We start from the raw sequence: 72,089 nt of genomic DNA, 5'->3' as shown, positions 1-72,089 counted from the left end.
GTAAGTCCGGATTATAATGGTATAGTTACGGACGTTTGAAGTTGTGATACTATAGATTTTAGGAATTAATTAATTCCCACTTTGTGGGTAACAGGCCAATAAGATATTTGGGTTAAGGGCCAATTAGTTAAATGAGGGAATGAACCAATAGAGGGAAAAAAGAAAGGATGGGAAATGATAGAAAGAAGGGCACCCAACCTGGACCCCCATTTTCGACCCAATTCCTGACCTGACTTCGGTCCGGGTCCCTTTTCGTTTTTCGACGCAATTTTGGCCGTTTTCCCAACGAATTGCAACCATTTACCACCACCATTCATCACCCCGAACCTTCCTCTCCATTTTACACTAAAGATCGACTGGGTTTTGGCCTCGTATCATGAAGAACGGAACCGTGGATTCCGGGGACACCACGGGGGCGAAACCGCCATTCCTGCTACGATTTCTTTCGATTGCCATCACCAATGTACTTCTCTGGAGCTCAGGAACAATGCCCATTCATTGGTTGGAGCGTCAGAGTCGATTTGAGGACAAGTCAAGAAACCCCCAATTCTAGGGTTCCGACGGTTTGTGGCTAGTTTGGGGTGTTTTCCGGCCAAATTGGCCTTGGCCACATGTATAAAGTTTACTCTACTCATTGAGATCTTCATTCCTGTAAATTTTGGAAATAGTTGGACTTTTCCAGCCAGTCGGGACGGCCGATCGCCACCCATGGCGGCTCGTGCGGTGGCGCGTGGCCAGGGGGCTGTTGATGTCACTCTTAGGCTAAATTGGATGCCTTGAGCTCAGTTTTGGTAATTGTATGACTTAGGTTGATAGTTGGAACCTAAATTCTCTACAATACGTTAATTGGTAAAAGTGTGAATCGACGATCCGACCGTTGGTTCGTCACCAAACTTTAACATATGTGATATGGTTATTACCTTGATTTCTTATATTGGTATCATCTGTGAATATGACTTGGTTTTATAATGTGGCTTCTATTGAAATGTGATTATATATATTTAGCCATAGACCTATGTTCATTAAACATGATTCGGCTTGTGTATTGTTTATGATCGTGATATGTGATTTTACGTGCATATTTGAAGGGTGGTTGATTTGCATAGATGGTATGATGTGATGAAATGTGAGTGACTTTAATATAAGTTAATATGAAATAGTTTTATTTCCTATAAATTGTTAATTTTTATATTTAGCCATCGATGTAGTTATATGAAGTGGGATTTGACGTGCATATTGGAAATATGGTTTGTTTTGTTTGATTGGTTTGATTTAATGAAAGGTGATGGCTAGTAGTGGACCGTTAACCATTGTCATGGGGTTTGTTGCTTCGAAACATATGTCAACGCTTGTGTCATTATTTCATTCTTGTTTTGTTGAGTCTTTGTGACTTGAGTAACTTGATTCATAGGTTGTTTCATTGATTGGTTGTTATGCATTATGCTCCACAATTCTGTTGAGTGATGGTCCGGAATCGTGTCTTGGTTTAGATTCCATTGAGTGATGGTCCGGAATCCTTCCTACTCCACTCCGTGATTCCATTGAGTGATGATCCAGAATCGTATTCTGGTTTGGATTCCGTTGAGTGATGGTTCGGGTCCGGAATTGTATCTTGGTTTGGATTCCGTTGAGTGATGGTCTGGAATCCCTCTTACTCCACAATTCCGTTGAATGATGGTCTGGGATCGCAACCCCCTTGGATTTCATTGAGTGTGGATTGAGATAGCTTCAAAGATGTAGACTTTGGCCAAACTGTGTCGCTCTAACCCTACTTTTCATTGTGTGTATGAGAATATGGTTGTGAGATGTTGTGATTGTTTCAAACGAATCGTTGGATGTTTAGGTGACTCCCTTGGAGTTTTCAAAAGTTTGGTATTGATTTCTTATGAATGATTTATATTCAAGGTTTATAAATTGTGATTGATGGCTGGTTTTATTCTTGTATCACATGCTTATATTATTGTCATTCACCCGAGCCTCGCAGCTTATCTGAGTGTCTAATTTGCCAGTGCACCAATCCCATAATGTAGGCATTGACTTTACATATGACAGTTCTGGGTAGATTACGAGAAACCGCTTGATATTTTGGTTCCGTTGATTGGTCCGGAACTCGATGTTGTTGGATTTCGTTGAGTGGTCCGGAATCCTTGCTCTTGTTCATTTCCTTAAGGGGATCTTAGAGTCCTAAATTCGAGTGGATGGGAATTACCCAAAATAGATATTGTGAATAAAAATTAGAATTACCATGTTTATTACTCATAATCCAAGTGGGGAATTATATAGAGTTCCTTAGTTAAATTTGTGAAATGTTTTGTTTCGTATTGCTTGATTAACGTAATTAAATGCTAAGATTGTACATCTTGATTCATGAATTGATTAATTGACGGGATTGTGGAATGACGTTGGATATGAGTGTTGTTATTATGATTATTTTAGTTGATTAATATTTCTAGAGAATGATATTGTGCTTTGTAATTCTTTAATATGTTACACGCTATGAATTGTGATTTTATGTGGGAACGTGATGATTTATGTGATGGATGAGGTGGAAATGTTATTCGTCTTGTGGGATTATTAAGTTGGATATCATTGTTATGGTTATGACTAGACTTGTTGATAAATATGACGAGAGAATATGATTGTGCTTTGTCGTTTGTTCTTTGAAGGATTGCATGAAATACATTGTGATACTTTGTTGGGACATAACGACTTATGTGATGAATGTTTGAGTATAGTGAATTGTGAACTACGAATGGCTTGATCCCTATTAAGGGTACGTAGGCAGTTTAACGAGGAGGTTAGATGCAGCCATAAAGTATACAAAAAAAATTGCTATGCGATTCGATTCTCGATTTTGATTTGCCATGTTCCTGAGGCCGGGTATGTGGGAGATACCAGTAATTGGGTGACGTCACGTGTCGATCCTGGACGTATGTTGGGATCGGGCCGTGACAATCACTTTGTCAGGGAAAGGGTTAAAAAAAAAAGATATAACAATGCATTATGTACCAACAGAGTCACAGGTTGCTGATATACTCACCAAGAGATTGCATGTCCTCTGTTCATCAAGCATTGTCACAATCTCAGGCTAGGAAATCCCAGCTGAGATTGAGGGGGAGTAATAACAAGTGTCAACAATTTATAGGTTTATATAAAGAGATAAGGTTGTTACAATAAAGTTGGTTGTACTGGATATGCCACATAGGCAAGTTAGTTAGAATTACTATATATGTACCGTTGGCTTAGCACTGTGTGCTTTAATGAAAATCGGTTCGGTTTTGTTGCTCTCCCTCTCTCTAACTTCTCTCTAGTTTTCTTTCTCCTTATTTTCTCTTTGCAATCTTCATTGATTCTTCATTTGTGTTCATCAATCTTTCTTACTTCATTAAGCTTTCCTCAACATAGTTAATAATTATAGCCTAGCATTTATTGAAGATGAATTTCTGTACAAATCAAATCATTTTTTAACTTTTGAACCTTTGGCTCTCTCGCTAATAGTCTGGTGGGTTCTATATAATTATAATCTAACAATATATTGAAGATGAATTTTCTATACAAATCAAATCATTTTCTATCTTTTGAACATTTGGCTCTCTCACTAAGAGTTAGATGGGCTAAAATCCAAAGCGAGATGACCTTAGATATAGAGCGCTAAAATCCAAGTCCTCTTCGAGATTTAATTTTCCTAGGTTAATTAATAGCTTACCAAACTAATAAAAAAGAATGGGAAGACCAAAAGAGTCAAGAGTGGCCATTATTGACTTTCTAAGCAATCTTCGACCATTAACAATAAAGAAGGGGAAGACCAAAAGAGTCAAGAGTGACTAAATTAAAAGCACGTACCGGCCAATACGTCAACTAAGAAAGGAGACGCTGGCATAACTTTCGCTTGACATCTATGCCAGAGCAAAGATGGTCGTAGATCATTGCATTTACTCCCCCCCCCCCCCCAAGTCCTCTTCGAGATTTAATTTTCCTAGGTTAATTAATAGCTTACCAAACTAATAAAAAAGAATGGGAAGACCAAAAGAGTCAAGAGTGGCCATTATTGACTTTCTAAGCAATCTTCGACCATTAACAATAAAGAAGGGGAAGACCAAAAGAGTCAAGAGTGACTAAATTAAAAGCACGTACCGGCCAATACGTCAACTAAGAAAGGAGACGCTGGCATAACTTTCGCTTGACATCTATGCCAGAGCAAAGATGGTCGTAGATCATTGCATTTACTCCCCCCCCCCCCCCCCAAGTCCTCTTCGAGATTTAATTTTCCTAGGTTAATTAATAGCTTACCAAACTAATAAAAAAGAATGGGAAGACCAAAAGAGTCAAGAGTGGCCATTATTGACTTTCTAAGCAATCTTCGACCATTAACAATAAAGAAGGGGAAGACCAAAAGAGTCAAGAGTGACTAAATTAAAAGCACGTACCGGCCAATACGTCAACTAAGAAAGGAGACGCTGGCATAACTTTCGCTTGACATCTATGCCAGAGCAAAGACCCCCCCCACCCCCCCCCCCACCCCCACATCTGCGTGTTCCTCCCTTCCCAAACCTTCACATAAATTTCAAATCTTCAACAAATCCCTTGCGATAGATTGAGTTCCTTATAATTTCCATTTTCCTGGAAAATTATTTTCTCATTAATAATGTCTTGTGCAAGATCAAAAACCCTTCACGACCACGCCTTAAATTTTTGGAAATTCCTAATCAGAGCCATTGATGTCTTATCCCTTGCCATGAAAACAACCCTAGCACTTTGCTCCGTGGCTTCCATCTCTCTCATCCTCTACTTTGCCGTCTCAAACCGCTCCCATAATTTCCCTCCACACCCCAACGTAGTCATCAACCTCAATCAAAACGGCATCTCCGCCGACGGTCACGAAAAGACAAATATTTCACACGTTCTGTTTGGCATCGGAGGCTCCGTGGAGACGTGGGACAAACGCCGACACTACACCGAGTTGTGGTGGAAGCCTAACGTCACTCGCGGGTTCGTTTGGCTGGACCAGATACCATCCCCATTCATGACGTGGGTGGAGACCCTTCCACAGTACAAAGTCTCCGGGAACACGTCACGGTTCAAGTACTCGTGCCCGTATGGTTCACGGTCGGCGGTTCGGTTGGCGAGAATCGTGAAAGAGAGCTTCGAGCTAGGTTTAGAAAATGTGAGGTGGTTTGTTATGGGGGACGATGATACGGTCTATTTCCCCGATAACTTACTTTCAGTGTTAGTGAAATACGATCACAATCAGATGTACTATATTGGCGGGAACTCTGAGAGTGTGGAGCAAGATGAGATCCACTCATACACTATGGCTTACGGCGGTGGCGGGATTGCCATTAGTTACCCGTTGGCTGCGGAGCTTGTTAAAATTTTGGACGGCTGCATTGATCGGTATGATAAACTCTACGGCTCGGATCAAAAGATCCAGGGTTGCTTGAGCGAGATTGGAGTACCGCTAACAAAAGAGCTCGGCTTTCACCAACTGGATATACGGGGCAACCCGTATGGTTTGCTAGCGGCACACCCTGTGACCCCGTTGGTGTCACTCCACCATTTGGACTATGTGGAGTCGATATTTCCAAACCTGAACCCGATTGACTCGGTCAAGAAGTTGGTTAGCGGGTACAAAGTGGATCCGGGACGGACCGTACAACATAGTTTTTGTTACGACTTGAGGCGTAATTGGTCTGTTTCGGTGTCTTGGGGCTACACGGTGCAGTTGTATCCGTTTTTGGTGACGGCTAAGAAGCTGGAAACGGCGTTGCAGACGTTTTGGACGTGGAAGAATTGGGACACGCGCCTGTTCACGTTTAATACCCAACCCGTCAGTTCGGACCCGTGTGAGAGATCGGTTGTGTATATGTTAGATCTGGTTGAAAATGGTGGTGGGGGTGAGACCCTGACTACTTACAAGAGGTACGGGGAAAATGATTGCATTCGAAGTGACTACACTCATGCTTTGGAAGTTGAGGTTTTCAATGTCTCGGCTCCCAAATTCAACCCAGACTTGTGGAATAAGGTGAGGAAAAATTTCTCCTTCATTAGGAAAATTCTCTTGGAAAAGGCACTGAAATATAGGTGGCACATTTTATAGTTACGTGGCAAATGATGCGGGATGTGAGGAGTTAGTCAATCAACTATATTCTTTTAATAAATTGACTACTCACATTCTGCAATTATCTCTAATCAAAGAAACCCCCCAAACTTTATAGTTGATTTCTTCTTTCCAAAGTGGGTAATAAAGTTATAAGAACATGGATTATTTGTTGGTTAATTTTGTCACAATTTTATTGGTGACAAAAACGTGACAAAATTGACATGCATTAACCGTATAGGGAAAATATCATGCACCTCAATCTTCTGCAGGATTTTCTGTCTAAATTCTGAGCACCATTTGTGCCATAATATGTGCTGAAATTGTTTGTGTGGATACAATTAAGTTGATTAGTGCTAGCTTAACATATTTTGGGGAATGATTGAATGGGCAGGCACCACGTAGACAATGTTGCGAGATCATCAATGGCACAGAAGGAGCTGACAGAGTTGTACAAGTCCAAATTAGAAGCTGCAATGGCTTTGAGAGTGTGACTCCTCCGTAACAGGTGGAAAAATGGCTTATCATTCTCTCATTGGACTTGGTGTACACCAAGCATGCATCAAACTATGTTAACAAGTTTGGGAAAGGAAAAAAATAAAATTGGGCATGAATTCTAGTTCATTTAATATTTGTTTTCTTCGCATATTGGTGTCTACGTAGTACTATTATTACACCAAACTTTTAAGATACCAAATTATGTAGTAGTGTATTATTTGTTTCATATTTAGATTTATTATGTAATTTGTATTACATAACATAAGAAATTTAAGATAAACTATGGACAAGACACATTAGTACCTACAAATATAGGGACTCTGTATCCTTGCTAAACTTCATTTCTTTTGCAACTAGTATTACGGTTAGATGTAGTCCTCTTTACTTGTAAGTAGTCTTCAATTCAATTTTCGTAGATGACAAGTTCAATGCCGTAATATTATGACATGCTTATAGTTTTGCCTGATTCCCCTACCCTACAATGTAAAATATTGTTTGTAAAAGAAAATGAAAAACTATTTTTATTTTTTGACCTAAGAAATTCTAGGCTTCACCAATTAGTCCCTCATTGTGCCAAACCACCATACTTACATACCTAAACGCTTTTGAAAACCTACCTACAGCTACAAGTACATGACTAAATCATAACAAAAGCTACAAATGGAGGTGGAATCATACGGTAGGCTTGGGAGGCAATCTTCATACTTTGAAGGGGTTTTGTAATAAATCGTCTCTGAAATTGACCCACACTATTAAGATGGTCTCTAAAATTGAAAATCGACCAATATAGTCATGAAAAATAGGTGTCGCAAATTAATGTGATTTTTCCGTCACAATTTTATTTAAAAACTGTGTTATGAGCTGATGTGGCACATAAGTGGACCCCATAAGTCTTTTTTTTTTTTAATCACAAATGATCCTTGAAATTGACTGTAACATCCCACATCGCCTAGGGGAGTGGATCTTGTAAGCCTTATATGTATATTCCCATCTCTACCTAGCATGAGGTCCTTTGTGTAACATCCCATATTGCCCAGGGGAGTGGATCATGTGATCCTTATATGTATATTCTCATCCCTACTTAGCACGAGGCCTTTTGGGAGCTCACTGGCTTCGGGTTCCGCAGGAACTCTAAAGTTAAGCGAGAAAAGGGCTAGAGCATTCCTAGAATGGGTGACTCATTAGGAAGTTCAGCTCGCGTGAGTTCCCAGAAACAAAACCGCGAGGGCGTGGTCGGTGCCCAAAGCGGACAATATCGTGCTACGGTGGTGAAGCGGGCCCGGGATGTGGTGGACCCTGGGCCGGGATGTGACAATTTGGTATCAGAGCCAATCCCTGGCCGGATGTGTGTCGACGAGGATGTCGGGCCCCTAAGAGGGGTGGATTGTAACATCCCACATCACCCAGGGGAGTGGATCTTGTGATCCTTATATGTATATTCCCATCCCTACCTAGTACGAGGCCTTTTGGGAGCTCACTGGCTTCGGGTTCCGTAGGAACTTCGAAGTTAAGCGATAAATAAGCTAGAGCATTCCCAGGATGGGTGACCCATTGGGAAGTTCAGCTTGTGTGAGTTTCCGGAAACAAAACCGTGAGGACGTAGTCGGGGCCCAAAGCGGACAATATCGTGCTATGATGGTGGAGCGGACCCAGGATGTGGTGGACCCCGGGCCGGGGTGTGACATTTTGGGAGTTCACTGGCTTCGGAGTTCATCGGAGCTCCGAAGTTAAGTGAGTTTGGGCTAAAGAATCCCAGAATGGGTGACCCACTGGGAAGTTCTCGTGTGAGTTCCCAGAAACAAAACTATGAGGGCGTGGTCGGGGCCCAAAGCGGACAATATCGTGCTACTGTAGAGTTGAGCCCAGAATGTGGTGAGGACCCAGGCCGGGATGTGACAATTTGGTATTAGAGCCAATCCCTGGTCGAAAGTGTGCTGACAAGGACGTTGGGCCCTTAAAGAGGGGTGGATTGTAACATCCCACATCGCCCAGGGGAGTGGATCCTGTAAGCCTTATATGTATATTCCCATCTCTACCTAGCACGAGGCCTTTTGAGAGCTTACTGGCTTCAGAGTTCATTGGAACTCTGAAGTTAAGCGAGTTTGGGTTAGAACAATCCCAGGATGGGTGACCCACTGGAAGTTCTCGTGTGAGTTCCTAGAAACAAAACCATGAGGGCGTGGTCGTAGCCCAAAGCGAACAATATCGTGCTACAGTGGAGTCGAGCTCGGGATGTGGTGGGGGCCCAAGCCGAGATGTGACATTGACCCACACCAGCAAGATGGTCCTTGAAATTTAAATCAATAACAGTAGTCCTAGAAATAGGTGTCTCAAATCAATGTAGTCATTCCGTTACAATTCTGTCAAAAGTTTTGTTATGTACAAATGTCACACATAAATGGGTCCTACAAAATTAATTAAATTAAAAATAAATTAAAAATAGGTCAAAAAAGTTGTGAACTCAAAAACCCTGTCCCGCAATAACCTCTTATTCCAACCCACACTCTTGTACCTCCATCTATGGTAGCCTTAGCTATCTCTTCTTTGGAAATAAAAAAAATAAAAAACCTCAAGACCACTTATATTTACACACTTCGACACCTTTCACAGAATTTGACCAAGACCAGGGCCACCTTTGGTGACGTCTTGGATTGGCAACAACTTTTGTGACATCACCATTAACATTTAGGCGATTGACATCCTTACAACTTAATCTTGGAAAGCTTTTTGGGAGCTCCTCCGATGATCTCGATGATGCGGAGAACGGCGAGCTCTGCCTTGAGATAATCCCATTGTGCAAAAAGGTATTTTGGACAACTTTTTAATTAATTATTAAATTATTAACCTACATTAGCACATAACCAAAATTTGACAGAATTGTGATAGAAGAACCATATTGATTTGCGACACCTATTTGCAAGAACATTGGTCGATTTCCAATTTCATGGATCATCTTGATGATGTGGGTCAATTCAAGATTATTTGTGATAAAAACTGATGCGTGATTTATACGCACACAAATTAAACCCTCTTTTCGTCAAATTATAGTATATGTATAAGTAGGGATCGTTCTGGACCGGGGATTAGGAGGGATTGTTAATCACTTGGATTTGACTCAAAAACGTAAAAACACAATATAAAACACTAAACTAGACTCAAAGAATGTAAAACTAAACTTTAAAACACTAAGACAAACCAAAGACTCAAAATGCTTTTAAAAACACAAACTAAAATGATTTCTAACTAAATTGACATTAAAGTAAAGGGGGATTTAAGTTTATACGAAAATTGAAATAACGAAACAAGTTAAATAAACTAGACAGAATGTAAATATGAAATTGATGAAATGGAATGAATGGATGATAGAATAGCTAAGGGGGTCATCTCCACATATGTTACACTTGCATAATAAAAAGATTTCCAGTTGATCTTTCGATAAATTATGAAACTCATCACCCCAGGTTAATTAGGTCCGCTTAAATTAACCGTCAAGTTTTCCTTAAGTTAATGAATTGGATGGGTTAGCGCAACGCAATTCACAACATTCTCCAAAAGTCCTTTACGTGAACAGCACAATAAGGATACAATCAAAGATCATTAAACATTATGAAAACTATAAGTGTTGACGAGGCATTCGTTACTATGATGAGCATGAAACTCGTGCCAAGAATTCATTTAACGCGATTGTTTATAAGCAACCTCCACTACTTGTGAATATAAGTTCATAACGATTAGGTGAAAATCACTTATATTCTAGCGTCATATTCATGCATGAAAATTAAGCGCGCATTCTTAATAAACATACATAAATAAGTTATCAATCAAACGGTTAAACAAATTGAATCAACAACTTATGAAATGCAATTAGAAGTAATCAAATCAAAATGCAAGCATAAACATATATTTCGAATCACCCCCTAGCTAAGGGGGGGTTTAGTTCCCCATACAAAACAAAGAGAATTAAAATTAAACATTGAAATCAAAGAAACACCTAAACATTCCAACAACTCAAACTTGAATTGTATGAACGTTTAGGCCCTCTTCTCTTCCTCTTTATTGTAGCATAAGGTCTAAGGATAGTTGGTTTGGGGGAATGGAAGTGTGGAATGGAGTGAGGAGTGATGGAAATGGAAAGATGGTTTTTGGATTCTAAGGGAGACTCACGGCTAAGAGAGAAAGGGATGTGTTTGTGGTGTGTTGTGTATGAAATGAGATGTCCATGAATGAATGAATGCAAGGGTATTTATAGGAGTAGTGGAGGGAACATATGGCTATGTCATTTGTAGGTGAAGTAGGTGGATGTTGTAGGTGAAGTAGGTGGATGTTGTAGGTGAAGTACATGTGTTTAAATGGTTGAAATGTGTAGATGATTATGAGTGATAAGTGATAAGTGTATGATATGTTAAGTGATAAGTGAATGATTATGATAAGTGATAAATGAATGTATGATATGATAAGTGGTAGTGTTTAAGTATTTAAAATAGGGAACAAAGCCCTTCCTTGCATGCAAGGAAGGGAGACACAAGGAAACACACGACAATGTCCTAAGGTTGCTAGGAATGTTGTTTTTGTGTTCTAAAATGCGTAGGAGTTTTCAATGATGCTCAAACATGAGGTCTTTTTAGGATTTAACTTTCCTACTTCAAGTCTTCAATTTCGTCCATCCTTTTGGCTCCAAGCATATGATATCCATTCCAATCTCTAATTTGCTCCAAAAGGCTCCAAAAGGCATCCTTTTGCATACTTTGCCCTTAGAACCTGAAAACACACAAAAGAAGCATAAAGAACTAAAATAACTAAAGAAACATAACGTAAATGTACGAGAACAAGCCATTTAAGTCGCATAAATATGCTCCTATAAAAAACCCGTAACTCTTGTGGGGCCTATTATGTGTCACGTCAGTATATAAAAGAATTTTAAACAGAATTGTGACGGAATAGCCATACTAGTTTGAGACATCTAGTTTCAAGAACTACATTGAACGATTTTTAATATCATGGACCATCTTAATAGTGTTGATCAATTTCAGTAACTATTTGTTATAAATCCACCTTGAAATATCTTTATTTATACACTACTTAAGAAGGGCCAAAATAGATTCTCTCCATGAACGCCGAGCCCATACATTTCACTTCAAGAAGTGTGCAGCAATGTTATCCCCAATTAAAGTTAGGATGATGAAAATGAGATGTCTTGAGCTTGATTGTGACAAGTCCAATCCAACAAAATGTGACCAAAAGATTGGCGATCCCGTATAAACCATGATAAGCTTCTACAGATTAACTTGCCTTTCGCATTAGAAGTTTCTCGATTTGTATACATAGTTTCCACAATGGTCTGTGTTGGTGTTTGTGGTTACAGATTTTTTTTCATTTTTGTGGCTGGTGATTGGTGTACAAAGTAAAGAAAGTTATGGGCTCTAAAGTTATCTTGCACATATGCAATCACAATTCAAACATTCAAAAATAAAAAATAAAAAAATTACGCAAGGCCATGTTTAATGGAAAATGGCATCTAAATGTACATTTAGTAAAAACACACACAAGATGTAAAATTTGAGCAGATAAACTTAATAAATGTAGTGATAAGTCATGTGAATTGTGACACATACCCTATTAAAAAAAGAAAGAAAAAAACTCATTTGAGCAAAAAAGTTAATAGGTCTTATCTTCCGATGTCTTTTTTCTTTTTCTTTTTTTTTTTTTTCCGAAAAAACTTTGAATTTAATTTTCTGATTGAAAATGGTCTAAGAATTCTTGTCTGCTATCAATTATCATAAAATTTGAGTAAAATAGTAGTTGAGTCATTTTAACTAATTAAAGTAGTTAAGAGTATTTAGCCATGCACCTGAAGTTATGTGCAGCTTCGAAAAAATGTGAGCAAGAGAGACATCAATCATGCTTATGCAAGCAGCAACTAAATTTTGTGGAGATCAAAGAAGCTTAAACCCTAACCTCAAACCAACCGAGTTCCCCAGAATCCTCCATTTTGTCTTCATTTAAATAAAGCCCAGAAGCCTCCATTTTGTTTCTATTTTTTGTAGCGAACCCATGTAGCCCATAACCACCCACAATTCCAAAACCATCGTCCACCTCAGCAGGATACCACGAGCCACGTAATACCGCCAATCCCAATTTGTGTGGCCGTTGGGGATTCGTAAACCAGTTCCCATCCTCTCTCTCTCTCTCTCTCTCTCTGCGCAATCCAAAACCTCTCCATCACTGCTATAAATTCTTCTCCCCTGCCTTCCCTCTTTCCCAAGATACAAATTTCCCAAACAGTTTCAGTTTAAAGACTTCGTCTTCTTCCTTCAAATTCTCCATTTGATCAGCTCTTTTCTTTGAGTTTTTTCACCTCTGCAAATCAATGGCTACTTCAATCTCAGCAGCAACCATCACCGCCGTCAACAGAGCACCGGTAACTATGAATTTCCCACCCGTTTTCTAACAAACCCAACTTTTCTTTCTCATTGTTTTCATTTGGTAGAAAAAATCTTTCTTTTAGTTTTCTGATCTCATCTCTGTACAACAAAGTCAATTCCTTTGTGAATATCACTGAAAACAGTATTTCAGATTACGAAAATACTTTGCTCCTTGCAACCAATTCTCTTACATATAAATATAAATTTGACATGCGAGCATAAACTTTTATATTTTTCCAAATTTTAGAGCAACGTTATTGTATACATATCAAATTGTGATTTGCAGTTAAAGAAAAAGATGAATGTAAGTAGCCGTGCAGTGTCTTTGATAGTTATGGTGTTTGAATTAATGGTTTTAGACTGTAATAGTAACCTTTCCTTTTCTGGGTTTGCTTGACTTTTTCCAAAAACATGGAACTCTGTAATTTCACTTTAATTCTGTTTGGATGCTGAGAAAAAAAAAGTGTTCTTGGTGGTGCAGTTGAACTTCAATGGCTCTGCTTTCTTAGGCAGTAACAGCCTGAAGAAGGTGAGCTCCAAGATCATCAGCCAGCCAAAGATGCATTCACCTGGGAATTTCATGGTTGCTGCAGAATACGATGAGTCGAAGCAGACCTCCAAAGACAGGTGGGGAGGGCTTGCCTTTGACGCTTCAGATGACCAGCAGGACATCACCAGAGGAAAGGGCATGGTGGACACGCTTTTCCAAGCTCCTATGGGCAGTGGGACCCACTACGCCGTCATGAGCTCCTACGATTACATCAGTACTGGTCTTCGCCAGTAAGTAGATTCTATGTTTTACGTACCAAGGCCACGCTTTATTGAAATGCAAAGTTATAACGTTATGACTAAATATTATTATAACGTTGCATTTAAACAATTTTATTCAGAATGCAAACCCAAAAATCAGATCGTAAGCGTAACTCAATTTTCAATTTTGTTTCAGATTGGACAACATGATGGACGGCTTCTACATTGCTCCAGCTTTCATGGACAAACTTGTTGTTCACATTACTAAGAACTTTCTGAACCTGCCCAACATTAAGGTTTGTCAAACTTTTGATCAATTTTAGTTCCAATTTTGGTGGGTGGTTTATAGATATTAGCTAATTGATTGGGATATATGAAAAATATTGGTACAGGTTCCTCTTATTTTGGGTGTCTGGGGAGGCAAAGGTCAAGGAAAGTCATTCCAATGTGAGCTTGTCTTTGCCAAGATGGGAATCAAGTGAGTTCATATTTTATTTCTTCTTGCTTTTAAAATTGGGGTTTTAGAAGGCTAATAAAAAAGAAAGTGATTTCTGCATACCTCTTTTCTCCTTCTGCATACCTGTGTTAATTTATGGTTTTTCGATTGAATAACTTAAAGGAGAATCGAAAGATAAAAATAAACAATCTGCGCAAAAGGAGAAAATAGTTTGTAACATAATTTCTCTTGAATTTAAATGCTCACTACTAAAACATCTTGTAATTAAAATGAATGATCAGCCCTATTATGATGAGTGCTGGAGAATTGGAAAGTGGAAATGCCGGGGAGCCAGCAAAACTGATCAGGCAAAGGTACCGCGAGGCAGCAGACATCATCAGCAAGGGCAAAATGTGCTGCCTCTTCATCAATGATTTAGATGCAGGAGCTGGAAGACTGGGTGGAACTACTCAATACACTGTCAACAATCAAATGGTGAATGCTACCCTTATGAACATTGCTGACAACCCAACCAATGTCCAACTCCCTGGTATGTATAACAAGCAGGAGAATCCTCGCATTCCCATCATAGTCACCGGTAATGACTTCTCCACATTGTACGCGCCTCTCATCCGCGATGGGCGTATGGAGAAGTTCTACTGGGCCCCTACTCGTGAAGACTGCATTGGTGTGTGCATGGGAATTTTTCGCGCTGACAATGTTCCTAGAGGTGACATTGTCAAGCTCGTTGACACCTTCCCTGGTCAGTCCATTGGTAAGTTTTGTGCCTTAACATGAATTTGGGACATCATGATACATTACATAGCTAATGAACGAAAAATTATAAAAATCAAATTGTGCTTGTGTGCAGATTTCTTTGGTGCCATCAGGGCCAGAGTTTATGATGATGAAGTGAGGAAATGGATTGCAAGTGTTGGGGTAGAAGGCATCGGGAAGAGGCTAGTGAACTCGAAAGAGGCTCCCCCGACTTTTGATCAACCGAAGATGACTCTTGAGAAGCTGCTTGAGTATGGAAACCTGCTGGTGCAAGAGCAGGACAATGTGAAGAGAGTCCAATTGTCAGACAAGTACTTGAAAGAGGCAGCTCTTGGGGATGCCAATGACGATGCCATAAAGAGTGGAAGTTTCTACGGTTAGATCCTTGCTCCTAAAGGCCTTGATGATAGAGTTGCATCTGGCTTTAGGATTGTAAAAGGAAACAACAATTTGAGAAGGCAAATTTATTAAAGGTTTTGATAATTGTTTGGATGCAGGCAAAGCAGCACAACAGGTTAACCTGCCTGTCCCTGAAGGCTGCACTGATCCATCTGCTGCGAACTACGATCCCACGGCGAGGAGCGACGACGGAAGTTGCCTGTACCAATTTTAGAAGTGTACTTATAGGGATTTGAGAATATATATGCATTAGAATGTGGTGGCCTTCATTGTGTCGTTGAAATGTACATGTGCTGCGATTCTCTTGAGTAAAGACAGGTAAATATATACCAGCCCAATTCATTGTACTAGTTTTTCTAAGTATCAATCTAATGAAAATGAATCAAATGCCACGACAATAGATACCGTGTGCCAAAACAGCAAATATGAAAAACGATAGACAGGAATTTGTAGATTGTAATTTAAGCCCATTGTTCACATGGTCAAAGCAGCCGAGGTTCAACTAGATGACTCCTCCTGGAATTTGGATCTAATCTTTTATTTGAGTGGTTGCCTGTTAGTCTGATCATTCTATTTATTATTATTTGGACCTAATCTTTTATTTGAGTGGTTGCCTGTTAGTCTGATCATTCTATATATTAATATTTGGACCTAATCTTTTATTTATTATTATTTTACGTGTTTGATCATTCTATGATTTCACCAAAACATAATGTTGGTGTCCAAACATGGACAGTTTGGACTAGATTCAACACGTATTTCTCCAAGTGTTGCTTCTGGTCTCGACGTTAGGGGATGACTCATGAGAAATACGGAATAGGCATGCCATCGTTGGAGGCTGCCAACAGACAGTACTTGTACTCGAGTGTGTGTGAAAGTTGCGCTTAAATATGACCTTTGAACCAAATGATTGTACACCAAGTGAGGCGTTGGTTCGTTTTTCTTTCTATGCCCCAAGCAAACGAGAACTTAAAATTCAGTGTAATTTCGTGTATGCTTGCCTAAAAAGTCAACAAAAGCAAAATAGAATCTAAAGCGAGAAACAAAATGTAATCATCTCATGATGGAGCCAAAATTACAAACGTTCACAAAAGTAACATATTGGCCGATGGGTTGTGCAACATAACTTGAAATGTAAATAGACTGGTAATGTATACAAAAGTAGAAAACCGTAGCAAAATTTAGGCCATGAAGGACAAGATAATGCTAGAGGAGTCCATCGAGATCACTGGTGTCAAATTGGACTTAGCACAAAACATATGCCTCTAAGAGGAAACTAGGGTAGTTGGAATTGCATATCAACCGAATCATACCATGGGGTGGTAGAGCTGGAAGAGTTTTAGATTGTAGGTAGTGATTTCTTGGAAGGAAGGCTTTGAGATTATAGTTGAAAAGCTAAGAGAATTTTCTTGAAGAGCAATTAGGTTGATTGAAGAATCATCCAAGGTTTCGTTTAATCGTTGAGCTTGAATTTGACAAGGGTGTCGAGCTTGAAGGCCTCTAGCTCTATTTATAGGCAATGAAGAAAGAGTAACCTTGATCATAATGTTTAGCTGGAGCAGAGTTAGATTGATCATTTGATGCTGATAGTGACTGTAATTCCTGGTTGGTGTCCCCCCATCCATTGTGTCTTGTGGTGGTTTGCACAATCACAATGGTGACATCAGCGTGTCATATGACTCATGCATAGGCATTTGAGGAGGTGAAATATTCTCGGGTCTAGTCGTCTGCGTGGCAGAAGCGCTTCAGAGGGATTTCTGTCTGAGGCCTTGGACATATTAGAGTGAAATCAGATAGTCGTCCGAGCCCTGATTTAGATTTAAAAGTTGGTGGGTCAGGATTGTACGTGTGAATTTTTGACTAAATAAAAACAAATAGGCCCGATGACAAGCCTTGTATATTTTTATTTATGAACCAAACACATGACACATATATAAACGGATAAATCCGAACACAACATAATAACATATTACCACTCTTTGTCCTAACCTACTAAACTTCAACCCATAATTTCATCACATGTCCGGTCAAAAATGGAATCTAAAATAAGGCATGAGTTGTGTGTGGTATAAACTTGTATTCAACCTTAGCATTACAGCCAATAAAGAAAAACAAAACAAAAGTGAAAGCATATATATATTTTTTTGTGTCACCGGAGATATATTATTTTGTCTCTACAACACTCATCTCGTGATCTTGTTGTGGATAGATTTATCCAAATGATGCGATCATTTTGTTAGATAAGCACATGATTAATTCTAATTCTGTCCCATTTACCCTATAGCAGCTAAAACTGTCGTAATGTGGGTCTCAATACAAGCATATGAGCTGTGACCCTGAGCCCACAAAACAAAGGCTACAAAAAATGCAGCTTCAGCATTCGTCTTCGCATGTGTGGCTGCATCATATTCGATAATTTGATCAGAGACCAAGTTGATGTTATTTTAATCTCATTTGAAATTCTTCCAATACATGTGCCTTTTGATAAAGGTTAGGTAGCATAGCATAATTGTGGCTTTCAATTTTTTGACAACATATATATTATATTAATGTCTAACATCTGAACAAAATGATTCGAATTTTGGTGCAAATGAACAAACATGTTTGCAAATCGGCCTAACTCGCATTTTTTAAAAGACCATTAGACTTTGCGCATTATGAATAAAAGAACCAAAATTTACCTAAAAAAGTAAAAGTTAACTCTTATTTTTGAAATGGATACGAGTTAAAATTCTATACAAGTTTGTCATTATGCCGTGCACATGACATGAAGTGCAGCTAAATCTATTTTAATTCTTCATCATGTCGCAGCGCATGATTTGTTTATTGCCTTATAAGGAGTTTCTTGATTTGGTTTGGTGCCTATAGAATGAAATATAATCAACCGGCTTTGTGATTAAATTATTAAGCACATTATCGTTTGTGTAATCCAAAGTTTTGTTCCCAATTCAAGTTATATCGAAAAGTCTTTAGTGATACAGATCAATGTATGCTACGAAAATTCAACGGTTTGGATCGATTCTTGTCCAATCGAACGATTGGAAAAAAATTAAAATTTGGGAAAAGGAGAAACCGGCCAACTTCAATTGCAAGTAAAATTGGGCCACTCTCTCTCTCTCCTCCTCCCCCTCTCTCTCTCCTCTCTCCGGTTCGATTTGTTGATGTGAGTCTCAACTCAATTTCAATCGCTGTCATGATTATGATGACGGATGGAGGTGAGGAGGAGGCTATGATGTGGTGTGTGAGAGACAGGAATGGGAGGAGGAGGAAGTGGGCCAGAGAGCTCGAGAGAAGAGTGGTGGTGCCACCGTTTGCGCTGTCAAAGTGGTGGTAGGACAGAGCTATAGTAACGAAGAAATAGATTAAGATTAAAATTCCTTCCAACTTGCTACTTAATAATTTTTCTTAAAATTCTTTGACCTCCTAATTTCTATTAATTAATAAAACACTCATTGTCAACTAAAATTCTATGAAATTACCAATTTAACCTTCCGATTAAAACAGAATATGAATAAGAAATATGAGGCAGAAATGTAATTTCACACAACCAAATTTTGCTATTTTTTTTTCAAAGCCTCACCTATATGTAATCCTAACATATCTCTAATTAAAAAAAAAAACTTCCCACTCTCACATTCTCTATCACTCTCTTATTCTCTCCTTATATTTCAAAAACAAAAGTAAAAATTTTCTCACACACTTTGTGTGTGTGCTCATATGCTAGTGTCAGATTAATACAACAGTGCAATGTTTGGATCTCTGAATATCTAGCACATGCCGGTTTCTTAAAATTCTTTACCCTTAAACATATGGTATGCTAGGAGATCAAAATTTTTAAACCAAGTTTACAAACCAAATAATGTGGTTGTTGATGATTGAATTATTAACTAAATGTTGACTAACATGTTTATTTCTTATTGGTAACACATCATTTTATTTAAAATTTTGATCTCCATAACATTACCCTAATTAAAGTGTCGATGAAAAAGTAATGTCACCTTTGTGTATAAATTCCTACCACAACGTTGACTGTCTACCAAATTTCATGTAAAAAAACCAAAACCAATCACCCAAGTTTCTGCCTTTTTGTTTTTGTAATAAGAGAACAAGGACCATAACCAAATACAAACGTTACAAACATGTCCTATTCGATCGCTTTACCACATAAAAAGAAGGCTGAGCCTCTTTATTCTCCATGTTTGAGAGCCTGTCTTCATTAGGCTGCTTACTGATGCTAGACAGATTAAATTTAGAAACTAAATGTGTAAATTAAATGAAATATCACTAATAGAAATAAGTATATTTATCAATATTTAAGTAATAAATCAATTATCAACTTTCATGTTATTTAATTTCTAACATTTAATTTACAAATTTAGTCTTTCTAATATTACTCTGCCAAGTAATCACCGAGTCCAATGTTCCTTCACTTCTCTTAGAAACCCCCACTCTTTCCTTGTAGTCCAAGTCCAATCTCACCACAAACCGTCAAACCCTCATTTTTTTCGCCTAAAACGTTCTATCAATCCCACACTTATAGTCTAATCCAATCCAATCCCACCAAGCCGCCAAAACCCTCGTTGACAAAATGGAAAAACTTCTGAAACTTGTCTCTGCTGTTCTTCTTCTCCTCTCAACCCTAGCTTCATCCCAGCCCCAGGTCACTGAGGTCTTCTATTCCGGCTTCAAAGACGCGGGTTCCAATCTAACCCTATCCGGCGTTGCGGATATCGAAAAAACCGGCATGTTAAAATTAACCAACCACACCAGCAGGCTAATGGGTCATGCTTTCTACACTTCACCAATTCAGTTCAAGAACTCAACCGTCGGCAAAGCCTTCTCATTTTCGACCTCATTCGTCTTCGCCATCGTCGCCGAGTATCCGAAGCTGGGTGGCCACGGCATGGCCTTCACAATCGCCCCCTCCAAGGATCTCAACTCTCTTCCCAGCCAATACCTCGGTCTTCTCAATGGTACTGACGTCGGTAAATTCTCGACTCACATCTTCGCAGTCGAGTTCGACACGGTTCAAGATTTGGAGTTTGGTGATATCAACGATAACCATGTCGGAATCGACATCAACAGCTTGAAATCAAATGCCTCAGCTGCTGCAGCTTACTACAAAGACTCTGTTTCGAAACAGAGTCTTAACCTCAAATCTGGGAAACCAATTCAAGCATGGATCGACTACGATTCGAGTCGAAATCTCATGAACGTTACGATTTCGCCCTCTTCTTCAAAACCCAAAATTCCACTTCTTTCTTTTCAAGTGGATCTCTCTCCGATTCTTCAGGAATTTATGTACGTTGGATTTTCGGCTTCGACCGGTCTGCTTGCTAGCTCCCATTACATATCAGGTTGGAGCTTCAAGATCGATGGAGAAACCCGAGTTCTTAACATGGGTTCTCTTCCTTCTCTTCCGAAACCCAAGAAAAATCACACATCTTTAATGATCGGAGTCTTAGTTTCCACCATTGCTCTTGCTCTGTCTGCAATTTCTGTTTCAGTTTACATTTACACGAAAAAATTCAAGAATTCCGATCCGGTAGAGTCATGGGAGCTGCAGCTGGGCCCACACAGATACTCCTACCAAGAATTGAAGCAAGCCACGAAAGGGTTCCGTGACAAAGAGCTGCTCGGGCAAGGCGGGTTTGGGCAAGTGTTCAAAGGTACGCTCCCAAACACGAAAACACAAGTCGCAGTTAAGCGAATCTCGAACGATTCGAAGCAGGGCTTGCGGGAATTCGTGTCAGAAATCGCCAGCATTGGGCGGCTCCGCCACAGAAACCTGGTTCAGTTGCTGGGTTGGTGCCGGCGGAGAGGTGACCTTCTTCTTGTTTACGATTTCATGGAAAATGGTAGCCTCGACAATGCTCTTTTCGATGAACCCAAAACTGTGCTGAGCTGGGAAGAGAGGTTTAAGATCATCAAAGGGGTTGCTTCTGCGCTGCATTACTTACACGAAGGATACGAGCAAGTTGTGATTCACAGAGATGTGAAAGCGAGCAACGTGCTGCTGGATAGAGAGTTAAATGGAAGGTTAGGAGATTTTGGGCTCGCGAGGCTACACGAGCACGACTCGGTTTCAAGCACTACGACTACAGTTGTGGGGACTTTGGGTTATTTAGCGCCGGAGATGCCCCGGACAGGGAAGGCAAGCACCTGCTCGGATGTGTACGCATTTGGCGCGCTTTTGTTGGAGGTGGCTTGCGGAAGGAGGCCGATTGAGCCGAAAGCCACGGCGGAGGAGCTGGTTTTGGTGGATTGGGTTTGGGAGATGTACGGAGAAGGAAAGCTTCTTGAGGTGGTGGATGAAAGGCTGCATGGGGAGTTTTGTGAGGAGGAGGTGGTGATGGTGTTGAAATTAGGGCTGATGTGTTCGAATCATGGACCGTCGGATCGGCCTAATATGAGGATGGTAGTTAGGTATTTGGATGGGGAAGTTGAGATTCCGAAGGAATTGAGGGGCCCACGTAGGAGGAACGGTGGTGATCACGATCACGAGGCTGCGTTTGGTGACATACTCAAGTCTTTTACTTCATCGTCTTCGTTTGATAAGATGAGCTTGTGTTCTAATAGAGACATGGATGCTAGTATTACTTCGGTTTCTACTTCACCACTCTATCTTCTACAAGGGCAAACCAGATAGCCTTTAGAATCTTATTTCTTATAGGGATGATTTTCGAAAACATTAAGCAAGATTGCTACCAAATTTCTGGTTCAGATCTTTAGGTGTGAATTATGCAACTTTAAAATGTTATACGTCAAGAGCTGTCATGAGTAGATCACTTGTCCCAAAAAAACTGACTTACAAGGTGCCTAAGAGCTCTTAAATCATCTCAATGTTTGCTACTTTTCTAATGTTTAATATTGGATCTAAATAACCACTTAGTACTACGGTTTAATGACATTAGGTTCAATTTTTGTCAAAGATAAATTTGAACCACATTATTACTAACTCATTGTGAGGTTAAGCCCACCCCATCCCCGTTACCCTTAGTGTAGATAATATTTTTTATTAAAAAAAATCCTAATATTATGCAATGCAATTTCCACTTATATTACTACGATTTAGTGACATTCTTATTTACTTACAAGTGAGAGGTATTCGGGTTTCGAGTTATGAAAATAATGAATTCGATATCAAATTTATTCACTCATACATTAGTGTAAATATATATCATTATGTTGGGGGAAAAAAAAAAAGCATTATACAATGTAATGTGATAATTAACCAAAAGAATACAAGAAATAAAAAAATAAAAATAAAAATAAAAAAAAGAAAAGTTCCAATCTCGAGCTTAATTTATGTTCAACCTGTCTGTACGCCGTACGGTGCGAGTGGGAATGGAGTGGGAAGGTGTAAGAGAATGTTGCAAGTGAGTCTGCGGACGCGTGAGAAAGATGGTGGAACTGGAGTTGTTGAGGTCGGTGTGGGCAAATATTCCTCTTTATCCAAAATGGCCAACTGCCAATCCTTTGTGCTGTGTGTTAATTATGGACGAAACAAGAATGTTGTTATATTATATATAGGCACAATGCATGAATCTTAATTATTTGCCCTAGTTGCAGTTTTTTTTTATTACTGTTTAGAATAGCCCTTTTTTATTTTTAATTTTATTGGTACTCCACTTAATGTTGAATACATCCCACAATATCAAATGATTTATATATCTAATCTACAATGACAATTTTAACCTTATAAGGTTTTAGAAAAATATCTAAATACACCCGAAATCACTTTTAACGTGCATATCCCAAAATTATTTATCGTTTTCAAGATTTCAACTCTAAAAATCACTGTCAACCTTCATTGTAGAACACAACCAATCATTCCTCAGGGCTGGGCATGGTGGGATGCCATTAAATTATAGAATGCTAGTGGCAGAACACATCCACGGTTAGTTATCATTATTTTCTCACCAATCAGAAACTTACTCAAGGTTAAGCTTAGCTTTCTCCACTAGCAACTTTGACAAACTTTCAGAAGAAAAAGAGCAAAGTATGATTACTATGTGTCTGCATGGAAGAATAGTTGTGTCATGTGGTTCAGACAAACAAATTACACATTCTTTGTGCACATCACCTTCTACTGAATTACCAAGCCATAGATCTCCTGTAGTTCATACCTCATCTCATTCAACCAAAGAATCTGCTTGACAATGACATGACTCGACCCCGATATCTCCAAATATCATGATAGACACGTGCTGGCCGACACCCGAGAGTGAAGAAGCCATTTTAAACATGCATACAAATAAAATATGCAATTAGAAAGAATTATGCCAATACGAAAACGTGTTCAAAGCATACAACTCATCAAGAATAATGTGAAAGAATTAATATCAAATGGTATAAACAAAGGAATGGGTTCTACTTTGAAAAGACTCGAAGATACCTATACGGAAGTGCCCTGACGCCAGGATAGTATGCCTCGATTCTAACTCCTGAAAGGGGCGCCAAACAAATGGTGAGTAGACCAAAGTTTATAATAATAATAATAGTAATAATAAGAAAACCATTTTCTTTCTGAACATACTAACCCCCTATTTTGAAAACACATATATAGTACCACATAGTAGATTTTCTGAAAACTCTAGCATGCCATGAAAAAATGTTCGTAAAACACATACATATAAACCAGTGCTTAAAAATGGTAGTATAGCTGGCCCGAAGGCAAATTTGTAAATCACATCAATTATGTACTCAACTAGGGGTATCATAGTCGCCTGAAGGCAAATCTGTAAAACATCTGTAAATCACATCAATTATGTACTTAACTAGGGATGTCATAGTCGCCCGAAGGCATAACCTGTCCATCATCCGAAGGTGAAGCTGTACGACACTGGGTTACGCCAGTGAAGAAACATGGTAGGCCCCATCACCCGAAGGTGAAGCTGTACAACTTTGGGTTACGCTAGAGAAGAAAATATAGCATAACACACTAATACTAGCCGTGGCTACTGAAGCTGTTTGACACTGGTTTCGCTAGTAAAGTTGGGGGTATGTCATAAATATCCTCAACTATGTCCTATGACCATAGACGTCTACGTACCCGTGTTATGTGTATGTGCTGTATAATAACCCACTAGATAAGCACTAAAAACATATCTAAAAAATCATATCAAATCACCGGACCTCAAAAGCTCAAAGCCTCAATTCATAAACCATAAATAAATCATAGACAATTCCATAAACTTGTTTTCCATAAAGATGCCATTTTATAAACCTTAAATAGATAAATAAAAAATATTTCATAAAGGAGAATAAATCATGAATTCTCCAAAATCATAAATAATGCATAAGATGTAAAATCATGAAATCATGCTTTTCATGAATGCAACCCTAATATTTTATAAAAACATGCAAGTTAAGAAGGGGTCCACTCACAAGTATTTTGCTACAGGAGATCCACTCGAACTAGGGAGGACTGGGTCATTTCCAACCAATGCACCTAAACACAAATGGAGACCATTTAATAAAACTCTATTAAAATGATAGAATTTTGGAAAATGAACAGTGGATTTGGATTCGACACATCGAAAAACCTAAGGAGGGACCTTGGGTTCCTACACATGCTGAGATGGGTCATCAAAAAAATCGCTGGCACCGCCGTGGATGGTGGCGGAGCATAGTACCCATGCACCGGCCATGAAAGTTGTGGAGCCAAAAATAATCACAAGGCAATGTAGATTTCTGGATAGGAGAGGACAAAAATGCCCTTGAGGTACAACGGGCTTCCTACACGTGAGTAGCGGGCAATCATTCTTCAACCAAGTCAAGAATGCCCAAGAAAGGTAACAATTCAAAATCCCTTTCATCAAATCCCTCTTACAAGGTAGCTCCCAAAACCTATCCCATTCCATATATTTTTTACTTTTTCCCTTTTTTAGTTAAGCTATCATTCCATAACTTACAAAATATTCCACATAAATCACATAACCTCCCAAAAAAATCCCTTTCATTATGTTAATTAGCCAATTAATATATTTATTCCTAATCAATATATTAATTGCTAATTAAATCACCAAATAACACCCAAAAAATACATAAAGGGCCGGTCACTCCTTCTCCAAGGGGGACCAGCCATGCCCTATAAATATGACCCATTTTTCTTTAAAAACCTAGTTTCATACTCTTACTAAAGTTCTCCAAAACTCTCAAACACTTTTCTCTCTAAATTCTAACTTTGGCATCGGAGGTTCTTTGGCCAAAGCCCCCCCTAATTCATCGTGGGCGCGTGAAGCTCTTGGCCTTGACCTAAGGTGTTATTTGTTTTGTAGGTGCAATTTTGTCCAAGATCAAGGAGGAAGAAATTTGCATCCATAAATTGGTGTTTTCATTGAGAGCTGAAGTACACACACTTGTAGAAGACTCTTGTATAAAAGGTTTTTCTCTATTTTTTCTTGTCCATTTGTATATTTTTCGTATGTTCTTATTATTAGAATTTTTTATTTGCAAAGATTCTTTGATAAAACGTAAAAAAGAAATACAATGGCTAGAGATTTAGAAAATTCCGCAAGTGAAAATTCCAATATTCAAGAAATGGGACCGCGACGATCCACGAGGCTAAATGTGATCATAGGTGGAGCGGCACCACCATTACGGGGCATCACCATGGCAACCACCACGGTGGCCACCACGGCCACCACCCGCGACGAGGTCCATGACACCACTGCCACGGCCCAAGCCATGCCATCCAAGCTTGCAAAGGCCACAACCCAAGCCATGTCACTCCAAGCCCAATGCGTTGCTAAGCCTTGCACTCGTATGCATCACGCATTGAGCAGTCTGCTCTTGTGGCCAAGCCTGCTCCCGTGACCCAACCTACTCTTGCAACCCAGCCTGCTCCCATGGCTCTCACCGAGCAGCCCACTCTCGTGGCCCAACCTGCCCCCGTGGCCTCTTAAGCAGCCCAAGTCGGCCCAAGACTCTCTCAACCACCCGGACCTACCATCAAGTTGGGGGCATTTTTACCACATTTCTTCACAGATTTGATATTTCCCAACTCAAATCTTGCGCCCGGAGCCTACCACACTTCCACTGCTTAAGAAGGCACATTCCTTCTAAGCTCTTCCAATCTAAATGGCGAGCAACACTTGTCTTGACAAGTCATAGAGTTGATGAGCGCACTTGCACAACAGACAACCTTGGTGAATCAACTCTTGCAACGCATTGAGATCCAACATGCCCCGGACGAGGTGTCCCGAAGTAGGACAAGGGTAGATGAACCTCTTCACCAGCGTCTAGGCAAGCACCCCATTAACCAGCCATGATCCGAGCATTTTGGCAATATACGCTCCCGCTTGGGTCCTTGGGATAACGTATATTCTCGTCTTAGTGCGCGGAGTAACGTATATTCCCGATTAAGTCTATGGACGAGCATACGTTCACGGTTGAGGTCACACTCCAATTATCAACATGGACAACCTTCCAAGCGAAGTGTTAATTCACAACTAGGCTCGCAAGGAGTATTCTCCACCTCATATTGGAGTAGACAGCATGGCAGATGGAGAGAAGCAGTCACTCAATCCAACTCAAGTTCAACCGACAGCTTGCGAGCAACTCGTTCGCCTGCCAAGAACATGCCACATGCACCGTAGCTGCGACATAGATGAGTCAAGCATAGGGAAGAGCAGCCCAAACCCATAGGTCACGACTGAGGGCAGTCGAAAGTTCCACTGCCCCAACAGAGGCAAATTCAAGAAGAAATTGATAGGCTCTTAAATGAACGATTGCGTAATTTCCAACGTAACGAGGCTGCTGACGATGCGCTTTGACGAGACATGACCAACATAATCATGTCACCATTCAAAAATGAGATCGAGTAAACAAATCCACCTCGTGGGTTCACTATGCCTCATTTCATTTAGTACAAGGAAGACAAAGATCCAGATCGACATCTCAAGCACTACCGCAGTACCATGATCCTCTATAGGAACAACGATACGCTTATGTGCAAAAATTTTGTCACATCTCTACAAGGCGAGACGCAAGACTGGTTTCATACTCTACCGCCGCAGTCGATCCTAAGTTTCAACAAACTTTCCTTTATTTTCACTAAGAAGTATTCGTCTAACCGCTCAATCAAAAGAACATTCGACCATCTCTTCAGCATCATAAAAGACCATTAGGAGACAATTCGTGATTATGTTAAGAGGTTCAAAGCGGAGAAGGCCAAGATTGTTGGCTGCAACGAAGACATAGCAACAGCAGCATTCAGAAATGGGCTTCCCACCGAACATCCTTTATTCGAAAAACTGATCATGGGAGAAGAACTGACCCTAGCAGCTTCGTATGCTTTGGTAGAAAAACATGCATTATGGGACGAGGCTAAGCAGTCTAACAAAAACGAGTCGGAAAAGAAGCACATGAAACATTCCCGGACCAGAGAAGACTCAACACCTGAAACATTCACAAAGTTCACAGTTCCAATCGGCCAAATTCTCTGCAAGCTTAAGAACGAACCTTGGTTCGAACTACCGTCACCCATGAAAGGTGATCTTACCAGGCTAGATCATACAAAGTATTGCGCATTCCATCAAGGATCGGGCCATACTACCAATGGCTGCCTGAAGTGGAAGCAGTACCTTGAGAAGCTGACAAATAAAGGCCGATGCGACGAGTATCTTGATAGGTCAACAAAACAGCCTACACAAGGAGGGGAAGTTTCCATAACCCCTTGAACCTCGTTTGGTTTTTTTTTTTTCAAATAAGTTCGAAGTCTTAAGTAGCTCGACGAACAAGGCTTCACAAGCTGAAGATTATCCAGTTTGTTATGTAGTTTCTACCTTCTGGCACAGTTGGTTTATTTATTTATTCGCAATGAAGATTCAAGAAGTTATTCATAAGCCTGGCTCAACTGCTGTCCACAATAACTGCTAAAAACCCTTTCTGGGTCTGCTCTCTAGTGCGAGAGGATAAACTAATTGCTCTTCAGTGCGAGAGGGTAAACCAATTCCCCGATACCCGTATGAGTCTGCTTTCCTATGCGAGAGGATAAACTAATTGCTCTTCAGTGCGAGAGGGTAAACCAATTCCCCGATACCCGTATGAGTCTGCTTTCCTATGCGAGAGGATAAATTAATTGCTCTTTAGTGCGAGAGGGTAAACCAATCCCCCGACACCTATATGGGTCTGCTCTCTAATTGCTCTCCAGTGCGAGAGGGTAAATCAATTCCCCGACACCCATATGGGTCTGCTCTCCAGTGCGAGAGGATAAACTAATTGCTCTCCAATGCGAGAGGGTAAACCAATTCCCCGACACACATATGGGTCTGCTCTCCAGTGCCAAAGGATAAACTAATTTCTTTCTAATGCGAAAAGGTAAACTAATTTCCCGACACCCATATGGGGCTGTTCTCCAATGCGAGAGGATAAACTAATTGCTCTCCAGTGCGAAAGGGTAAACTAATTGCTCTTCAATGCAAGAGGTTAAACTAATTCCCCAACACCCATCTGGGTAAGCTCTCCAGTGTGAGAAAGACACATGGTTCAAAGGATTGAATGCATGAAGATCGAGTAGAAAGCAATATGGTCAGGGGGCAGCAACCACTTTTTGCACTTAACAATTCGCTCATCCAACACTTCGTCTTCAGCAACTCCGATTTTGGCAATTTCATCCTTAACTGCTCCATCTATGGCAGCTGAGAAATCAAAAGCAGTTTCCTCATTTTTTACAGGCAGCCCAAACCGTAACCAATGCCATGCCATTTCCTCAGCCCATGCCGAGCCAATCCTTAACTTCAATCAAGCCGAGCAGCACAAGCAATGACCCATACCATACCACCTCATTGGCCCATGCCGAGCCAACTCCTGGCCCTTGCCAGTCGACGTGCCACACCACCCCGACAGCTGCCCCACGACAGCACTATCCAAGAAGAAGACAAGAAAAAATAAATTTTTTTACATCAGTGAGGCATGGAGAAGACAAAGAAAGCAACGAAAAACGGTCATTTGCACGGGAAAGATGTAGAAGATTGCTAGAGTAGGGGGAACAAATATCCTTTAAGCTCTCTCTTTCTTGTAGGGTAGAATAAATTGCTCTTCGAAGTTGATTTAATAACCCACTTAAGGTGGACTTAAATAGGCTTTGAGAGAAATTTATTTCCCTTTCCTAGAAGGATCTAATTTCCTATTAAAGAAAGAATCTACATCAAAATAGGAAACAATTCAAAGTTTCCTAAGGCAAGAAAATCTCTACACCTGTTGCCCTTTTCTGCGAATAACCCAACAGGTGTGAGGGCATTTGTGGAGCTAAAAATAATCACAAGGCAACACGTAGATTTCTGGACAAGAGAGGACAAAATGCCTTTGAGGTAAAACGAGTTTCCTACTCACGAGCAGCAGGCAATCATTCTTCAACCAAGTCAAGAATGCCCAAGAAAGGTAACAATTCAAAATCCCTTTCATCAAATCCCTCTTACAAGGTAGCTCGCAAAACCTATCTCATTCCATATATTTTTTTACCTTTTTTTTCCCTTTTTTAGCTAAGATTCTCTAGGTAGTTCATCCCAGTGTAGCAATCGTCCGTTGTGTGGCCGGGACCTCAATGAAATCTGTAGTACTTGGTATGGTCCAGCTTAGAGGTATCTCTCTTTGATTGCTTCAACAGCTTAAACATGGTTCGTTCTTGATGTCGCGGAGGATTTGGTGTATCAGGATCAAGAACTTAGAGTAGTTCTTAGGCGTTGGGCCTTTTTTTGTCAGGGATCAGTCCTTGTGCTTGGCCTTCTGCCTACTTTCGTTATTATACTGTTTATTATCCTCCTTATTTTGAGTTACTGTGGATTCATTTCGAGGCTACTTGGGTGCTTTATTTGCTCGCCAAGCCTCGTCCCAAAGTGCATGTTTTTCTGCTCGTGCAAAAGAGTTTGCCAGAGTTAGATCTTCTTTCATGATTAGCTCTGAGGTTGTCTCCTGGAAATCCTTTTTGGAATACTGCACTAGTTATTGAGTTGTCGCATCCGACTATCTTTGTGTTCTCTACTTTGAACCTCTTCATATAGTCACGTAACGACTCATTTGGGTTTTTCTTGACGTTGAAAAAATGGTCGGACTTCTCCTTGATCGAGCAGTATGATGAATACTCCTTGGTGAAAATCAAAGAAAGCTCATCGAAACTCTGGATGGATTGTGGCGGCAAGGTGTGGAACAAATTTGTGCCTCGCCTTGCAAAGTGGTGGAGAATATCTTACACATAAGAGCGTTGTTGTTTCGATAGAGGATCATGAGTCTCCATCCCCTTTGAAGGATTATGAGTCGTTGTTTCGTAGTGCTTTAGGTGTCTCTATGAGTCTCCATCATTTTTGAAGAATGTGAAATGTGGCATGCTGAATTTGCATGAAGGCTTTGCCTACTCGATCTTTTTCGCAAAAGGTGACTTACTTATGTTGGTCATATCCCGTCGTAGTGCCTTATCAATGACCTCGTTGAGTTGGAAATTACGCAATCGCTCGGTCAATAGCCTTTCTACTTCTTCCTGAATTTACCTTTGTTGGGGGTAGTGGAGCTCTTGGCTGCCCTCAGTCGTGACTTGCTGGTCTAGGCTGTTCTTCCATGTGTTCACCTTGTCTATGCCGTGGCTGCGGTGTATGTTGTGTGTTCCTAACAGACGAGCTAATGTCTCGCAGGCTCTTGGTTGAACTTGAGCCGAATTGAGTGACTGCTTCTCTTTGTCAATCGTGCTGCCTACTTCTACATGAGGTGGATGATGCTCATTGCAGGCCTAATCGTGAATAAACACTTCACCTGGAAGGTTGCTCATATTGATTATCGAAGTGTGGCCTTAACCATGAGTGTATGCTCGTCTGTAGGCCTATTCGAGAGTGCACGCTCCTTTGCATGCTAAGACGGAAGTATATGCTATCTTGGGGGCCCAGTCGAGAGTTTACACTGCCCGAACATTTGGTTTGTGGCTGGTCAAGGGGTTGCTTACCAAGACGCTGCTGGAGAGGTTCGCCGTCTACTTTTGTCCCATTTCGGGACATTTCGTCTGGGGCACGCTGCATCTCGATACATTACAAGAGCTGATTCACTAAGGTCGTCTGATGTGCGAGGGTGATTGTCAACTTTATTACTTGTCGAGACAAATATTGTTTGCTATTTGGGATGGAAGAGCTTGGACAATGTACATCTCCTTGAGTAGTGGAAGGGTAACATACTCCGAACGCGAAATTTGAGTTGGGATATGTCAAATATGCGGAGAAATTGGGTGAAAATACCCTCAATTCAATTGTCGATCTAGAAATCTGAAATCAAGACGGTTGAACCAGTTTTGGACCGGTTGGGATTAGTTGGCTACGGGAGTGGGCTGGACTGTGGAAACGGGTCGGGTCGTGGAAGCAGGCTGGACCGTTAAAATAGGTTGGGTCGCGAGAGTGGGCCAGACCGTTGGCGTAAGCTGGGCCGCAAAAGTGCGCGTGCGCTGAGCCTCTTCTCTCCTCAGCATGACTTGGGTCGGCTACTGTACGGCGTGGGCCTGGGCTTAGCGCCGCTTTGTGGCGTGGGCCTAGGTGTGCCAGGCTGTTATTGCTCGCGTTTGGGCTTGGATTTGCTTCTAGGCCTGGGTTGCTAAAGTGGCAGCGAGCTGGGCAGCCTGTTGCTCCTCTTGCCATAGCGTTGAGCCTCGTGGATCGTCGTGGTAGGCCTACTCCTCGTCCTTCATCATTTGATCCGGATCTTTGAATGTAAGAAGTTTCGTTCGTCATGGTTTTCGAATTTTCCGTCATTGTATTTTTCCCTTACCTATATTCAAAGAATTAAAAAAAAACAATCCAGGAATAAGAAAGTATGAAAAATTTATGAACGAACGAGAAATGAGAAACTTTGAATGTGAGAATCTTCTTCGAGCGTGTGAATCAAACTCTCAATGAAAGCACCAATTTGTAGATGCAAATTTCCGTTGTCTTTTTCTTTGACCAAAATGTACCTGCAAAATAATAACACCTAAGATTAAAGCCAAAGCCTCACAAGCGCCCACGATGAATAGGGGGCTTTGGCTGAAGAATCTTCAATGCCAACATTAGAATTCTGAAAAGAATGTGTTTAGCAGTTTGTGGATAGTAAATCGCTTAGCTTTTTAGTGGGAGAATATGGCTATTTATAGGGGAGTGGCCGACCCTATTTGGAGAATAGTGGCCGACCATATATGGTGAATTTTTATGAATAATTGCAAGATATATGTGAAATAATATCTTGCAATTAACTTGGCAATTAATCATAAATTAAATAGGAAAATTGGGAGTTACCTTTTGAATAAGGGTTTGATGAAGAGTGATGAGAGGGATTTGAATAAATACCATTTTGGTCACCTTTGACTCTTCCTTGATTGAGCCATTATTGTCCGTTGCGGGAATCCCAGTGTGCCTTGAATGTAATTTTTTCCTTTTTACCCAAAAGTAACGTGTCACCTCCATAATTTTTTTGATTATTTTTTGCTCCACAAACAGGGTTCAATATATGCTCGCCCTGTTGAGAGCAAGAGCTGTTAGGAACTGAGAGAAGAGAAGATCGAAGTACGAACTCATTCACGATGAGTTCTTATGCAGGTACGAACTGATATCAATTAGTGTTTGCTTTTAATTAGATATTCTGATTAGTAAAACGCGGTTTAATAGCTTTATTGGTTTGGGTAATTGCTCATCGGTGTCTATATTACGCTTTTATGGTTTTCTTATGGACCAATGATTAGCTTTTTTGAGTGTTAACTTTAAGGTTTGCTTTAATTTTCTCTATTTATAGTAGTCTTCGTGTTTGTTGTTTTATAATAAACATGACAAGATATAATTGGACTAAGAGATTAAATGAAGAACAAAAAAGAAAAAACGAAAGCGTCTCCAGTGATTCATGGAAAATTCAAACATGCTTCACACAATCGTTGAAAATAAAATAGGAAAGAAATTCGCAATAAACGTGATGCCACAGAAATGGACCCCATGTAGTTCCATAACAACCGTGGTATTTGACCATTGAATTAATTTACATCCATCTTGAATCAGAGATGTACGTAAAAGTAATTTGGAGTTCATTTGATTAAAAATATTCATCGCGCACATGAGGTTTCAAGTTTGATTCCACCCTCCTCATCAATTATATAAGGGGAAAAAGTGGAACTTGTTAAGATACACTGTATTTTACTTGTGAAATTCACACTGGGACTTTACATTTTTTAGCATGCCATGCGATATTTCTTCTAAGTCTAACACGTGATTTGTTTTTATTTAGAGAAAGTGAAAGTACATGTGATTGTTGGACTCCGAGCAAAATTGCTAAATCACTCTGAATAAAATACTAATCTCCAACGTATGGCACTCTAAACATAACGAGAAGTTATTGTCCATGCATTCCTAGACTTCCAAGTCTAGTGGTAGAAGATTCCATCCTTCTATGTTCCCTATTAAAAACTCTTGGTATGAAAATCGCGGATATGTATGATTGCACAAACCAATCACTATAGGAGATGAACCACTTGTGACAAGCAATTAACTTAACTTATTGTATTTTGCTACGAGAAAACGACTTATTTGGTTTTACGTGACAATCGACGGTCCACTAACATTTCTTCTCGAATGTCGTCTATAGACTAAAGTCGAGGACTGCATACATGTAACCTACAAAATATCACTGATAGCATTTGAAGAAGGATATGTGAAAAGTAAACAAAACGTGTTGCAAACACACAAGAAAAATAGCCATGCTTTTCAAAAGGTGACTTACTTATGTTGGTCATATCCTGTCGTAGTGCCTTATCAGTGACTTGGTTGAGTTGGAAATTACGCAATCGCCCGGTCAATAGCCTTTCTACTTCTTCCTAAATTTACCTTTGTTGGGGGTAGTGGAGCTCTTGGCTGACCTCAGTTATGACTTGCTGGTCTAGGCTGTTCTTCCATGTGTTCGGCTTGTCTATGCCGTGGCTGCGGTGTATGTTGTGCGTTCCTAACAGACGAGCTAATGTCTCGCAGGCTGCTGGTTGAACTTGAGCCGAATTGAGTGACTGCTTCTCTTTGTCAATCGTGCTGCCTACTCCTACATGAGGTGAATGATGCTCATTGTGGGCCTAATCGTGAATAAACACTTCGCCTGGAAGGTTGCTCATATTGATTATCGAAGTGTGGCCCTAACCATGAGTGTATGCTCGTCTGTGGGCCTATCCAAGAGTTCACGCTCCTTTGCACGCTAAGACGAAAGTATATGCTATCTTGGGGGCCCAGTCGGGAGTTTACACTGCCCGAACATTCGGTTCGTGGCTGGTCAAGGGGCTGCTTACCAAGACGCTGCTGGAGAGGTTCGTCGTCTACTTTTGTCCCATTTCTGGACATCTCGTCTGGGGCACGTTGCATCTCGATACATTACAAGAGCTGATTCACTAAGGTCGTCTGTTGTGCGAGGGCGATTGTCAACTTTATTACTTGTCGAGACAAATATTGTTTGCTATTTGGGATGGAAAAGCTTGGACAATGTACATCTCCTTGAGTAGTGGAAGGGTAACATACTCCGAATGCGAAATTTGAATTGGGATATGTCAAATATGCTGAGAAATTGGGTGAAAATACCCTCAATTCAATTGTCGATCTAGAAATCTGAAATCAAGATGGTTAAACCAGTTTTGGACCGGTTGGGATTAGTGGGCTACGAGAGTGGGCTGGACTGTGGAAACGGGTCGGGTCGTGGAAGCAGGCTGGACCGTTAAAATAGGTTGGGTCGCGAGATTGGGCCAGACCGTTGGCGTAAGCTGGGTCGCGAAAGTGCGCGTGCGCTGAGCCTCTTCTCTCCTCAACACGACTTGGGTTGGCTACTGTACGGCGTGGGCCTGGGCTTAGCGCCGCTTTGTGGCATGGGCCTAGGTGTGCCAGGCTGTTATTGCTCGCGTTTGGGCTTGGACTTGCTCCTAGGCCTGGGCTGCTAAAGTGGCAGCGAGCTGGGCAGCCTGTTGCTCTTCTTGCCAACGCGTTGAGCCTCGTGGATCGTCGTGGTAGGCCTACTCCTCGTCCTTCATCATTTGATCCGGATCTTTGAATGTAAGAAGTTTCGTTCGTCATGGTTTTCGAATTTTCCGTCATTGTATTTTTCCCTTACCTATATTCAAAGAATTTAAAAAAAAATCCAGGAATAAGAAAGTATGAAAAATTTATGAACGAACGAGAAATGAGAAACTTTGAATGTGAGAATCTTCTTCGAGCGTGTGAATCAAACTCTCAATGAAAGCACCAATTTGTAGATGCAAATTTCCGCTGTCTTTTTCTTTGACCAAAATGTACCTGCAAAATAATAACACCTAAGATTAAAGCCAAAGCCTCACAAGCGCCCACGATGAATAGGGGGGATTTGGCTGAAGAATCTTCAATGCCAACATTAGAATTCTGAAAAGAATGTGTTTAGCAGTTTGTGGGTAGTAAATGGCTTAGCTTTTTAGTGGGAGAATATAGCTATTTATAGGGGAGTGGCCGACCCTATTTGGAGAATAGTGGCCGACCATATATGGTGAATTTTTATGAATAATTGCAAGATATTATGTGAAATAATATCTTGCAATTAACTTGGCAATTAATCATAAATTAAATAGGAAAATTGCGAGTTATCTTTTGAACAAGGGTTTGATGAAGAGTGATGAGAGGGATTTGAATAAATACCATTTTGATCACCTTTGACTCTTCCTTGATTGAGCAGTTATTGTCCGTTGCGGGAATTCCGGTGTGCCTTGAATGTAATTTTTTCATTTTTACCCAAAAGTAACGTGTCACTTCCATAATTTTTTTGATTATTTTTTGCTCTACAAACAGGGTTCAATATATGCTCGCCCTGTTGAGAGCAAGAGCTGTTAGGAACTGACAGAAGAGAAGATCGAAGTACGAACTCATTCACGATGAGTTCTTATGCAGGTACGAACTGATATCAATTAGTGTTTGCTTTTAATTAGATATTCTGATTAGTAAAACGCGGTTTAATAGCTTTATTGGTTTGGGTAATTGCTCATTGGTGTCTATATTACGCTTTTATGGTTTTCTTATGGACCAATGATTAGCTTTTTTGAGTGTTAACTTTAAGGTTTGCTTTAATTTTATCTATTTATAGGAGTCTTCATGTTTGTTGTTTTATAATAAACATGACAAGATATAATCTCTACGAGTTTTATATTCTTTTTAACAAGTTTGTAATATTCCTTGCTTTCGATTAATAAAGTATTATTCATAGCGTGCGTACTCTATTTTCAACTACATGTAATCCAATCCGTTAGAAAACATTTCATTTAAGTGATGTGTTATAAATTCAACAATCTAATTGGACTAAGAGATTAAATGAAGAACAAAAAAGAAAAAACGAAAGCGTCTCCAGTGATTCACGGAAAATTCAAACATGCTTCACACAATCGTTGAAAATAAAATAGGAAAGAAATTCGCAATAAACGTGATGCCAAAGAAATGGACCCCATGTAGTTCCATAACAACCGTGGTATTTGACCATTGAATTAATTTACATCCATCTTGAATCAGAGATGTACGTAAAAGTAATTTGGAGTTCATTTGATTAAAAATATTCATCGCGCACATGAGGTTTCAAGTTTGATTTCACCCTCCTCATCAATTATATAAGGGGAAAAAGTGGAACTTGTTAAGATACACTGTATTTTACTTGTGAAATTCACACTGGGACTTTACATTTTTTAGCATGCCATGTGATATTTCTTCTAAGTCTAACACGTGATTTGTTTTTATTTAGAGAAAGTGAAAGTACATGTGATTGTTAGACTCCGAGCAAAATTGCTAAATCACTCTGAATAAAAGACTAATCTCCAACGTATGGCACTCTAAACATAACGAGAAGTTATTGTCCATGCATTCCTAGACTTCCAAGTCTAGTGGTAGAAGATTCCATCCTTCTATGTTCCCTATTAAAAACTCTTGGTATGAAAATCGCGGATATGTATGATTGCACAAACCAATCACTATAGGAGATGAACCACTTGTGACAAGCAATCAACTAACTTATTGTATTTTTCTACGAGAAAACGACTTATTTGGTTTTGCGTGACAATCGACGGTCCACTAACATTTCTTGTCGAATGTCGGCTATAGACTAAAGTCGAGGACTGCATACATGTAACCTACAAAATATCACTGACAGCATTTAAGAAGGATATGTGAAAAGTAAACAATACGTTTGGCAAACACGCAAGAAAAACAGCCATGCTTTTCAAGCTTGTAATTCTTACAGTAGTAACCTTAGCAGCAGCTGAAGATCTTAACTTCATCTTCAATGGCTTCCAGTCTGCCAATCTTCACCTCGACGGCATAGCGGGAGTCACACCGAATGGTCTCTTGAGGCTTACAAACGACACTAAGCAGAACCAAGGCCATGCATTTTATCCGAACTCCATAACCTTCAAGGACTCATCCAACGGCTCGGTATTCTCCTTCTCTACAACTTTTGTGTTCGCCATCAGGTCAGAATATGCAGATTTGAGCGGCCATGGAATCGTTTTTGTGGTTGCTCCAACGCAAGGCCTTCCCGGCGCTTTTCCAAGCCAGTTCCTTGGTCTTTTTAACGAGTCCAACAATGGAAATGCCACCAACCATGTTTTCGCCGTGGAGCTTGACACCATCCAGAGCAAGGAGTTCAATGACATCAATGAAAACCATGTTGGGATCGATATCAACGGCTTGCACTCCGAGAAAGCTGCTCCGGCTGCATACTATGATCAAAATAATGGCGGATTACGGAATTTAACTCTCATCAGCGGCCAACCGATGAGAGTTTGGGTGGAATATGACGGTGCCAAGAAGCAAATCGATGTCAGTTTGGCTCCAATCAATGTTGATAAACCCTACACTCCGCTATTGTCTTTGAATTTTGATCTTTCGCCGATACTCAACGAAACAATGTATGTCGGCTTGTCTTCATCAACCGGCTCAGTCCTCACATCTCATTATGTACTGGGTTGGAGCTTCAAGATCAAGGGCCAGGCTCAAGAACTTGTTCTGTCACAACTTCCTAAGTTGCCGCGGATAGGAGGTAAAAAAAGGTCGAAACTTTTGACAATTGGCGTGCCAATTTTATCTGTGAGTTTGATTTTGCTAGCAGTTTACGGTTTAATTTACATCATAAGAAGGAGGAGGAAGTTTGCAGAATTGCTTGAAGATTGGGAGCTTGAGTATGGCCCTCAAAGGTTTAAGTACAAAGAGTTGTACATTGCAACAAAAGGGTTTAAAGAAAATGAGATTTTGGGAAGTGGGGGTTTTGGTAAAGTGTATAGAGGCATGTTACCCACCACAAAAAATGAGATTGCTGTGAAGAGAGTCTCACATGAATCAAGGCAGGGGATGAAGGAGTTTGTGGCGGAAATCGTGAGCATTGGCCGGCTTCGCCATCGAAATTTAGTCCCACTCTTGGGATACTGCAGAAGAAAAGGGGAGCTGCTTTTGGTGTATGACTACATGCCTAATGGAAGCTTGGACAAGTACCTCTATGACCAACCGGCGGTCACTCTCAATTGGAGCCAGAGGTTTAGGGTTATCCGAGGCGTTGCTTCAGGGTTGTTTTATCTTCATGAAGGATGGGAACAAGTTGTGATTCACAGAGATGTTAAGGCAAGCAATGTGTTGCTAGACGGTGAATTGAATGCAAGGTTAGGGGATTTTGGGCTTTCAAGACTATATGACCGCGGAACAGATCCTCAAACTACTCATATAGTTGGAACACTCGGGTATTTAGCTCCGGAACATACAAGAACAGGCCGGGCCACAGAAAGCACCGACGTGTTTGCTTTTGGGGCATTTTTGCTCGAAGTTGCTTGTGGAAGAAGGCCAATAGAGGCGCAAGGTCCGGAGCAGCATTTGATCTTGGTGGATTGGGTTTTTACTTGTTGGAGCAGAAGTAATATTCTCGAGGCAAGGGATCAAAACTTTGGGACGGATTTCGTAACCGAGGAGGTGGAGTTGGTGTTGAAGCTAGGGTTGTTGTGCTCTCACTCGGAGCCTTCGGCTAGGCCGAGCATGAGACAAGTGGTGCAGTATTTGGAGGGGGACATTGCTTTGCCGGAGCTCTCAGTTCTTGGGCTTTCTTCCAGTGGGTTGACGTTTGCTCACCATGAAGGTTTTGATGATTTTGCTATGTCATATAAATCTTCTGTGGCCATGGGGTTTTCACATTCATCATATGCTACAGAGTCCACACTCCTCTCAGGTGGTCGCTGAATGAAGAGTAACGCTGCATGTTTTGGATACACCGTAAAATTAGTCGTGAATGGATTGCGATTCGAAGCAATAAGGATATTATCTAGTAAACTGGAATTCAATTCATAGCCATAGACACAATCTATATATTACTGCAACAATCTGCATGTAAGGTGTTATGCAAAACATCATTATTCCTTGAAAAATTTCGTACCAAGATAGTGAATATTCTAGTCAGCAAAATCATCATGAGAAGAAAAGGACAAGGTGTATTAGTTTTGGTTATCAAAGTAATTAATGTTCATATGCTAATTGGGTACTGATTTGAAACTTATTGTCTCTAACATTTTTTAGCAAAAGGAATGAAAATATGCACAAATAGAACATTCCGGATCCATTTCCTGAGGATCCCCACATCCTAATAGTTCATCGTACATCATAGAGTCAGTTTTTTCAGATACTATTTATGTTTAATTTTAAATAAAAAAATCAAATGATTTATGATCGCACGATACACGATGAACGACTAAGATGTGGGGATCTGAATGAGATCCAATTCCATAAAGGTTAACTAGAGTTGTGCAACTCCTTCTCCACTCAAGTTTTTTTTTAAGGGGATCAGTTGGTGGTTTTGCCACGACAGTTCATCTTTTCGGTGGCCAAAAGACTCATAGAGACATTTCAGCCCTCCTGACCACCATTATGTGATTCACCAGCACTAAGAATCGAGCCTGACTGGACCACCTGTGGTGGTTCTTCTCCACTCAAGTTTGATATAAAGAAAATTGTAAATATTAAAGCCTAGAACGATAATTTGTTAGTGTAGTTGATTAGAGCAGTATATTTTCCTTTTGCATTCAAGTTTGAATCACCTCACCGTAGTTTTAAAAATAAATAAAAAGTGCTTCCAAGTTCTCAACTTTCAGATACTTCACCATCGCCCAATGTCACAGAAAAAGTGCTTCACCATTTCCTAGGGTTAGGGTTTAGGTCGAAACCTCCACTAAACAAGGTTCCTCCATTAAAACCCTCACTGTGCTCGGGAATTCTCCCGCTGCATCACAGAGCTCTCCTGTCTCTCGTCACACTCAACAAGGTTCTGCTTCTCTCAAGCTTCTGGAACCCCTCCTGATCTCCACCACCGCCAGGGAACTCTCTGTAAAACTTTAACACTCGTAGGGTTTTCACTTTAATTGCATACCCAGTTAAACATGGGATGCATGTATTTATATTAGCATCAGGATTACAACAAGAGTTTGAAAACCCTAGATACAAGGAGATTTCAAAATACAAAACAGAAAGATTACATGCTCAGCGTTTGACTTACAACAAACATTTGAAACTGAAAAATCCTATAAACTAGGAACAACAGAAAGATCACAGTTTGAACTAAAAGAGGATTCCTCAAGTCGCGGGAATCACGCGTGGATCTTGACTTCGTCTAACACCCCCCCTCCGGGCAAGCTAACAGGTGGGGAAACCACTGGTAGCTTGGACACTAATAATTTGAATCTAGACGAAGAGAAGCCCTTGGTAAAGATATCAGCTAGCTGATCCTGCGAGCAAATATAATTAACAAGCAATTCACGACGAACGACCTTCTCTCGAACATAGTGATAATCAACTTCCAAATGCTTTGTCCATGAATGAAACAAAGGATTCGAAGCAAGGGCAATTGAAGAGACATTGTCACACCAAATCTGTGGACACACAAGATACAAATGCAGGTCTTTGAACAAAGATCGTAACCATGAAAGCTCGGCTGTTGTGTAGGCTAACTGCCTGTACTCGGCCTCAGCACTCGACCGAGACACAGTTTTCTGCTTCTTGGAGCTCCAAGAAACAAGATTGGATCCCACATAAATACAAAATCCCCCAGTAGAGTGTCAAGTATCGGGATTCCCTACATAGTCCGCATCGAAATATGTTGAAAGTTGTGCAGAACCTGGTTTGTACAGAAGACCATGACTAGGCGTGGCCTTGAAATAACGAAGAAGCCGTTTCACCGCCATCCATTGATGAGTAGTGGGGGCATGCATAAACTGGCAGACTTGGTTAACAGCATATGATAAATCAGGACGAGTAATCGTGAGATATTGTAGGGCCCCAACCACATTACGATAAAGTTTTGGGTTTTCGAACGGATCACCAACATGTGCACTGAGTTTCTGACCAAATACAGCAGGTGTTGAAATTGGTTTGGCCTCTGTGAATTTGGTACGTGACAACAAGTCCAACGCATACTTTGCTTGGCAAAGATGCATAGTCGTGCCGTCATAATTGACTTCCACACCCAAAAAATAATTAAGGGGTCCTAAATCCTTCATCAAGAACAAGGTGCCGAGCCTTTTAATCAACCTAGACATTTGATGAGGACTGTTGCCAGTGATTAAAATATCATCCACATAGATTAGAAGGATTAAGTAAACACCGGAGTGATTGTAGACAAACAAACTATAATCACAGGTTGATTCCTGAAAACCAAGTTGGAGCAAGAAATCCGAGAATCTCTCAAACCACGCCCTTAGTGCCTGCTTAAGACCATAAATACTCCGCTGAAGCTTACAAACATGAGAGGGAAATTGCTTGTCAATAAACCCTGAAAGCTGTCTCATATATACTTCTTCACGTAAAAACCCATGCAAAAAGGCATTTTGGACATCAAGCTGCCGAACATGCCAACCTTTTGAGACAGCAAGACTGAGAACAAGCCTAATAGTGGTGTGCTTTACAACAGGACTGAAGGTTTCGGTGTAATCCACACCAGCTTTCTGATGAAACCCATTTGCCACAAGACGCGCCTTATGGCGTTCAATCGTGCCATATGTGCGTCGCTTCAGCTTAAAAACCCACTTATTTGGAAGCAGATTCATGCTAGGATGAAACGGAACCAAGGTCCATGTCCCACATTGCTGCAGCGCATTAAACTCCTGTACTATAGCACTCCTCCATTCTTGAGACTTAACAGCCTGACTAAAACAAGTGGGTTCAAGAGGAAACTTGTCAACAGTGACATGCATGGCATATTTAGGGTTTGGCTTTTGAGTTCCTGATTGTGAACGTGTGGTCATATGATTGCTCAGAGTCTCAGGCACCATTATTACCGGTTCTGTGGATACCGTGACTTGCTCATTTGAGGGTAGGTTATTTGGGAAGGATGAGGTTGGTTGTATGGGCAAGGAAGACAAATGTGTAGTAGAAATAGGACTTGGTTGGGCGAGGGAAGTAGTTGGATCAGGTTGTAACTGAGTAGTGATTGGAGAACATGTTTGGTCGCGGGAAGAGGGTGGGTGAGTAGGTGATGGAGGATTAGGATTTGAAATTGTTGGTCGACTGGTTGATTCATGGGGTAGTAAAGGACTGGACCTAGCAGGCATATTAAAGGTTAATAAAAGGTCAGGTGAGACATGGTTACCTGATGGAATCACGTCTGCAAAGGAAGATGTGAGTCCCTTAAAAGGGAAGGAGTCCTTATCGAATAGGACATGGCGAGACAAGTACACTCGTCGTGTGGACAAATCCAAACACTTATAGCCTTGATGATTTAGTGAATATCCTAAGAAAACACAAGATTTGGATTTGGGTTGAAGTTTATTGCTTGTGTAAGGTACCAACCAAGGAAAACATCGACAACCAAACACTTTCAACATGTCATACTTTGGTTTTTTTTTAAACAGCTTCTCATAAGGTGACACATGAGACAAAAGTTTTGTTGGCATTCTATTCACCAAATATGTTGCAGTTGAACACGCATCAAACCAAAAACGATTGTGCAAGTGAGATTGAGAAAGCATAACTACACTTGTTTCAACAATGTGTTGATGTTTTCTTTTTGCAAGTCCATTTTGTTCCGGATGTTTGGGACATGAAAATCGTTGAGAAATTCCATTTGTACTAAGGAAATTTTGAAATGCACGACTCTGATATTCACCTCCTTCATCACATTGAAATGTTTTAATGGAAAGATTAAGCATTTTCTCAACACAAGCTTTGAATTTAACAAAAATTTCGAAGACTTCACTTTTGTTTTTCATAGGGAAAATCCAAGAATGTCGAGAATAGTCATCCACAAATAAAACATAACAACGAAAACCTTCATTAGAAATAACTGGAGAAGACCACACATCAGAATGCAACAGTTGCAAAGGAAATTAAGAAACAGACTCAGACGCATAGAAAGGCAATCTAGTGCCCTTTCCTAAGGGACAAGACTCGCAAAAGCTTACATCAGAAGTACCATGAATTGGTACCAATTTATTTGAAATCAAAAACTTAATTATGGAGTGGGATGGATGACCAAGATGGGCATGCCATTTTTTTACAGAACACCGGACTCCAACAAAGGCTGAAATTGGATACTAGAGTTGTCCACTGCCACTTGGAAATAGGTATAACCCATTCTCACATCTCCCTCGGAAAAGCGTATTCCGGGTCTTGAGGTCCTTAACAAGGAAAAAATAGGGAAATATTAGTAGGTAGCATCGGTTATCTAATGTAAACCTATGGGCAGAAACTATATGTTGAGAAGCAGTGGGACAGTGGAGAATATTGTTTAATTTAAATGAGCAAGCTTTAGTACATAATTGATTGGAACCAGAATGCAAAATAGTGATGCCAGAATCATTACCTACACCTCCAACAGTTTCATTACCAGTATACCCTTTAGGATTGACGAGATTTTGAAGATCAGGAGTTATGTGTGCATTAGCACCGGTGTCCAAAAGCCAATTACCATTTTGTTGCTTGTTCAGAGTAATAGAAGAGGAGGTCATAGCTGAGAGTTTTTTTGTAGGATGACCTGGTTTGCCACAAATTTGGCAAACAATGCGCTCACCAGAACAAGGAGGACGATCACCATTTGCCGGGTTGCGCTGATTATTGGTACGAGGGTTGTAACCTCGGTGATTGAATGAAGTGCCACGATTGGATAAAGACGCACCTCTCCCATTTCCTCGCGACCTTCCACTGCCACGACCTCGAGCAGCAACAAAGGCATTCACAGGAGCAGTCTCAGCCAAGGAAGCTTGTTGTTCCACCATTCTGCATTCAATGGTCAACAATAGTGCCTCAAGTGTGGGATAAGTAATGGGAGAATCCCGAGCTTGAGCAGCACTCATCGTCATTTCAAAGGCAGGTCCTAGATTGTTCAACACAATCTGTACAAGTTCATCATCATTGACAGGTTGCCCGGCTAGGGCTAGGTTATCAGCTATCGCATTCATGCGATCCAGGTAATCCGCAACAGAAAGATCACCTTTCTTAGTCTGCAACAATTCATTTCGGAGGAACAAAATTCGATTTTGGGATGTCAAGGCATACCTCTGCTCCAAGGCTTCCCAAGTGGCGCGAGCAGTCCACTTGCTCGCCACAGTAGACAATACAGAAGCAGTTAAGGAGCCATTTATCCAACTAAGGATCGTTTGATCCTGTTGGACCCATACAGCATACTGTGGACTGACAGTGGTGATACCGGGCAAGTGTTTTGGAGGACACACCGAGGTACCATCCATATACCCCATCAGATCTCGACTTCGGAGAATTGGGAGAATTTGAGCCAACCACAGTGGGTAGTTGGTCCTATCAAGCTTAATATGGACCACGGTGGAGAAAGGATGGAAGGGATTGGTGGTAAGAGAGGTGGTGATGGTGGAATGCGAGGAGGTGCCATTTCCGTCAACCATGGAAGCGTGGAAAAAAAAACAAAGGGTGGATCGAGTCGTTAGACGGTAGGGCTCAATACCATGTAAAACTTTAACACTCGTAGGGTTTCCACTTTAATTGCATACCTAGTTAAACATGGGATGCATGTATTTATATTAGCATCAGGATTACAATAAGAGTTTGAAAACCCTAGATACAAGGAGATTTCAAAATACAAAACAGAAAGATTACATGCTCAGCGTTTAACTTACAACGAACATTTGAAACTGAAAAATCCAATAAACTAGGAACAACAGAAAGATCACAGTTTGAACTAAAAGAGGATTCCTCAAGTCGCGGGAATCACGTGTGGATCTTGACTTCGTCTAACACTCTCCTCTTCCTTGCTCCGATCTTCTAGCCCAGAAGCCTAGAATTCAATATAAAAAAAAATTGGAGAAACGCTGCTCCTGATCACCCAAAGCCTGATATTGTCTTGCAAATCCGGCAATGTAACCCACTCCCATCCCGCAGACAGCATCAACCATCAAGAGCAGCAGTGTTCGAAGCCGCGGATTCGTCTGTGAAGAGCTTTGCCCAGCTTATGCGCAATATAATGGGAGGAAAATCATCACAGATGTCAACCCTAATCTTAATTCTGCAAATTAGGAAAGAAAAATCAGGAGCAAAATGGCATGATTTTTCGACAAAATTAGGAATGAAGACGTGATTTCCGTCTGAAATCATGAATAATGGGCCGTGGAAATCAGAAAAATAAAATAAAATAAAATCATAAAAGCAAGAGAAAATTAGATTCTCCCGCTTAATTTTCACATTTTTATGATTAAACATCCGCCTCTTTTAAATATTTGATGAAGGTGCTTTGATTTTATCCACATCAACATTTTCAGATTTTTACATGTCATTTTTGTACTTTCTTTTAATCAAAATGGTATATATTAATTTCCAATTTAATCCTGTTTGTCTTGAGATTTATTCTTGGCGTGGATTTTGCTAATTTTTCTGTGTTTGAATTTGCTGGGTCTCTTTCACTTTTATTTGCACATTTTGTATTTTGTTCCCTTTTTTTTTTTTTTTTTTTTTGAGGTTTTTTCTTTTTATTTATTTATTTATTTATTATTATTATTATTATTATTTAGTTTTGGAGTTCTTTCTATTGTTTGCATCAGCATATATTGCCTTCAAATGTACCTAAGCATTTAAGATGAAACACACCCAAGAATCCAGTTAAGAAAAAATGTACCAAAATTTTTTTTCTGGAAGCTATAGTTTGGTACGTTTGTTGGAAGTATTGGTACATTTACTCCATAGTTGGGTACATTTATTGAAAGTTATGGGTACGTTTGTTGAAAGTTACCAATACATTTGTTTATGGTTAGGTACATTTGTTGGAAGTTATTATATATGCCCTAACTAAATATGTTTATTGGTAGTTTTCCAAAATGAATACGTTAATATTGATACATATTTTTTTTGTAGCTATGGGTTAAGTATATTATGAAAAATGAGTATAATTGTTGCCACATATCAAGTAAGAAACAATCAACAATTCGAATCCAAAAGCCATGAAGCTAATATTTCCAGATTTCTAGAATAATGAAGATTTTAAATGGAGTTGAAATACTAAATCTGTTGGTAAAAAAATAATTAATGTCATATCCCGGCCCAGGGCAGACCACTTCCCGGGCCCACTCCACCACCGTAGCACGATATTGTCCGCTTTGGGCTTACCATTCCCTCACGGTTTTGTTTTTGGGAACTCACGAGCAACTTCCCAGTGGGTCACCCATCATGGGATTGCTCTAGCCCCCTTCTCGCTTAACTTCGGAGTTCCTACGGAACCCGAAGCCAGTGAGCTCCCAAAAAGTCTCGTGCTAGGTAGAGATGGGAATATACATATAAGGATCACTCCCCTGGGTGATGTGGGATGTCACAATCCACCCCCCTTAGGGGCCCGACGTCCTCGTCGGCACACCACGACCAAGGTTAGGCTCTGATACCAAATTGTCACATCCCGGCCCGGGGCAGACCACTTCCTGGGCCCGCTCCACCACCGTAGCATGATATTGTCCGCTTTGGGCTTACCATTCCCTCACGGTTTTGTTTTTGGGAACTCACGAGCAACTTCCCAGTGGGTCGCCCATCATGGGATTGCTCTAGCCCCTTTCTCGCTTAACTTCGGAGTTCCTACGGAACCCGAAGCCAGTGAGCTCCCAAAAGACCTCGTACTAGGTAGAGATGGGAATATACATATAAGGATCACTCCGCTGGGTGATGTGAGATGTCACAATTAAATTCAAAAGATTGATTTGTTTGTTTGAAATAGCAGTGTTCGTAAATTTTTGAAAAGATAAAATCCCTTTGTGTAACCACATGGCTCTTCATTTTGAGGGGGTGGTTCAATCTAAAACCTAATGCAAAGAGATGTTTAATCAAACAAGTTGGAGAGTGAGGCACCGAAATCAAAAGCTCCTCCGATTGGGTCTTTCAAATTGAGCCCAATTCTTTATCTATAAATACTAGGCACTCATTGGGAGAGCAAAAAGGAAGCAAGTCGAAGCCCAGACATCCAGAAATCTCTCAAATCACCCAAACAATCGTGTTCTTCATCAAGCTCGTGGAGAATCAACAAAGACAACAAACATGTGCCAATTCATCCACCACCAAAGTCGAAAACCACCCACCACGTGAAACAGCTTGTGGTCTCATTTAATTCAAGATCAATTCTCAACGGCCCTTGAAGAAATGACAAGTTTGATTCAAGATCAAGTGTTAGCCACCCTTGGATCAAATTCGACTCAAAGGAAATGTAGCAAAGCCAAACTTTTGGAGGAAACAAAAAGCTCTCTCGCCAAAGCAAACACTCGTGTTCTTCATCAAACTCATGGAGAATCAACAAGCACAACAAATACGTGCCGATTCATTCCAAACAAAGTCAAAGATCACCAGCCACATGACATTACTCGTGGTCCCGATTGCTCAAGAACAAGCCTCGACGGCCCTTGAAGAAATCACAAATCCGATTCAAGATCAAGGTTACACCACCCTTGAATCAAATTTGACTTCAGAAATCTCTCTGGCCAAAACAAACACTCATGTTCTTCATCAAGCTCATGGAGGGTCACAAGCACAACAAACACGTGCCGACTCATCCACTGCCAAAGCCGAAGATCACCCACCACGTGAAACTGCTCGTGGTCCATTTCATTCAAGACCATGCCTTAACGGCCCTTGAAGAAACCTCCAACCTAATTCAAGACCAAGCCTCAACAACCCTTGAAGAAACCACCAGCCCAATTCAAGATCAAGTCTCGACGACCCTTAAATTGACATCTACATTGAGGGACTTCAATGCATAGTGGTCAAATACATTCACTATGCACTTCAAGACCAAGACTTAACGGCCTTTGAAGAAACTTCCAACCTAATTCAAGATCAAGCTTCGACGACCCTTGAATCAACATCTACATTGAGGGACTTCAAAGCATAGTGGTCAAATACATTCACTATGTGCATGACTTCAAAACACATCTTCTACACGTGACAAGCACATGCAATGATGCGCCTTGAAGTTGGGGCATTTGTAGACATCAAAATTTCGATGCAATAAATGTTCGCCAACGTATTAAAGTTTCAACAAGCCATGGCATACGTGGCATACGCTATGTGTCTCACAAATCGTACACATGGATATAACTCATCACAGTTGGACGACTCATCAAGAAGTACACATGTCAACACAGAAAGGAATTATTTGATTTTAATTTAATTAAATCAAATATTAATTGATGGAGTCAAATCACAAACTGGCCCACAAATTAATCGAGTCATGGTTTTTTCATCAATTAATCAAGCCCACTATCAAGGCCAAATCCATCCGTAGTCAAATCTTGGAGAGTCTATAAATATGAGGCTCTAAGACAAAGAAAAAGGTCCAGAAATCATTTCATGCCCACACGCTGAAGTTTTGAAATTATGAAGCTCTCAAGCACTCAAACACTTAAGAAGATTTGAAAAACCCTTCGTGTTCTTCGTCAAATCCCATGAAGGACCACCAAGCATCCCTACACGTGCCGGTTCCTCCATTGCCAAGAGCCAAAACCTTGCGGCATTCGTTCATCCAAGATCAAGTCATCGTGACCCTTGGTTCAACAACACTACACATCTACACATTTCAGAGATTAAATTAGATGATCAAGTTGTAAAAAGATTGTAAGCCTACAAATTCATTAATACAAACATTTACTTTGTACACGTGTTCTTGTCTCATTTGTCATAGGATTTTCGTGTTTGCAAACATGTTGCTGGTAAATAAGAAGCAAAGTAAGCAAATTACGGAGATACCTCTAGAAGAGTACAAAATGCCATTGGTATGGATTGACTTGGAAATGACTGGTGAGGGTAATATTGCTTAGTATATATGAAATGTATGACTAAATAACATTGATAATTTCTTCGCTACTCTTAGGAACTAATTCTGTGTGGAATTTTGTTGTATGGGCTATGGAGTAAATACATGTTGCATGACACCACGTATTCGAGTTCATTAGAGGGTCGTGGCGATGCCCATGGAAAGACAAGCTCAGGTCATTTCCATGTTCTTTTGCAATCTTCGTTTCACAGTTGGAACGGGGGAGGTTTTGCTTTTGTGATGATATTTGGGTTGGGAATCCTATTTCAATGTCATTTTCTCCCATTTTTATAGGATCTCTTTGCCATTCTTCATGAAATTACACAAGTTGTTCACTGTTCAACTTCCCTTCTCGATGTTTCCTTTCGCTCTTCTCTCGCTTCTTTCTTGCAACAATTTGTTTTATGTCTTAATATCAATTGAGAGTGTTGAAGGGATGTGCAGATAGATAGGGAGAAGTAGAATTCATTTTGATTAAAGAAAGTGATAAATTAACCTTGTTGTTTTATACATCTTGGTTATTTTGATGAAGTTGGGAATAAGTTGAATAGATTGACTGTAACAACCAGTATATGGAGGAAGGAGGATAGAGTGCATAATAATTCGATTTGGTCTCCCTATGTACATTCTGTGTTTCTAATAGCAATTTCAAACCTTTTATTTTCTGCTTCTAGATTTTTATGTTTTCTGGGTTTTTTATGGCAGTTTTGAGGAAAAGCATAACAAAGAAAAGTACTACTACGATGATGTGAGTGCCCTATATCCTTAATATGGTCAAATGGTATGCAAATGAGGTTGGGTTAAGCTTTTGGGGTTAACTCTCTCACTGTCTTTGCTTTTGGGTTCCATTTATGGTTTTCTTTCTTCATTTCTCTGTTTCAGTTATGCTTTGCTTTTAACACATTTTTTTATTTTGTTCATTCATCTGTAACTATTATCGGCATGTCATGAGGTCTAGAGCAAACTGAGAAATTGAAAAATTTTGAATACTCAAAACTTGCCCTTCTGTTCTGGTTTTGAAAAAATCAGCCTAATTTTGATTTTTTTCTTTCATCTCTCTAGTAATTACTCTAAACCCCCAAAAGATTTGAAATTTATGGTATTTTTTCTCATTGCTTCTGACAATATGTTGTTAGAATTTGTATAAATTCCTGCCATTGTGTTGTGAATTTAGTTGAAAATTGGGGTTTCAGGCAAATGACGAGATGGGTATGTGGGTAAGATCGACAATAAAAATCCATGCTTTCAGCTATTTGTTTGATTTTGCTTGGGTTTCTTGAGGGTTTAGCAACATCAGGTTCTTTTTGGCCTAATCAACCACCAAGAACAGGTATGCTCTTTTTAAAATTTTCAATTTGATACACTCAGAATTGTATCCATATAATTTAATTCTAAATTTTTTTAAATCCTAATTATTTCGTGTATATTAGATTCTCCAAGATTTCTTCTTGTTAGCGTTTGATTTTTTTTCAGGTCTGTTAACTGTTAGCATGCTTCCTTTGTTTCAGAAGGGAGTCGACTCAATTAGTAAGCCATTTGTTTCGATCTTTTGTCTCTATGATTTGTCCTTAAGAATTTACGTTATTCTCTCAAATGGTAAGACTAGAACTAGTACTCCTTGCATGCCAAAGTACCAACCCGGCATTTTTAAGTTTTCAGTATTATTTACAAAGGGAGTATATTGTTGAGGGAAGTGTTATTGGCACTTCAAAAATCTCATTCTACACTCCTCACAAGTGTATTTTTTTTTCCTAATATAAAAAGTTTGAAATGTAGAATGAGATTATTGGAGTGTTAATAACAATTCTCAATTGTTGGGAAGTCGTATTTATGGGGAATGTGAGTTGGGTAGTTCTTAGAGAGCATATGTGTAGGACGAGGAAGAAATTATGAGTAGACTGACCAATTCTATAAGGATGGTTTAAGGGCTTAAATTGAGATATGGGGAGCGGATATGGGAAATGAGTAGTAAGTAGGTAGGTAGGGGATTAATTTGAGAAATGAGTAGGTAGGTAGGGGATTAATTTGATTGCATCAGAATTTGTGATTTGGGATTGGTGATGTGTGGTTTTTTTGGCTATTGTGTTAAAATGTCGGAGAAAATTCATGGCCGAGATTGGCGGTGAGCAAGGCGGTGGAGGTTGGCAACAAGAACAACCTCACCTGCACCATCAGGAACTACGCCGAATGATAATTTCACAATTTCCATCATTTTTCACATTTTCCACCATTTTTTTCTCATTCACATTTGTTTACAGGGAGGTCGGAGCTTTAGGAGTGTGAAGAAGAGTATACGGAGATTGGAGGAAGCAGCTGTGTCCTGCAGGGGACTTGAAAGACTTGAGATACTGAGAAGGTGGGTTATGCTGCTTAAAGAGGCGGAAAGGCTGAAGCTTTCTCAGGGTTCCGGCGACGATTCCTACGATTCCGGCAATGGTCAACCTCAAGGTTGGTCTCAAGCAACTCCTCATAATCTCAGGTACATCCTACACTTAATGTATGTGAAAATGTGCCTCAAATTTGTGATTTTTAGTTCAAACCCTAACTACTACGTTTTCCGGCGAATTTATAGAGAGCCAGGGAGCTCAATTCTGGCCAGATTCTATCAAATTAGGCAGTAGTTGGCCACTCGCTCCTAACCCCCTAGCGTGTGTTATGCAGAGGCAAGGTATTGTAATCTCTCTCTCCTCTCTTCCCCTCTTTCTCAATCTAGCCCTCTTTCCAGGATTAATTCAATGCTGTAAAAATCTCCTGATTTTCCTTTTATGTTCAATTTTTCGGTTTGTAGGCCCTCTGTCACTCTCTCAACAAAATGAGAGATTTTTCAGTGTGACCGGCAGACGAGATGGTACACTACGTGTCATTATACAAATGGTGGGATGTGTGTTAAAAAGTTAATAACTTAAAAAATAAAAATTTCCACCACCTTACATAAAAACACATGATGTACCACTTGTGTTCCTGTCACAATAACAAATTTCTCCAACAAAAGCGCATTTTCCATGGAGAAAGTTTTTATTGTGATCGGAACACGAGTGGTACATCACGTGTTTTTATATATGTGGTGAAAATTTTATTTTTCAAGTTATTAACTTTTTAACACACATGTCCCACCATTTATATAGTGACACATGATATACCACCCCATGTTCCTGTCATACTAAAATATCTCTCTTTTCCATGCTCGACAGTTAGATCTAACAATTTCTTACACGACCCGTTAACACGGCATGAAAATAACGGGTTTTGGGTTAACACGATAACCAATCGGATCATTATCGGGTCACACGTTAATAACGGGTCCTTAACAGATTTACACGAAAGTGACACGCGGGTAAGTTGTTTCGACACAATAAGAAAAATACTATTTTGATGATTTTAATTTTTAAACTACTAAAAAAAAACTTACTATAAAATGCAATAGATATAATGAATATGTATACATTGTTTATTAATTATTATTCAATTATTATTCTATATAAAATTTAAAATTTAAGTTTTATTTATTTATTTATTTTTATAATGTATTATAGGCAAAGATTGAGATTAAAAATCATAAAACACATTAAAAATAAAAATATCAAGTAATTTAAAAATACCAAACACATAAAAAAATTATAATAATTAATTTCCCGCCTAATATTTCTAGAGTTTCATCCATTTCCTGCCTAATGTTTGGGAAATTTTGTAGCCTATATCCATCTATTTCCCGCCTAATATTTAACCCAAAGAAAAAAAATAACCAGCTTTTTTTTTGTGTTATCTCTTATAACATTTTAACTTGAATAAAATATGTAATAAAAAATATAAATGTAATTTTATTATTAAATATCATCACATACTAATTGAAACATAGTCTAATTAACACTTAAAATATATAAATAATTAATATATTTATTCCAAGTCATCAAAACGATAAGATTCACTAACACTTAAAGTTTATTTATACTTTCATTAAGTATAACATAAGATTCACTAGTGTAAATATTTTAAATTGAAGATCAAATTCATTCATTGTATTCATATAGGGTCAAGGAGTGTAGTTTTAAAAAAATCATCAAAATCGGAGTTAAAATAACGGTTAAATCGTGATTTTTCATTTATAACCGTTGAAAAGTTTTGTTCCATTACTTGATCTCTGAATTTTTGTTTTTTGCAATTTTTGGCGTAAGCGATCTCAAAGTATATACAATCATGTTTGACGGTTGGATCATTGAAACTAGTTTCGTAGAAATGCGTACTTTCATTAAGTATAACATAAGATTTTTGTGGTATCCATTAGTGTAAATATTTTAAATTGAAGATCGAGTTCATTCATTGTATTCATATAAGGTCAAGGAGTGTAGCTGAAAAAAATCATCAAAAACGGAGTTAAAACAACCGTTAAATCGTGATTTTTTATTTATAACTGTTGAAAAGTTTTGCCCCGTTACTTGATCTCTAAATTTTTGTTTTTTACGATTTTTGGCATATGTGATCTTGAAGCATATACAAACAAGTTTGACGGTTGAATCGTTGAAATTAGTTTTATAGAATTCATATCCCATCAAGTTCAATGGTATATATAATATACATATATATATATATATATATATATATATATATTTACGCCAAACTTGTTTTGATGGGATCCGTATTCTACGAAACTAATTTCAATGATCCAATCGTCAAACTTGTTTATATATGCTTCAAGATCTCATACGCCCAAAATCGCAAAAAACAAACATTCAGAGATCAAGTAACGGGACAAAATTTTTCTACAGTTATAAACAAAAAATTACGATTTAACGATTATTTTAACACCAATTTTGATGATTTTTTACAGCTACACTCCTTGACCCTATATCAATACAATGAATGAATTCGATCTTCAATTTAAAATATTTACACTAGTGGATACCACAAAATCTTATGTTATATTTGATTAAAGTATAAATAAACTCTTAAGTGTTAGTGAATCTATCGTTTTGATGGGATACGCATCCTACGAAACTAATTTCAACGATCCAACCGTCAAACTTGTTTATATATGCTTTGAGATCGCATACGCCAAAAACTGCAAAAAACAAACATTCAAAGATCAAGTAATGAGACAAACTTTTCGACGGTTATAAACGAAAAATTACAATTTAACGGTTATTTTAACTCCGATTTTGATGATTTTTTACAGCTACACTCCTTGACCTTATATGAATACAATAAATGAATTCGATCTTCAATTTAAAATATTTACACTACTAGATACCACAAAATCTTATGTTATACTTAATGAAAGTATTAATAGACTCTAAAGTGTTAGTTAATGTATTGTTTTGATTGGATACGCATCCTAAGAAACTAATTTCAATGATCCAACCATCAAACTTGTTTATATATGCTTCGAGATCGCATACGCCAAAAACTGCAAAAAAACAAACATTAAAAGATCAAGTAATGAGGCAAAACTTTTCGACGGTTATAAACGAAAAATCACAATTTAACGGTTATTTTAACTCTGATTTTGATGATTTTTTACAGATACACTCCTTGACCTTATATGAATACAATGAATGAATTCAATCTTCAATTTAAAATATTTATACTACTGGATACCACAAAATCTTATGTTTTACTTAATGAAAGTATAAATAAACTCTAAGTGTTAGTTAATATACCGTTTTGATGGGATACGCATCCTATGAAACTAATTTCAATGATCCAACCGTCAAACTTGTTTATATATTCTTCGAGATCGCATACGCCAAAAATTGCAAAAAAAACATTCAGAGATCAAGTAACGAGACAAAACTTTTCGACAATTATAAAAGAAAAATCACGATTTAACGGTTATTTTAACTCTGATTTTGATGATTTTTTACAGCTACACTCCTTGACCCTATATGAATACAATGAATGAATTCGATCTTCAATTTAAAATATTTACACTAGTGGATACCACAAAATCTTATGTTATACTTGATGAAAGTATAAATAAACTCTGAAGTGTTAGTGAATCCATCATTTTGATGGGATATGCATCCTACGAAACTAATTTCAACGATCCAACTGTCAAACTTGTTTATATATGCTTCCAAATCGTATACGCCAAAAATTGCAAAAAACAAACATTCAGAGATCAAGTAATGAGACAAAACTTTTCGACGGTTATAAACGAAAAATCACGATTTAACGGTTATTTTAACTCTGATTTTGATGATTTTTTACAGCTACACTCCTTGACCCTATATGAATACAATGAATGAATTCGATCTTCAATTTAAAATATTTACACTAGTGAATACCACAAAATCTTATGTTATACTTGAAAGTATAAATAAAATCTAGTGTTAATGAATCTATTGTTTTGATGGGATACGCATCCTACGAAACTAATTTCAACGATCCAACCGTCAAACTTGTTTATATATGCTTCGAGATCGCATACACCAAAAATTGCAAAAAACAAACATTCAGAGATCAAGTAATGAGACAAACGTTTTGACGGTTATAAACGAAAAATCACAATTTAACGGTTATTTTAACTTCAATTTTGATGATTTTTTATAGCTACACTCCTTGACCTTATATGAATACAATGAATGAATTCGATCTTCAATTTAAAATATTTACACTACTAGATACCACAAAATCTTATGTTATACTTAATGAAAGTATAAATAAAATCTAAGTGTTAGTTAATGTATCGTTTTGATGGGATATCCATCATATAAAACTAATTTCAATTATCCAACTGTCAAACTTGTTTATATATGCTTCGAGATCGCATACGCCAAAAATTGCAAAAAACAAACATTCAGAGATCAAGTAACGAAACAAAACTTTTCGACGGTTATAAACAAAAAATCATGATTTAACAGTTATTTTAACTCTGATTTTGATGATTTTTTACAATTACACTCCTTGATAGTTGATCCTATATGAATACAATGAACTAATTTGATTGTCAATTTAAAATATTTACAGAAGTGGATACCACAAAATCTTATGTCATGATGATCTATGAAAATTGAGGATTTTGTAAAAGGAATAACATGTAAGCTTTGAGTTCCAAATGTCTTGTCCGCCGCTATATTATATTAAAGCGACATCACCTAATGACACAATAAGTCCATTTTGTAGTAGTAGTCACATCCTCTACGCTTTGAGAATGAGTATATGATCGTTTGAATTTTTTAAACCATACAAACTCTCATGAATAGTATTTTTAAGGGAGTTCAAAATAAACAAAATTCATAATCATTAATATATAAGTCTAAAAGATGTGAAAGCATAATAAACGTTCATAATTGCATCATCAACGCTTAGACGATGGTTACATGGTCGTTTAGATTTTTAAAACCCTCCAAATCTCATGAACAATGTTATTTATTTGAGTGAAAATTTAATAAAACTAATAATAATTATTGTAGAAGTGTGAAAAATGTAATCACTTGCAATAAAAAGCTTTACAACTTTCATGAAGGGGTCAACTCCGAAATTTAGTATGTATATACTAATTTAGTATTATGTTTTACATTTTTTGGGGTCAAATTATGTTTTCCATTTTCATTTTTATTGATTTAAAAAATATTTTTCTTAACAAATAACGGGTCGGGTTATATTACCTGATAATATTAACAGGGTCGGGTCATATTACCCGTTTACTTTAACAGGTATTACACGACACGACCCCTTAAGCTATTGGATATGACACGAAAACGACATGAACATGAGAAACACGACACGAATGCGACAGTTCCACAGGCAAGTAGTTACTCTTCTGCTTCTGGTTTGGTTTCTCTTGTTTTTATGGTTCTCTGTTTGGAAAACCGAAGCATATGAGTTCGAGTCCGAAATCCATATGTTATATTATATGCTTGCATATTTTAGACATCTGTAGATTATTGTTTTGAACAAGTTTTTGGAAACAATATTATTTGAATTTTTTATATTCTGAATTTCTGACAAGCAAGTGAAGTCAAGTCTTAGTGATTTGATGCATGTTGGGTTTATGCATGTTTTTCCAGTGATTTTGATGCCGCCAAATTTTTCTTAATGTATCATTTTTGACATTTTATTCTGTTTCTTTTGGTAATTGCACTTAATTAATAGAATTTTAGATGTTTTCATTCTCAGTTCATTTAGTTAGTCAAGATATTAATCTTCTGCACATTATGACTTACATTTTGTTGTTCATTTGTTTTTTTTTTCCCCTATTTGTAACACACCTTGATCAGTGGCTGCCAAGCTTACTTGAAAGGGTTTGGCATTTTAATTAGCTTGGATCTAATTTGAAAATTACGTTTTATACACCAGTATTTCAAATATATTGCAATATATGAGAATTGTTATTAGCATTCCAAAAATCTCATTCTACACTCCCAACTTTCTATATTAGGAAAGAAAATACACTTGTGAAGAGTGTAGAATGAGAATTTTGAAGTGCCAATAACATTTCCCTTTATTTAATTTCTGTTCTTTTTTTTTTTTTTAAAGGCAGGTGAACACCGATGTACAGAGAATCTCAAGCACCATAATATACCGAGCATTTTCCTAGGCAACTTAAAACTATGCAGGTAAATGCAAATTTCAATGCCTTTTTACAGTATATTCTCAGCTTTTTAATGCATTTTCAATCTGGTCTTTAATTTGTTTCAATTAGGCTCATGAAGTTTGATTACACTCTTCATTTTCAATTGTACCAATTAGGCCCATAAAGTGTTTCAAAGAGCTGCAAGAGCTTGATTCACCCAATTTATATTTTTCATGTAAAACTTCTTTCAAAAAGCTAAAACATCTTTCATTGTAAATAAATTTAACCATTGGTAACAATCTTTTATCCCTTCTTTTGGTTTTTACTGCATTGTTTAGGTGGTGAATTGCGCAGAAAATAGGAGATAGAGGGGTACAATTTATTTAATTTGAGCAAAATAATAGGCATTTAAGCTTAGTTGGTTAGTGAGGATTAGAGTCGTATTAGTCATCCTCTATCTGTATCTGAAATCTGAATTCATTGAATGATGAATGAGGTTGTAGTGAGAGAAATTGAGAAAGTCAAGAAAAAGATAAGAAGATGAAGCTACAAATATACGACAAACAATAATGATAGATAACTTCATCTATGTTGGTTTATTACACTTGGTCAAGCAGGCCCTTTGTTTTAATTGGGATTTAGTTTGGTACTTTCATATTAACTTCAATTGTTTATAAGGAAAACTAATGAAAAGGGCTTGAAAATTTTGAGTTTTAACGATAAAGACAAAATAAAGGCTAAAGTGAATAATATCAGGATTGAATTTTTGGTGTAAAAATATAGTTTTCGTTAAAGTTCCCTTGTTTATAATAATTAACCAACTAAGAGTGCTTACTTTTGATTATTTTCCAATATATTTTAGCCAGTTGACAATCCTAAAAGATTTATGTAGGCACAAGTCAAATTGTGTAATATACATGTACCTAAGATATAATGCTAGATATATTTTTATAGTTGTCTCATATTATATAAAAAAAATTAAAGTACTCTCTTTCTCTGCATGAAAACTATCCATCGCATCATGCATTTTTTAGTTAAGCTACTATGTTTTTGTAATTTTTTTGACTGAGGAGGAAGAGAGGCTAAAGTACCTTCAATTGTTCAAGAGGAAGCTCATGCCGCAGTTTGCTTTTCAAACCTTTACGGTTAGCTTCCATACAGTATGTTGTATGTTTGGGGATATCTCTGCATCTTAATTTCTACTCTCTGGTTGCTGAAAGTTTGTAATTTTACTTGCTACTTGATTATAAAAATGTAAAACAAATTTTGACTGTGATTTACAAATTTGTATTCGATTTTAGACGTTTTTAGTGCAAGGCATATGTTGCACATGCATGTAAATGGTACAAATTGTTTTGGTTTTGGACAGTAGGCTTTTTGAGTTTTACAATCCTTGTAAGGGGATTGTGACTCAAGTGCACAAATTTAGTGTTTGGGGGATACAGTTTGGTTCACTTTAATACATAATATAACAAAGGCCTAGAAATTTTCCTTCCAAGAAATATGCAAATGTTTTTTGCGCATCTTGGCCTGCAGTTTGTTGTTTTTTTACCCATCTTGGCCTGCAGTTTGTATGAAGGGACATTAGTGTGTGTTATCTACGTTGGTAAAATGTGTGTTATCCGCATTGGTGCATTTGAGGGTGTGGTTCTGTTCCTACCGCCTTTTTAGTGCATCCTTCTGTGCAAATTATTTATGCCTGCTTACATTCAATTCCCGCAGCGAAGCGCAGACACATCTTCTAGTTGGAGCTACAACTTGAATCTTACCAAAGGGGCTTTGAAGGAGTCGGAAAAATGCTTCCGGATGATTTTGCACCTTGGTGAGTAGCATTAGGAGCACTTCTGTTCTGTTTAACAGAAATAGAATTTATGGGGTTTGAGATACTTGTACAAATCTGATGAACAAAATTGTGATGTAACTATTAAAAGTTCATTAAATTATTAATGTGAGTAGTTAACTTGTAAATTTGTTACATGTGATCATTTATATTTTTCAGTAAAAAAAAAAAAAAATTTAACAATGCAAATACAATATACAAAGACACTACTAAATTTAGCTTAATTTAGATAAATTATGTACATCATGTGCCCTAGGCCATTATTGTACTTAAATCATTGTTAAAACCCACTAATGTTGATTATGCTTAAATTATTTTATCATGTAAACTCTGCACTATTAATGAGAACTCATCTACCCTCGTGGACGTAACCCAACTTAGGGTGAATTATGTACATCATGTGTTTGCTCCCTTATTTCTACCTCTTTACATATTCACTTATACTCAATGACCGAATGAACCATGCGAAGGTCACAAACTTAACACTTTACGTTGTTACAAAGTCTCACTGATTTTATGCATCAACGGACATCGTATTTTTGAAGATTCTTTTGTGATTTTAGTTGCCTCTTACCTCTTTTCCTTTTTTTTTTTTTAAGACTTCTATTTTTTGTATACAAAAAATAAAGGACCATCAACCGTGTTATGGTAGAGAATTTAGCCTTGGTCCATATTTAAATCACGTGTTGCTATCAACTGTGTCAGTTCAAAATCTACGGCGGGTGGAGAGAGGGCATGGCCACCTTTGGCCTTAACCTCGCTCCATTAGGCCCCAAAGTCTAAAATCTCAATTGAAAAGCAGACAAGATGTATTGACTAGTATGACAATGGCGCCAAAAAACCAGACAGTTGAAGTTGTTACTAATTAATTTACCCTTTCTTCGCCTAGGAAGCCAGCTGCATTGATTTTCCTTTTTTGGGTTTCTATAATTGATGCCCTAAAGACATATCGTGAAGGATATGTGAAAAGTTTACAGAGGCGTGAGCGTTAGTGAAAAAGGATATGGCGAGTGATTAGTGCCTATGAATTGCTCAGAAGCGTATATTCTTCGAATTCCATTTTTCTTTTTTTACTGATAGACCTGATACCTTTGTGGTGAGCAATTCAAAGAATATGCGCTTATGAGCAATTCATAGGCACTAATCTCTAACCATATCCTTTTCCACTTACTGGGATATTTTTAAGAGTCATTTTGGTTTCAGTCCCTAATCAACCTAATTGTTAGATTGAAACCTTGTTTATTTAAATATTTTGATCGAGGTCCTTAGCATCATTTAAGTGATTTAACTCATGCAATTATGCATTTAATGTCTCTCAAATTATAAAATCTAAACAAATTTAAATAATATTTTTAAAATATAATAAATAGTTAAAAATCAATTTTAGAGTAATATTGTTCTTCATAAAAAGTATAGCAAAAAAATAAATAATAATGTACCCACATTTTTTTTTTGGGAAACCTCGATGGTACGAGGGAAATTTTATTGATAACAAAAAAAGAAGTTACACCTAGTCAGGGGTGGATATAAACCTTACCCCTCATAAAACAAATATAACAAAAAGCAATGCATGAAAAAGAAGGGGGGCATAAACCGTACCCGTCTAGAAACGAAAACAAAAGAGATACAAAGAAAAAAGTAGGGGACATGAAACCTAACCCTTCTGAAACCAAACCTAAAGGTCTAAACCTGCAAAACAAGTTGAGCAACACCACAAAGTTAAGGAAAAAAGAAGAAGAAGAAAGTAAGACAAACCTGGATGCCAAGATGCACATTAATTTGAGAAGCGGTAACTAAGCAAGCCAACATAGTCCAAAAACAAAGCAGCACGAGCCGCTGGCGGAAGAGAGTCATGCCAAGTTAAAGTTGGAGAAGACAAGCCCATGTTAGCAAAATTGTCCACAACAAAATTTCTCTCCCGATATATGTGAGATGAGTAGAAAGTCATTTTCTGAATGCGGTCCAAACAAATAGACCATTGCGTACGAAGAGGCTATGGAGGATCAAAATCAGACGATTGAAGAGCAGAAATAACTTTCCAACCAAAGACAATGCCAACCCGTTTGATATGCAAACTTTACACCAATAATAATTACAGATAATTATGCAAAAAAAGAGTTGCGATAACCAATCCATTGGCAAAAACCACCAAGAAAATGACCATGGCAATTCCTAAAAACTCCTCCACAAGCAGCAGGATTGGGATTTCCTTTAGATAAACCATCTGTATTAAATTTATCCAAGGAAACCAAGGAGTAGACCAAAGGACAGGAAGAATAGTAGGCGCCTTGCGAGAAATAGGTCGGATCCCCATTGAAGAGATGATTTGAATGTCAAAACCCTGAGAGTAAACAGGAATAAACTTTCCACCATGAACAATTGCAGAATTGATAGACATGCAGAGAAGATGAAAACTAAGTGGTCGGCCATCAAAACTAAACTTATTTTGAGCCTTCCAAATAACCGCAATAGTAGAAAGACCCACAAAAATCCAAAGATTGTGCAACTGTTGGGAAAAAGGCTTATGCACATAAATATAATTAGCATGGGTACATTTAGCAAAATTAAAAATGGGTACAAATACAAATAAAAGTTTAAGAAATATGGGCACAAAAAGGAATTAATTATGGGTACAAATTAAGAAAGAAAATGGGTACAAATTAAAAAAAGGGTTGCAAATTAAAAATGGGTACAAACTAAAAATAAAAATATATGATAAAAAAATTTAGCCATAAATATGAATATACCAAATGTAACGTTTCTAACACTAAATGAATATATTTACTTATTTAGAAATAAAAAATATTTTATTATTAGAATAATTAATGACGTTTATTAAAATCTAAGGACCTTGATCAAAAATTGAAAAGGAATAAGATTTTAATCAATGGAGGAGGAAAAATAAGGATGGGAACCTAATTTTTGGTTATTTTGGTTCCGTCCCTAATCAATCTAATTGTTAGATTGAAACCTTGTTTGTTTAAATATTTTGATCGAGATCCTTAACATCATTTAAGGGATTTAACTCATGCAATTATGCATTTAATGTCTCACAAATTATGAAATCTAAACAAATTCAAATGATATTTTTAAAATATAATAAATAGTTAAAAATCAATTTTAGAGTAATATTGTTCTTCCCAAAAAAGTATAGCAAAAAAATTAATGTACCCACATAATAATTAACATATTTCAAAAAAAAAAACTATTGATATATTCTAAAACATAAAATATATACATATAATTAGCATGGGTACATTTAGCAAAATTAAAAATGTTTACAAATAAAAATAAAAGTTTTAAAAATATGGGCACAAAAAAGAATTAATATATGGGTACAAATGTCAAAAAATAAAATGGGTACAAAGTAAAAAAAAAAAAAAAAAAGGTCACAAATTAAAAATGGGTACAAACTAAAAATCAAACTCATGGCATACTGTGTGAAATTCATTCCCAACTAATAAACCATCCAGTGATGGTTTAATATTATTTAGCTTCTATTTGTAATTATTGAGCACATCAATTTTGTTTTCTCGGATGACTTTGGCATTATTTGGTTTTTTTTTTTTTAATTTAATAATTAAATTGTAGATGTGCCAACATAAGTACATAACTGAAGGTTTGGATCTAATAATATAAATTTGTACTTGGGTAATAAATTTGAATGTTTATTTTATAATATTTTAGGTATATTTAATTTTTTGTGTATATTTTCAACACTGTATTCATGTCGTATCATGTTTTCATTTTGTAAAATTGGATATATCTTCGTTGTGTCGCATCATATCTCCGTGTCTATGTCCATACAACGTATTAGCCTTAAATAAGAGAGGACTAGCTACTGAGGTAGAGTGAAACTATGTGGGTTTTGAACTTTTAATTTTATACATGCAGAAACTTACTGTCCTGAAAGCTACTAGCTAGTACTGGTAATACGTGGAATAGGATCCTATTCCGATCCTATTTGTGGGGATCCAAATGATCAATCAATCGTATCCGTTCATCATACATCGTGCGGTTAAAAATTATTTTAAAATTTTTTATTTAAAGTTAAATATATATAGTACCTAACGAAAATTGACCACACAATGTACAATGAACGGAAACAATTGATTAATCTTCCGGATCCTCACAAAAAGAATCTAGAGAGGATCCTTGTCCGTAATACTTTTCAACTTCAAGACTTGCAATTTTCTTCAGTCACCAAGAAATAATGAATTAAAATTGTTGTTGGAAAGCCAAGTCCAATTTGGCTTCGACTAATTATTAAAGGGGCATTTGATAAAAACGTTTTGTTTTTAATTTTTATTTTGTTTAATAAAATTAAAAATAGAAATCTTGTTCAAAAAGGGTCCCAACCGGACCTTTGATTATTGTATTAGTTTCTTTCATTAAGAAATACCAACTGAAGTTTTAGACACACTGCCCCACGGTCACAAAGTTTAATCAAAACCATATATGAACATAAGAAAGACATGGAAATAGGGGTGCAAACCATTCATTTAAAATAAACTAAAGTAAAATCCAAATCTTCAACTACAGTAGGCTAGTTGAGATTAATTAAGTCACTAAATCAAACAATCTTTACAATAACAGAGAGAGTACATGTTTCACAGAGAAACTAAAGAAGGTGCATATACGTATATATAAGAGTGTGTGTGTGTGTGTGTATGTGCATATATGAGTACTCTGTTTGAGGAGTTAGAGAAATACGAAAACCTGAAACTTTTCAAAACCACAGAAACAGAGAAAATAAATTGGGGCTAAAACTTGGAATCTTACCAGAGGGGCTTTGAAAGAGTCGGAAAAATGCTTCCTGATGATTTTGCACCTTGGTGAGTAGCATTAGAAGCACTTCTGTTCTGTTTAACAGAAATAGAATTTATGGGGGTTGAGATACTTGTACAAATCTTATGAAAAAAATTGTTATGTATATATTAAACGTTCATTAAATTATTAATGTAAGTAGTTAACTTGTAAATTTGTTACATGTGATCATTTATATTTTTCAGCAAAAAATAAATAGAAAAAAGAAAACCAATTTGACAATGCAAATACAATATACAAAGACAACTACTAAATATAGCTTCATTTAGATAAATTATGTACGTCTTGTGCCGTCTCCCATTATTGTACTTGAATCATTATTAGAATCCACTAATGATGATTATGCTTAAACCATTTTATCATGTAAATTCTTTACTATTAATGAGAACTCATCTCCTTTCATGGACATAACCCAACTTAGGGTGAATTATGTACATCATGTGTTTGATTCCCTATTTCTACCACTTTACATATTCACTTATACTTAGTGACCAAAACAATCATGCAAAAGTCACAAACTTAACACTTTACGTTGTTCTAAAGTCTCGCTGATTTTGTGCATCAACAAACATCATATTTTGAAGATTCTTTTGTGATTTTAGTTGCCTCTTACCTCTTTTTTTTTTTTTTTTTTTTGAAGACTTCTATTTTTCGTATATAAAAAATAAAGGACTATCAACTGTGTCATGGTAGAGAATTTAGTCTTGGTCCATATTTAAATCACGTGCTGCGATCAACTGTGTCAAAATCTCCGGCAGGTGGTGAGAGGGCATGGCCATCTTTGGCCTTAACATTGCTCCATTAGAGAGATTTTTCAATGTGACCGGCACACGGGATGTCGATTAGTATGACAATAACGGCTAAATGACCTAAAAAACCACAGAATGACGATTGAAGTTGTTACCAATTTATTTACTCTTTCTTCGTCTAGAAAGCCGGCTGCATTGATTTTTCTTTTTTGGGTTTCTATAATTGATGAAGGATATGTGAAAAGTTTACAGAGGCGTGAGCGTTAGTGAAAATTGAGAAAAATAACCATGTTCATGTTGTTCAAGTTTGTAATACTCATTCTGACAAGCGTAGCAGCAGCTGAAGATTTCAATTTCACCTACCATGGCTTCCGATCTGCAAATCTTAGCCTAGAAGGCGTAGCAGAAGTGACATCCGATGGTATTCTGAGGGTTACAAATGATACTGTTCAGAGCATTGGTCATGCCTTCTATCCCAACCCAGTAACTTTCAAGAACTCATCTGATGGACCAGTTTTATCTTTCTCTTCCACATTCACCTTTGCTATGAGATATAAAGTTCGCCAAGGCCACGGAATCGTCTTTGTCATTGCTCCAACAAGAGGGCTCCCTGGAGCTTCTCCAGTTGGCTTCTTTGGCCTTTTCAACTGGACGAATGATGGCAGTCCAACGAATCATGTTTTTGCTGTAGAGCTCGACACTTTTGAGAACCCAGAATTCAATGACATCAATGACAACCACGTCGGGATTGATATTAATGGTGTAGTCTCTGTGGTATCTGCCCCAGCCGGATATTATGCTGGAGAAAGATTGATCACGAGTGGCCAGCCTGTGCAAGTTTGGGTGGACTATGATGGTACCAAGAAGCAAATCAATGTCTCTTTGGCACTGGTTAGTAATGGTAAGCCCTATAATCCACTTTTGTCTTTGATCCGTGACCTTTCCCCAATCCTTCACAGAACCATGTACGTGGGTTTCTCCGCATCCACTGGTAATCTAACAGCAATTAATTATGTTTTGGGCTGGAGCTTTAAGATAAACGGTCATGCTGAAGAACTTGGTCTCTCACAACTTCCTAAGATGCCTCGTTTAGGACCTAAAAAAATACCTAAACTTTTGACCATTGGTCTGCCTGTGATATTAGTGAGTTCCGCTTTGCTAGCATTTGTTTTTTGGGTATACTATGCCATAAGAAGAAAGAAGAAGTTTGCAGAACTGCTTGAAGACTGGGAGCTTGAGTATGGGCCTCAGAGGTTTAAATATAGAGAGTTATATATTGCCACAAAAGGGTTTCGGGAGAAGGAGCTTTTGGGCAAGGGTGGATTTGGTAAGGTTTACAGAGGTATATCGCCGACCTCGGGAACTATGATTGCTGTGAAGAGGGTCTCGCACGAATCAAGGCAGGGGATGAAGGAGTTTGTGGCAGAAATTGTCAGCAATGGACATCTTCGTCACCGGAATTTAGTCCCCTTGTTGGGCTATTGCAGAAGAAAAGGGGAGCTACTGTTGGTCTATGAGTACATGCCTAATGGAAGTCTGGACAAGTACCTCTTTGACCGACCGGTAGTCACTCTCGATTGGAGCCAGAGATTTAGAGTCATAAGAGGTGTAGCATTAGGGCTGCTTTATCTGCACGAAGAATGGGATCAGGTTGTGGTTCACAGAGATGTCAAGGCCGGTAATATTTTACTAGATGGGGAATGGAATGGAAGGTTAGGAGATTTTGGGCTTGCAAGATTATATGACCATGGCTCAGACCCTCAAACTACTCATATAGCTGGAACATTTGGGTATCTAGCTCCAGAGTATACAAGATCATGTCGGGCGACAACGAGTAGTGATGTGTTTGCTTTCGGTGTATGTTTGCTGGAAGTTGCCTGTGGAAGAAGGCCAATAGAAAATCACGGCTCCGAGAATGTGATTTTGGTTGATTGGGTGTTTTCTTGTTGGGAAGGACGTAATATTCTTGAGGCGAAAGATCCAAAATTAGGTAATGATTGTGTAGCAGAGGAGGTGGAGTTGGTGTTGAAGCTTGGGCTGTTTTGCTGCCAATCAGAGCCTTCGATGAGGCCAAGGATGCGCCAAGTTGTGCAGCATTTGGAGGATAATGTTCCTTTGCCTGCAGAGTTTTCACTTCTTGGTCTCTCCTCACGTGGCTTAGGCTTTTCTCAGAATGAAGGTTTTGATGAATATACAATGGCCCCAGGGTCTTCAGTGTCATCGTATGTTCCAGATTCATCATTCCTCTCCCGCGGTCGCTAAATCTAAAAGCAATTAGGAACATCTTTGTAACTGGTATCCATAGCGTAAGCATCTTTGATGGGTACTCCTAGTACTTACGATTCTTGTAAACTTCAATACTTTCAAGGCCAATAATACGCTAAGCAAGTTTGTTCTTTTGGTCTTTTCTATTCTGTCTGCATTGCACTCATACCAAGTGTTTCCTCGGTGTAGAAGGATCCAATTATAGTCATCTGTCATTGTTCTTGTTCACTCGTGTTCATTAATGTTGTCTTTAAATTTTAATGGAGAAGACCATGTGTGTGTAGTGATTTTCGTTCACTCTATTTCATCTCGATCTGATGTTTATATCCTTTCTAAGACTCTTAACATTAACATTTTCAGTTCTTTCAATATATGGTTTTTTATCCCTTGACATGGTTGAGATGTTTCATGTGAGCAATGTCGTATATAGCAACGATCCGTTGGTGGTTGTTGTTATAGTACTGTGTTAAATACAATGTCACTGGAAATGTTGTTTAGTGTCTTTGTGTGCAGTGCAGAATTGCAGATGAATGTGCTGTGTCTCCAGGACAACCTGAAAGCCGCAGTTATCAGACAACGAGAACCATTGCCGGAAAGCTTGCGTTGAGAGAATGCTGCAGGTGTGTCTGTCAACCATCTTTTAATAAAATGTTAACCAATAGTTGACATGATTCGATTTGATTCATGTAGATTTTATTCGAAGGATTGTTAATGTTGTTGTTGCACTTCTAGAACTTTATTCAAACACGTGTTTTCTTATATAAAAAGAAACTTGCAGACTCATGAATTGAGAAAAAGTGTAAAAGAAGAGAGGACTGAAATAGCAAATTTAACATTCTTCACAATATAAAAAGTCTATTGACTTAAGACATACAAAAATAAATTGTAAAATCTCGAAAACTCGCAAAGTTCCGTGATATAAACAAAACCTCACACACGCGCGAAGAGGCTAGTATCTCAAATGAGAAGTAAGTACCTTAATCAAAGTGGTAAAATACTGTTTAGGTCATCGTTTTGCATAAAGTTTTATTTTGTTCGCTATGTTACATTTTTCGCCAATTTGGTCGCTGTGCTTAAAAATGCTTCTAATCGCAGCCCACTCTGTCATGTCGTCCTGGAATTCGAGGGGAACCGAGTGATGTTTAAACACGTTTTCATCTCAACATGCACGGAGCTTACTTGTACATTTTAGGAAAGACATTGGAAATGGACCAAGATTAGGAACGATATTAAACACCATGAACAGAAAGGTATTTATCCATAATTCAATGTCATTAGCCATGTAACCACCGCAAATGTTTTAAAAGTTGAATGTTTCAAATTGATTACAATTTTATAAGAAAACACGAGGTGTGTATTAGTTGATAAATAATACATGAGAGAAAATACAACTGTCAAAGCACCTTCATTAAGTCAATGTGATCTTCAAGGTGTGCAAGCACAACTCAAACGATTGCCAGGAAAATTTCGACAACTCGATTGATTAAAAAGTCTTATTTCATCAGCCCCCACTCTCCATGTCTTTCTCCCATTCTCCAAATCCATTGCAAGCACAATGGCAGTAGTACTAATGTGTTTCAAGCTTGTAATATTATTTGTACTAGTTAGCCTAGCAGTTGCTGAAGATCTCAGTTTCACCTACCATGGTTTCCGGTCTGCGAATCTTAGCCTAGACGGCATAGCAGAAGTGACATCCAATGGCCTTTTGAAGCTTACAAATGAGACCGCCTTCAAGATGGGTCATGCCTTCTATCCCAACCCAGTAACTTTCAAGAACTCATCTGGTGGCACAGTTTTCTCCTTCTCTGTCATCTTCGTCTTTGCTATGAGATATCCTGATCTCCGTGACCATGGAATAGCCTTTATCATTACTCCGACCAGAGGGCTGCGCGGAGCTTCTCCAAGCCAGTACCTAGGCCTTTTCAACAGGACAAACGATGGCAGTCCTACCAATCATGTTTTTGCTGTAGAGCTTGACACTTTCAAGAACACAGAGTTCAAAGACATCAATGACAACCATGTCGGGATTGATATTAATGGTATGGTTTCTGAGGTATCTGCTCCAGCAGGATATTATGTTGGTGAAAGAGTGATTACGAATGGCCAACCCGTGCAAGTATGGGTGGACTATGATGGTAGCAAGAAGCAAATAAATGTCTCTATGTCTCCAGTTAGTAATGGTAAGCCCTACATTCCACTTTTGTCTTTGACGCGTGACCTTTCCCCAATCCTTAACGAAATCATGTACATTGGCTTCTCCGCGTCCACTAGCAAGCTTACTGCATGTGCGTATGTTTTGGGGTGGAGCTTCAAGTTGAATGGCCAGGCTGAAGAAATTGTTCTCTCAAAGCTTCCCAAGCTGCCTCCGTTAGGACCAAAAAAAAGATCTAAACATTTGACCATTGCTCTGCCTGTAATAACTGGGAGTTCGGTTTTGTTAGCACTTCTTTATGGTGTACACTTTGCCATAAGAAGAAAGAAGTTTGCAGAACTGCTTGAAGACTGGGAGCTTGAGTACGGACCTCAAAGGTTTAAATACAAAGAGTTATATATTGCCACAAAAGGGTTTAGGGAGAAGGAGCTTTTGGGGAAGGGTGGATTTGGTAAGGTCTATAAAGGCATATTACCCAACTCAAAAGCTGAGATTGCTGTGAAGAGGGAGTCACACGAGTCAAGGCAGGGGATGAAGGAGTTCGTGGCAGAAATTGTTAGCAATGGAAGACTTCGTCACCGAAACCTAGTTCCTTTGTTGGGCTACTGCAGAAGAGAAGGAGAGCTACTGTTGGTGTATGAGTACATGCCTAATGGAAGCCTCGACAAGTACCTCTATGGCCAACCGACGGTCACTCTCAATTGGAGCCAGAGATTTAGGGTCATCAAAGGCGTAGCATCAGGGTTGCTTTATCTCCATGAAGAATGGGATCAGGTTGTGATTCACAGAGATGTGAAGGCCAGTAATGTATTACTTGATGGAGAATGGAACGGAAAGCTAGGAGATTTTGGGCTTGCAAGACTACATGACCATGGCGCAGACCCTCAAACTACTCATATAGCTGGAACATTTGGGTATCTAGCTCCTGAGCACACAAGATCAGGCCGGGCCACAACGAGCACTGATGTGTTTTCTTTTGGGGTATTTTTGCTTGAAGTTGCCTGTGGAAGGAAGCCAATCGAGACACATGATTCAGAGGTTGTCATTTTAGCTGACTGGGTGTTTTGTTGTTGGAAAAGAAGTAACATTCTTGAGGCAAAAGATCCAAACTTGGGAACCGAATTTGTAGCAGAGGAGGTGGAGTTGGTATTGAAGCTCGGGCTGTTATGCTCTCAGTCAGAGCCTGCAGCTAGGCCAAGCATGCGCCAAGTTGTGCAGTATTTGGAGGGAGACCATATTCTTTTGCCGGAGCTGTCACCCCTTGGTGTTTCTGCCAGCGGCTTATCGTTTGCTCACAAAGAAAGTTTTGATGAATTTGCAACGGGCACGGGGTTGTCGCATTCATATGCTTCAGAGTCATCACGCCTCTCAGGTGGCCGCTGACACCAAGCACATAGCATTCTCGAGTACTAAATGCTTATTAGCTTGTCAATGTAACTTATATTTATGATATATTTACTCATTGGTATGTTCATCGGGTTCTCTCTGTCTTCGTCAAACATGTGATTATCTCTAACGTGTTCCGATATGTTTGAAATTACAATCTGTGTGTATGTGAACGATAGTTGGTCCGTCGCTCGATATCACCACGTTAGACTGGAGAAGAAGGTGAGGTGAAGGACTTCAACTAAACCGGAATCTCTAGCGACTTCTGTGTGCATACTGCATATTGTTCCAACTCTGCGTCTCCTCTTTTATCTGCGAAAGGTGACTATCATCGTCCTTTTTTCTTTAGCTAGATGGTACTGCAGGAGTGACATCCAATGATCTTTTGAGGCTTACAAATTTCACTCAAATGGCATGCATGCCTTCTATCCCAACTCGGTAAACACGAATAAGAACGATACTCACTTCTTGCAAATTCATTCGTTGTACCTATCAGAAACAAATTCATTAAACGTGTATTGGTTATACACTAAGTTTCTATAAAAATACAATTCGGAAACCTCAAAAATCTAAATCAAAGTATGTAAACGTAAAAATCGAAGTACGTCTGTAGCGAAAGTAATAATGGAGCACATGTGCACAACTATAGTTTATTGTAGAGAGAGGCCATGGAGGCTCCACAAGATGTTCTGATATAAGAATGTAGACGACTCGAGACTACTTGTAGCTAACCTTGT

The 72,089-nt window shown here is 38.6% G+C and overlaps 4 protein-coding genes, 1 long non-coding RNA gene and 2 pseudogenes across 6 annotated transcripts; 6 read left to right on the top strand and 1 right to left on the bottom strand.

Moving 5' to 3' along the window:
- Window positions 1-4,496: 4,496 nt before the first annotated feature.
- LOC137723636 (uncharacterized) lies at window positions 4,497-6,963 on the top strand. Its single transcript, XM_068462833.2, has 2 exons — window positions 4,497-6,022; window positions 6,492-6,963. The coding sequence occupies exons 1-2, from the start codon at window positions 4,646-4,648 to the stop codon at window positions 6,600-6,602; spliced, it is 1,488 nt and encodes a 495-aa protein (XP_068318934.2). The 5' UTR covers window positions 4,497-4,645; the 3' UTR covers window positions 6,603-6,963.
- A 5,781-nt stretch (window positions 6,964-12,744) lies between these two features.
- LOC137723113 (ribulose bisphosphate carboxylase/oxygenase activase, chloroplastic) lies at window positions 12,745-15,779 on the top strand. The gene is made up of 7 exons (XM_068462274.2): window positions 12,745-13,013; window positions 13,499-13,797; window positions 13,964-14,063; window positions 14,160-14,245; window positions 14,506-14,978; window positions 15,075-15,356; window positions 15,478-15,779. The coding sequence occupies exons 1-7, from the start codon at window positions 12,963-12,965 to the stop codon at window positions 15,591-15,593; spliced, it is 1,407 nt and encodes a 468-aa protein (XP_068318375.2). The 5' UTR covers window positions 12,745-12,962; the 3' UTR covers window positions 15,594-15,779.
- A 3,945-nt stretch (window positions 15,780-19,724) lies between these two features.
- On the top strand, window positions 19,725-22,214 carry LOC137721803 (L-type lectin-domain containing receptor kinase S.4 pseudogene; annotated as a pseudogene). The gene has a single exon (XR_015961699.1). The product of XR_015961699.1 is annotated as an L-type lectin-domain containing receptor kinase S.4 pseudogene (transcript).
- A 954-nt stretch (window positions 22,215-23,168) lies between these two features.
- LOC148697548 (uncharacterized) lies at window positions 23,169-24,693 on the bottom strand. The gene is made up of 2 exons (XR_015961246.1): window positions 23,778-24,693; window positions 23,169-23,589 (listed from the first exon to the last, which is right to left on the bottom strand). It is a non-coding gene; the product is annotated as an uncharacterized LOC148697548 (long non-coding RNA).
- A 12,791-nt stretch (window positions 24,694-37,484) lies between these two features.
- Window positions 37,485-39,861, top strand: LOC137723479 (L-type lectin-domain containing receptor kinase IV.1). Its single transcript, XM_068462674.2, has one exon. The coding sequence runs from the start codon at window positions 37,564-37,566 to the stop codon at window positions 39,568-39,570; it is 2,007 nt and encodes a 668-aa protein (XP_068318775.1). The 5' UTR covers window positions 37,485-37,563; the 3' UTR covers window positions 39,571-39,861.
- A 25,883-nt stretch (window positions 39,862-65,744) lies between these two features.
- LOC137723650 (L-type lectin-domain containing receptor kinase IV.1) lies at window positions 65,745-67,944 on the top strand. Its single transcript, XM_068462847.2, has one exon. It carries the CDS (start codon window positions 65,838-65,840, stop codon window positions 67,809-67,811), a length of 1,974 nt encoding a protein of 657 aa, XP_068318948.1. The 5' UTR covers window positions 65,745-65,837; the 3' UTR covers window positions 67,812-67,944.
- A 1,440-nt stretch (window positions 67,945-69,384) lies between these two features.
- Window positions 69,385-71,391, top strand: LOC137723806 (L-type lectin-domain containing receptor kinase IV.1 pseudogene; annotated as a pseudogene).
- The last annotated feature ends 698 nt before the right edge of the window (window positions 71,392-72,089 follow it).

Source organism: Pyrus communis, chromosome 4 (genome assembly GCF_041283825.1).
Source record: "Pyrus communis isolate YQ-2024b chromosome 4, ASM4128382v1, whole genome shotgun sequence".
NCBI lineage: Eukaryota > Viridiplantae > Streptophyta > Magnoliopsida > Rosales > Rosaceae > Pyrus > Pyrus communis.
Note: the sequence above shows the minus strand (reverse complement) of the source record. Positions and strands in the feature narration are given on the sequence as shown.

Bases quoted from the DNA above. Each gene is read 5' to 3' on its own strand.
- LOC137723636 (XM_068462833.2), top strand. From the start codon at position 4,646: ATGTCTTGTGCAAGATCAAAAACCCTTCACGACCACGCCTTAAATTTT. The intron at 6,023-6,491 runs GTGAGGAAAAAT...TTGAATGGGCAG, and splicing joins ACCCAGACTTGTGGAATAAG to GCACCACGTAGACAATGTTG.
- LOC137723113 (XM_068462274.2), top strand. From the start codon at position 12,963: ATGGCTACTTCAATCTCAGCAGCAACCATCACCGCCGTCAACAGAGCA. The intron at 13,798-13,963 runs GTAAGTAGATTC...ATTTTGTTTCAG, and splicing joins ATCAGTACTGGTCTTCGCCA to ATTGGACAACATGATGGACG. The intron at 14,246-14,505 runs GTGAGTTCATAT...ATGAATGATCAG, and splicing joins TTTGCCAAGATGGGAATCAA to CCCTATTATGATGAGTGCTG.
- LOC137723479 (XM_068462674.2), top strand. From the start codon at position 37,564: ATGCTTTTCAAGCTTGTAATTCTTACAGTAGTAACCTTAGCAGCAGCT.
- LOC137723650 (XM_068462847.2), top strand. From the start codon at position 65,838: ATGTTCATGTTGTTCAAGTTTGTAATACTCATTCTGACAAGCGTAGCA.